The sequence below is a fragment of the Populus alba genome, chromosome 11, assembly GCF_005239225.2.
Source record: "Populus alba chromosome 11, ASM523922v2, whole genome shotgun sequence".
NCBI classification, from domain to species: Eukaryota; Viridiplantae; Streptophyta; class Magnoliopsida; order Malpighiales; family Salicaceae; genus Populus; species Populus alba.
This window is the reverse complement of record NC_133294.1, coordinates 9,321,007-9,393,095: the sequence shown is the minus strand read 5'-3', so window position 1 is coordinate 9,393,095 and position 72,089 is coordinate 9,321,007. Positions and strand designations below refer to the sequence as shown.

The window sequence follows — 72,089 nt, the reverse complement described above, 5'->3', positions numbered from 1 at the left end:
TGATAGCCCTCTTTCTCACCATCACATACCCATAAAATCCGAGACAATCACCTCCACTCACGATGACCAACAACCTCTCTCTCACAACACCAAGCATCCTCTCCATACAAAAACTATTTTGCATGCATGTGGGTTTTATAATAAATTTATAAAGCTTATTCAAACTTGCCCAAATAAAATGGCCTATTAGGCCTACCAAAAAAAAAAAAAAACATAAACCATTCCTTATATATAAAAATAAGACAAGTTATTAATAAAAAGGCCAAAGTCCATTTTTTTCCCTTCTCACGGGTCAAAGCCCATTCTGGCCATTCTCGATCTAATAACCATTTTAGAATTCAAATCAGGATTATTCACGGTAAGTATATTCATGACGAGTACCAACCTTGGTATTTGTTGATGTTATAGTAAGAAATATCAACTCTAGTATTTATTAATACTAGAGTTAGAAATATCAATCCTGGTATTTATTGACGTCATAGTTAAGAATATGAATCCCAATATTTACTAACGCTAGAGTCAAAAATATTATAAACAAAGCACAACAACCATTAGAATTTTAAGATCGAAGTATCAATGCATCCTGCTTAAGGAAGGATGCTTTAGGGGTTATAATATCTTCCCTCTAGCATATTCAATCCATTTTCATACAATCTTTGAAGAGTAGTTTAGGTTTGTAGTAACCATAATACTAGGTATCGATTCCCTAAAAAAGACATTTCTCCCTATAAGAATAAGGTGCCAAATATCTATTATTTTTCAATTTTTAAAGTTTACTGTGATGTCGGGTGCGAAAATACTATTAGGTCTATTTACGACCATTTCAAAATGTTTGACACTTTCAATTATCATATTCATATTGATGTGATGAATTTTAAAAAATAAAAGAGAAGGAAAAAAACATTCGTGAGTGGAATGATAAACAAGAAAAGAAAAGGAGATCAAAATAAACATTAAAGTTTAAATCTAATATATAAGTAACCATATGTTGTTCGAAGATTAAGGCAACAATTACATTTAAGGGGGGTGAATTAGATGTTTCACTAATACAAATAAATAATGCAATTTAATTAAATTAAATATAATAAACACAATAATCAACAATATAATTAAAGTGCTTAAAAATAAATAGGTAAGAAAGAGAAATTGCAAACTTTTTTTTAACATGGATCGACAAGCCAATATTCACACCTTTAGTACCAAACCATACTTATAATGTCCTTTATGAATCCACACTATGCTTTTTTTCACTACTTCAAGAAAAACCCTTCTTCAAGATTTTTATCCACTTGGAGATACACCTTCTCCAAGATTTTTGCCATTTGAAGATATTCCCTTTTCAAGATTTTTTTCTTGGTAATATTCTCTTACCAATGCCAAGAGTTTTGACCCAACTGTCAAAGGTTTACAATTTTGGTATTTGTTTACAATAAAAGACTCTCTCAAATAGTGGATAGTACAATAAAGCTTGTATCTTTATAACTCACTTAATAGTACTTAGGATATTTGAAGTTGTTTAAGTCATAGTTATTAAATCTGGACCGGTCCGACAGGTTGACCCAAGCCCCGGTCGGTGGCTAGACTAGCCCAAGTAAGGCAAAAGACTGGGATAAGCAAAAACTTGACGAAACCTTGTTGACCCATGACCCGACAACCTGGCAAACCCCGGTTGAGACCCAATTTTTTTTTACATGTGTTTTTTTTCCTAGCTAGAGACCCCTCTATTTTATATTTTTAGTTGGTTATTAACCCTTTTCAAAGTTCACTAAATAAATACTAGAATAATGTTTTATTTTTTAAATGTGGGATTTTAAGCCCTTTAGTATATATACTCTATATTCACAAGAAAACAATTATGTTTTTTCAATGTGGAATAAAAAAACCTTTTTGATTTAAATACTTCAACTTAAAAGAATAATATACTAACATAATATTTTTTCAATGTAGGATACAAAACTTTTTGAAATAATCTTTTAAACTTCATTATTTATAACAAGTATAGTTTATATTCACATGAATTGTTCCTTATTTTTTTCATATGAAATATTAAAATTTAAAATATATATTTTTAATTTTTTCGGATTGATTCGGGTTAACCCGTATAACCCAGGACTTAGCTCCTTGACCAGGTCAACCCCCAAGTCGGGTCTAATAACTATGGTTTCAGTGTACTGAGTATTAGAATGAATACTATAGTGCTTGAATATGAAGGTTCAATTTAGCACAACTTAAAGTATGGTAGGACTGATGATTTCTCTCTCTTTTTTTCACTTGAAAATAGTCTCTATATTATATATGTTTCTTTTTCTCTTTTGTTTCTACAATTAAGAGAGCTACTTATAAGTTTAAAAAAGAAACCAGTCATTTATAGTCGTTGGAATGCCATTGACAACTGAATAGGATGATTGGTTCAGATTGGTCAAGCAAATCGATCAACCGGTTCCTGGAAAATTCTCAAGTGTTCATCATTGATGAACAACTGGTCAACTAGTTCATTTGGTATCACTAAATAGCTGGTTGCTTCTTGTAAATTTTATTTTTAATAGATTTCTACGTGGAGAATTCTTGAACTAATATCAATCCTATTAATGCATGCAAAGTGATGTGAGTTTATTTTAATTTTCCTATCAAGATAAGATATAAATATTTACACATTGCATTAAGAATGAATACTTAATTCTAAGTCTTCTGATTCGATTCAGATTCAACCTTGGATTCCTTATAGTAAGAATTTGGTTATGTGTTTGAGATTGGTTGTTGATATAGTTTAGTATATGGTTTAGCCTTGAGTTTTTCATGATAGGTTTTTACCTAGGGATGCATTCGATTAGATTGAGTTTCTTATGGAAGATGGGTTCGACCTAATTTTTTTGGTGGGTAATTTGGTTAGATTAGGACAGGCTAAGTATAACATGTTTTTGGGCAACAAGAAAGTTTATTTTGAGTGTATTTTAGGTCTGATTTAGTCCCTATTAATAAATATGGGTTTGGGCCACATGAGATCCAAAATTGGCTTGGGTTAACTAAGATTTTAGGATCATATCAAATTTGTTTGGGGTTGATTTCCTAATTCTACTAGGACTTAAATCAGTAAAATATTCTCCAAAAATTCAAGTAAATTTTGTTCATTATTTTTCCTATTATTTAGGAGAATATTTATCAACAAAGGATGCTAAAGGAGTTGCATATCTAATTTCCTAAGTTAGGAAAGATTAATTAATGATTCTTCTAGTCTAGGAAGGAAACTAAATTGGCAGGTTTAAAAAATAGAGATTTTCTTCATTAATTGTCCACATAAAACAAGAAAACCAAGCACAATAAGATAAGAAGACTTCATAATTAATTCCACATTCAGATTAGATTTCCTAGTCTATTTGAGACTTCTTAGGGGTGACAAATCTGATTCTAGCATATCTAGAAAATTAATTTTGGATTTTTATTATTTTCTTCTTAGTTTTTATTTATTATTACTTATTTGAGTTAATTTTGTAAGTGAGCTTAAATAAGCCCACATATGGGGATACATTAGGGTTATTTGAAGCATTATATAAGTGTTTTGTATGCTAAAAAGCAGGGAGCCATGAATTTATGAAATAAACTTGTGTTCTGCGTGATGTAACACATTATTTTTGAGAGGACAAATCAAATCTGACTAACCAAGATATAACTGACCTTGTGGCATCATTCAATTCAATTCCAATAATGTTGATACCTTAGGACAGGTTTTCATTGTGTCACACTTCTCAAACCTAATTTTTGGCTTTCTTAGGGAAGTATCATCTTTGTTGAGAGTTGTTTGATCATGTGATTAAGAGGTTCACATCATCTTCACTTACTTTGTTCTTGGAATTCTTTCCATTTTACTTATCAATATATTCTTCGAATAAACCTATTTAAACTTATTCTCAACAATACAATATTAGTTCATTTTCTATTTAATTGTTAGCATCAAAAATATATAAGAATTTGAATATATGACCCAAAGGTCAATAATCTCCTGTTTTTAACAACAACAATTAATGTATAAATATAGATATATAAAAAATAATTATCCCCTTATATTTTGCAATATAATGTCCCGAAAAATTTAACAATTATAACCATTCTATAGTTTATATTTCTCCCCCTTTTTTCATATAGTTTTACAATGGTTATATTCTCTTCATATTTGATTATATCTATATTCTATATTCTCTCCCTTATTGTCATTAGTGAAAAACAATAAGAGAAATAATATAAAAAATAAAGAGAATGAATCTGAAATCATTAAATAATCTTCAAAAGTTTTAATATTCATTACACATTTAAAGATAAAATACAAATACATTAAAAATATGACAAACAAATGTATAGTTAGTACAAGATCTAAGGTGGTGGATAACGAGAGAGTAGATTAGCCATCATATCTTATGTTCGTTTATGTATCGCATATACGACACACATCCTCTCATATATAATGCACTTTACTTTCAATATTCTGCAGTAGATCTTCTACCTTAGACTTGCAAGTACTCATACCAAACATTGTTTCAAACTCATCATCACTACAAACATGTTGTTGTTCTTTCTCATCATGTTTTCCCTTCGCATGAACCCCAATTTGGTCTTTAGTAAGTTTGTTATTAAAACGTCTTATTTTTTTATCTTACTAATTCTTAATACCTTGCTTGTTAAATGGTTAACCTAGATTTGTGTTGTATAACAATTGGTACAACAAATGCTTGGCACTTTTATAGCCAACCATATGGTATAATCTATACATGTGTTATGAAAAGGAACTTGATTTGTTGTTAACATAAGTTAGCATCATGAATTCCTGACAATATTTAAAAGTTTGGTGTTACTAAAATAAGATAATTAATATGATCATGTTAAAAATTTATAATGAACTATTAAGGATAAATCATCCGATTGGAAGCTCCTTTGTGTTTGGTTTCTAGTTTATTAATAAAAAGAGTTTATACTATACTTATTTCTAATTTAGTGGATCCTCTAACCTTGACAATTACTTTTATCTTTGATTAATACTCACATCAATATCACATCTCGAAAGTTCTTTTCAACTCCTTTTCATTTGTTATTTATAATTTTATATAGTTCACCTCCCTATAGTTCGACCTCGGTCTTACTAGATTATTTATTACTTTGACACTCCTGCACTTGGAATAAGACATCAATCTTTTGATCGTATTAACAGTCCATGTTTGATGACATCTATTGAATGTTCTCCCTAAGATTACTAATTTGGATCCACCATGATTATTAATCTCAATTGCTTCATAAGTTTATATACCACATCTCTGGTTTTGATAACAAACTTAGCAATAGATTGTTCACAATAATAACTTAGAGTTTGCTCTAACAATTAAAATAAATAATCATATGAAATAAGCATGGGAGAACAAACATATTTATTCATCATATAAACTGGAAAGAAAATGTAAAATAGATCTTACAGTTCTTAAAATCTGAAGGTTTCTGTGTCCTTGCAACCAAGAAAAATAGTTTTGCCTTACATGTTTATTGAACAACTAATAAAAAAGAAATGGGAATGTATGATTTCAGGTTTCTTAGAGAAAGGGGGTGTTTTTGTCTCTTGGTTGGCCCTTTTCCTCTCCTCTTCTCTCCTCTCATTCTTCTTATATTCTAGGAAACCCTAGTCTCAATTTTACAAAGTAGTCCTCCTTTAAGTAGACAATTTACATTTTAAATACTTCAATAACTATTTTTTTCTAAAAAAGGAAAAAGGTAGCCTTGCATGAAATCTTTAAGCTTTGACTTAGAGGAGAAAAATTGCTGAAATAAAAACTTAGATGTTAATTTGGATGCTTCCGGACATAATTTAGACTCATTTCTTCACAAAACCTATTTGTTGGCAGAATTCATTTGCCATCTTAGAAAAATCATATATCCCTCACATGAGATCTTTTGTTGCTTAAATTTGGTATGTGGATAGGTATTTGAGTTAGAAATCCAAAAAAATTGAGTTTGCATCAATTGGACTTCTATAGCTCAAGATACATAAATCAAAATGGCTGAAGGTCAACACTGGCAGATTGTAAGATTTGACTTTGAAGGCTACAATTTCCATGCTCTTCCTTATTTTATTTTCTTTCCTTAGATGTCTAGAAAGGTATGAATGTTAGCTTTTTAATGCCATTGGGATCACTTTATTTAGACCTTTAGAACTCACGCTCTGCACAAAACATCAACTGAAGGTCAAATCTGTCAAATTCCTCCAATTTACTTTTTGCATCTTTCATCCAAAAGTGACTTCAAAACATAAAACAAAGAATATAAAGGCATTTTATATATAAAACATGGGAAAAACACTAGTTAAATGTGGGTGAAACTATCGAATAATATGGTTGCATCACTTCACTTGCTTTATTCTTGGACTTCTTTCCATTTTGCTTTTCGATATGTTCTTTGAATAAACATGTTTAAACTCATTCCCAACAAGACAATGTTAGTTCATTTTCTATATAATTGTTATCATCAAAATATATAAAAATATAAATATATGATCCAAAGGTCAACACTAAGAGATAAGGGGATACATATGGAAAAAATAAAAGTGTTGAAAATGGTAGAAAAAAAGACAATACAAGAGGGAATAAAAACAAAGGGATATAAATAGAGCTTGACCCCATATAATGAAAGGGGAAGGAAATTTTGGAGGGAGGAAATTTTTTTGGAAAAGAGAGAGAAAATTGAGAGAAGGGTTAAAAATAATAATAAAAAAGTAAAAAAAAAATAGAGGCAAAGTCCAAGATTCTGCAAAAAGAGAGATGAAAAAGCAAAATAAAAGAAAAGAATAAAAAATTATTAAAAAAAATGCTAGAAAACCCTCTTCTCAAATAGTCACCACCCATTTCCCTCTCATCTCTCTCAGCCTTCACGCCTTCACCTCTGTTTCTAGCCAAACTATCCACCACAACTGAGCAACATAACCAAACTTCCCCTATCCACCAGGTCTCCTTCACTTGAGCACATGACAACCATCATAACTTGTGTTTCTCTACAAAATAGCCTACTGTCCTCTCACACTGGCAAAGAAAAAAAAAACAAGAAACTAATACTTTTCTTATTTGGTTTGTTGTCCTAGAATAGTTGTGGACTTTACCACCAACATGGAAAGGAAGATGAGAAAAATTAATACTTAATCTAGCTATTCAATCGCCTCCCTTATCAATGTAGCATGGATCCACAAACCATAATCACGTCCACTTAACAAGCATGTGTAAGCCACACATCGCCACTATTCTGGCCAGTTTCTTGTATATTCTAGGGGTAAATATGTCTTTTCCCTTTTTATTTTATTATTCAAATGTGTTTTTGCATTTTTTTTTGTAAAATATTCGAAGTGTTGGGAATCACACAATTGTATGGCTATCTCAAGGGTATACAACCATCAAATAATTTAATTTTTGAGATGGAATAAGGTTGGAATTAGTATCTCATGATGGAGTTAGGAAGACGTGTTGCAATAAAGTTATTTAAGATGTAATTGTTTTGTCTTGGTGTAAATTTCTATGTGTGTAGACTATGTAGTATATATGCTTATTTGTCCTTGTGATTGTTTTGATTTGATTATGTATTTTTTTATTATTCAAAAATCAACCCATGATAAATGAACCATCACCAAACGTTAACTTTAGATCTAATTGAATGGATAATAAATTTTCTTAATAAGCTATTTTATTTTCATTATGTGTAAAATATTTTCAAGCTATCATAGTTTTCCTTGTAATTATTGTTGAGTATGAATTATTTTTACTATCCAAAAAAAAAAACATGTGATGATAAATGAATTGTCATTGGACAATATCCTTAGATCTTGTTGATTGGATAATAAAATCGATTAATAAATGAACTATCATTATGTGTTATCTATAGATCTTGTTGAATGGATAATAAAATAGCTTAATACATAACTTTATTTTCATTATGTGCAAAATACTTTCAAGCTATAATATTTGTCCTTGCACTTTTTGTTGTGTATTAACCATTTTTATTATTCAAAAAAATCAACCTAAGATAAATGATCATTGTACGTTATCTTTAGATGTTGCCGAATGGATATAAAATTTCTTAATACACAACTTTATTGTATTTTCAATATATCATGTTTCCCCTTATAATCTATGGTTCAATCCTTATAAAACTTTCATTTTTATTTATAAAAAGGAGGAAAAAAAATTAGCACGGTTTTAGAAATATACCTATGTAGATTTTCCTTTGCATCTTTTGAAATTTACTTCAAGTTTATAAAATTCCCTAAGGATTTGCCAATATTTCAATAACTCTAAAAATTTAATTCATAAAAATTAACAAACAACATCTTAGTATAAATGCTGGATTTATAAGTAGGCTAGTATTTAAATTCCAAGAGTTGACTAGAAACTTTAAAGGATTATTTTAGATTTTCATTACTTTTAATTGAGAGTATTTTTTACCACAATATATGAGTTATGAAGAACCCATTTGCCTTCCAAGATAGGTGAATCCTAACAGGGCACCTACATGGATCTTTCACATAAGAATTTATTTGGGCATATGAGCCCACAATAAATTCAAAATGTTAGATTTATTCATGGGAGTAAATCTTTATTTTGAACCATTGGATCATCGATTAAGAACTCATCAAATCCTATAAACCATATCTAGACTATACAATGCAGCTTACCTCAGGTAAGGTGCGCTACACTTGGGTCTCCTAGTGACTTTGAACCAACAAACTAGGTGGTGACTCCTCAATCCCGACATCTTGCTATGCCACACGTCCATGTGCAACAAAATAGCAATTCTAGGGGGTAATTTCTTTTTTTTTTGGATAGTTTTGGACTAGGCTTTGTGTGTTTTATGTGGTTTAATTGATTTGATGTGTTTAAATTTTTGCATTTAACTTCTTCTTCTTTTTACACTTTAGCATGTTTTATCCTACTTATACATGTATGTTGGATATGGATGAATATATTCAGGCATCACTAGTTTATTTGTGATATATCATTTTGAAATGCACACACATGAAAATTTTAGGTTAAGTAGGGAAATAACAACTTACCATATGACTTTTAATTAGGGTTTAAGTTCGTGAAACCATCTAGCTCATTGCTGAATACTTAGACTGATAATGATTTGTATGTGTACAATCCCACTACCTATTGAGCCCCCATATTACCTTCACAAGGGTAATTACTGAGACAATAAGAGACCCTTTAAGACTACATAATGCCTATCTCAGTATCTCATGTAAAAAGACATAGAAACTATCTATAGGAATTATGTTCCATAAATAAACATTGTTGCATTAAGACATATTTAACCCTAAAAAACATCTTCAATTGCAAGACTTAAGGTTGATACCATGGCCACCATTAAAGAGATGACCTCTATTGAATATGGGTTGGATTCTGAATCCCTATAGCTGTTAGAAGGAGATTGCTTAAGATTGGATGATAGTAAATTACCACTCATCAAAATTATGAGTTGCTTTGGAAATAACTTAAAGAAGCTCTCTCACACATGAAAAGCATCCACGAGGATGAGTTTTTTAAAGAAATATGGTAAGATAGTGGAAATGACGAAGCTGTTTGTGCAGAATTTAGCAATTAAGACCTTAATGCATTTTTAGGACTCGGAGTACTAGTGCTTCACTTTTGGGAAAGTAGACTTTGTATATATTTTGAGGGAATTTGATCACTAAATCATACTCTTCCAAAGTCTACTTTCACCAATGGTGCGACAAAGTGGTAATTGAATTGGCTGAATTGATCAAAGCTCCAGATCTTAATGAGAAAGAATAACTTTAGATTTGCTGAAAAAAAGGGTAGAATACTTGCTTTAGGAATTTTTTGGTTGGAGTTATTTCCATAACTTACTAGAGTAATTAGTTTAGAGCCAACTGTAGCTTTTGTTGTATATGAAAACACTTGGATAAATTCCACTGAGACGATACTAGTAGAAACTATCTCAACACGCAACCATTATAGGAGGGTTAGCAAATGATCAATGAGATGTTATGAATAATTGTTGTATATATCATTGATTATCCATATAGAAACTAAAAGGCCAGTATTTAACAAGTTCTTGTGGTTTAGTCAAAGATCATTAGAGATATAGTTGAAGAAGAGGAATGAAAGGACTTGAGTGAGGAAATCTAGAAAGTAAAATTGCAAGGAATCCCACAAGGAAAAGTGAAGTGAAAAGTCTCATAGATGAGAGCAACAAATTGCTTGATGAGTTATGGGAAACAAACGATGGGTGCTTTTGATAGGAGTGATTAGATATGTCAACTACGCACTCGTTTTGGTTGTGAGGCAACTTGGGGGCATATAGCATGTCCCAAGGATGGTTAGGTTATCCCAAGTCTCTAAGTTATTCAATGATCAATCTACGTTAAAAGTTGTGAAGAACATCAAGCAAGACTAGTGAAAAGTATCCAAGGTGGAGAAATCTATCATTAATCACCATCCCCATGACTCTTAGATCTGAAGTCGAGACTTCGCAAGCTATTTAACTAACTAAAAGAAAAGGGATTAACAACAAGGAATAGTTGAGAGAATAACTAGAAAAACTCCAAATAGAGGTGGGCATTGACAAAGCCTTATAGATATCCCTTAAGGAGCAAATCCTCACTGAAGAGAGAATGAGAAAGTTGATAGAGCAATAGCTAGATGAAAACAATAAGAAAATCATGTCCTTAGAGAAGCAACTATAAGGAGAAAAAACAATTAGAAACCAATTCGAAGAAGAGCGAGAAGAATTGAGAACATATTGGATGCAAACTAGTATCAAGCTAGAGGCTTTGAAAACCAATTTCAATGATTGCCAAGAAAAGACTGGCATGTCTTCAAAAACTTAAGCTGAATTAAAAAGTCCAATTAAGTAGTATGAAAGGCTATACAAGAAGCATGTGATGTTGGAAAGTGAGTTGGCTAAAGCAAAAGCCAAAGAAAAGGTTTTTAGGGTCTTCAAAATTGATTTGGATAAAATAAGAAATGAGATTAACCTACTAGAGGAGAAGCTCGACAAAGAAAATGCCAAGGAAAAACATTTGGAAAAGAAGAACAAACGGCTTAAGCACCACAACCAGATGATTGACTCTAACAATAATCAATTGAATAGGAACAATATGTCCCTCTTGGAGAAAATGAGAAACATGGATGAGCATATTGATTGGGCCCCTGTTTATGCTTGAAGAATTCGCCATAATTCCTATCAACTTAAAGGGATGTCCACCGATATCAATAAAGCAGGGCTGGGACTAATGCTTTCTTAGGGACATAGAAAACAAAGGCTTTGACTTTCTCCTTGTAAACAGTGATGATGAGTATACTAGATTTTAAATGTAAAAGTCTTTATCAAGTATTAATGAAAAGGGCTTAGACTCCACTTTTTGAGCAATATCTCTTTATGACAAGTATACTTTTATTAAATATTGGCTCAACTTAAATTGTCTCCATATCTACGAAAGGATAAGAACCCTACCCGTTTATAAAGGAATGGTGGTCATATATTAGCCCACGGTATAGCTAATCTATATCTAATATAAATCATCATGCATAATCATACATCCACATACATCTACATTTATGAATTATGGAATGTCAATGGCAAGTATTTGAAATATAGGTCTCTATGTCAGAGTCTACAATATTAGGCTTCATAAAAGGATAGAGAACGAAGAGAAGGATCACTTGGAGGGCCAATACCAAAAAGAGCTAGAAGATGCTAAAAATAATACGACTCAAATAACTAGTTTACTCGAGCAACTCTTGTGAGTGTAGTCTGGGGAAGGGACATCTAGTCAGCAGTCGACTATACTACTATCACTAATAGTTTTGGTTACCCTCGACTCACAAAACTTAGGGGAAACTTTAGTGGCTGAACCACAAGAAACAACAAGCATTTTAATAGCTCGCCCGATTACGCCTATTTAAGTGTCATCCATAATAGATCTAACAATGGAGGAACCCCACAGAGTTAAACTCCTTGATCATTCCAATCAAGATAAGTGGGCCACCTTGGAGGAAAGATTAAGGGATGTTGAGGGTTTTGACTTTTATGACCCAGTTAAAGCGGTTGAAATATGTTTGGTTCCAAATGTAGTAATGCCCAAGAAGTTTAGGGTGCCAGAATTTATCAAGTACATGGGACTAGAATGCCTTAATACAAACTTGAGGTCATACTACAACAAAATGGTAGAGGTCATACACGATAAGAAGTTGCTCATTCATTTTTCCCCAAACAACTTGATCGATTTTGCATTAAGCTAGTACATGCCTGTGGATAACATAAGGATAAAAAAATAAAGTGATCTTGCTAATGCTTTCTTAAACCAATACAAGTTCAATATTAACATCGCTCCAGATTACATAAGTTTGATGGTGATGGAAAAAAGCAACAAGACCTTTGTTGGAGAAAGAGATTGTGACTCTATTTGCCAATACTTTTAAGTCCCCATGCTATAAGCATTTGATGGGCAGCTCCGCCCAACATTTTTATGATACTATTATTATTATTGACAGAATAGAACAAGGGATAAAAGCCGGTAGAATATCAAAATCTATCGAGAAGAAAGGGTTTACTAGGAAGAAAAAGGATGTTGAGGTAGGCAATGTAGGAGGATATAAGGGTAAAAAGAATTACCAAAACCAAAATTACCAAACCCAAAGCTACCGAACCCCGTCTTCTCAAATATCCAGTATCAACTTTGCTAAGCCTTTTCCAGTAAACCACCTCATTAACTCGCAAGAAAACCAAGCCAAAAACAATCCAAAAAGATCCTACCAAAGAAACCAAGAAAAACTCTCGCATGTACCTATGCCCCTAAAAGAGATGTAAGAAAAATTACTAAGTATAGGTCATGTGGCCCCTCTTCCATATCCACCACTAAAACCTCCCTTCCCGAATTGGTACAAACCAGAGCTAACCTGTGAGTACCATGCTCGAAATCATGTCCATAATATTGATACTTGCTAAGCATTCAAAAGGAAGCTCTTACTCTTGAACTCTCTGCCTAATCATGCTTCCAATAGTGGGAGAGTAAATCTTGTAGAGTTTGGAAGGAAGGAAGAAAGGAAAGGTTTTAATGGTAACTATAGATAGGTTGTATGACATGCTAGTGCAAGTCAGGTGCTTGCCAACAAAAAACAAATCAAGTTCAAGGAAAAGTGATAGCTTTTATATGTTCCATGAAGAAATGGGACAAAACATCGATGAATGTGAGAAGTTGCACTAGAAGATGATACAAATGATGACTAGGGGTCTACTATAAATAGAAAATGAGGAAAAGGATGATGGCATAGCCATGATAAGCTTTAAAAGGAAAAAAAGGAGAGGTATGTAAGCTCTAACATACCAAGAGCACTCCATCAAAGCTCGTCCTAACAAGGCCTACCTTTACCCATAATGGGAACTATAATGCATTGCCTCATAACTATAGTAATCCACCCAATGTTGAGGGACCTCCTCTTATGTTCCAAACCGAGATTGGTGAAGTAACTTGAAGTGGCAGGTGTTTTACGTATGAAAAACTAGAAAAACAATGAAAAGCTAAAGGCAAAGAGGTTATAGATGTAATCAAAGGTATGGAACTAAACAAACCTATGAGTGAATAAGAAACCAGTGAATTCCTAATACTAATGAAACACAGTGAGTATAGTGTGGTAAAATAGCTGAAAAAAACCCATGCCAAGATATCCCTAATGTCTCTTATCCTAAATTCTAAATCCCAACACAATGCACTGTTAAAAGTTTTGAACGAGGCATATAAGCCCCAAGAAATGGCCCAAAGGACTATAAAGCATCTGGTCGAAAGAATCCATATGATAAATTACCTATACTTTACTAAAGACAAGCTTGATGTTGGGGGAATAGGTCATAATAAACCTTTACACATCTTTATAAGGTGCAAGGATTGCACCATTGGCAAAGTATTGATGGACAATGGTTCAACTTTAAATGTACTCTTAAAACATGTGCTAGATGAAATGCTAGTTGATTCAATGTATATGCTACCAAACACCATGATGTATATGGCTTATGATGGTTCCCCAAAGAAAGTGGTAGGAATGTTGAAATAGAGTTGTTCATTGACCCATAAGTTTTTTAGTAACTTTGCATGTGATGGACATCCATTCATCATACAATATGTTATTAGAAAGGCCTTGGATACACACCGCTGGCAATGTGGCGTCATCCTTGCATCAATGTTTGAAGTACATCATTAATGGAACATTGGTGATAGTTGAGACTGAAAAGACCTTGACAATGGTACAGAATGTGATAATCCCTTATATAGAAGCCAAAGGGAGCGAAGATGGAAATCTATGCTTTTGAAATTATTAATGAAAAATAGGTGCCAGAAAACACGGTATTGAGAAAACCAATAATTTATTAAGTCGTAAAAATGGTGGCTAATATCTCTTAAAGAATAGAATTTTTTTTTCCCAGTATGATTCTATCTCAGGGAATCCTAAGAGGATAAATATGATAGGATTGACTATAAAAGGGATAAATATGATAGGATATATATGATAGGATTGAAGATTGTTAATTACATATTTGGGCTTAGCTTTAAGCCTAGAAGGGAAGACTATAAAAGGGCTATAGATATCAAACGAGAAAAATGATGGTCAGGCTGAAATGAAGGGAACCAGAAGCAGAAGTAGAAGAGATTGCCATCCTTTAATCCATATATCATTCCCTAAAGTTGCTTAAGCAACGCACATTGAAGATATGTTGGATGTCCCTACCTAAGGCTTGGCTATTATGGAAATTAACACATTAGAATAAGATGCTAGAAAGATGAAGAGCTACAGTGAGAAATGAAAGGTTGTGGAAGGAGAAGAGTTGTTACCGCAACTAATTGTCCACACCGTAGATGAAATGATGATAAAAACCTTTATGCAAAACCTAGAAAATGGAAAAAAGTTATAAAATTAAGTTATTCAAAAGGCTCTTATAGTCTTTAAAAAGTAAATGATGTTGTTGTTCTACTGTGCGTTTTGTGCTTTCTGTGTTTGTCTTTGATACCAAGTTGGCAATCTTGGCTCAAGATGTCAACATATAGTTTTCATTTCTTTTTATCAATAAGATCATGCATTTTTGTAGATTTTTCTCTCTTTGCAAATTACTTCTACTAAAACATCTTTCTATTTCAGGAAATATGAAAGCATATCATCTGCAAAATCACGAGCACATTACATTGAGAATAAATGGCCAAAAGTTGATGAGTACACAATTGCAATTGTAGAACATGAATGGGAAGTGATAATGTAAAACAATTCACTGTGCTATTAAAGCAATCAGAGTGAGCTTGGAAACCAAAAAAATACAAATTGGAGACAATTAATGTCGATATAGGGCAGGATCAAGGGGAATTAAAAATAGAGACTCTAATCACTACTAGCAAAAGAGAAAACTTCATATCACTACTGCATGAGTATGTCGATGTGTTTTCTTGATCTTATATAGATATGTCTGGTTTAGCACATAAGGTACCATTAAATGAAGAAAGTGTACTTATGAAGCTGAAACTACAAAGAACTAATCCGGATATGGTGCTCAAGGTGAAAGCCGAGATAGAACGGCAATGAGATGTTGGTTTTTTAGAGGTGGTTAGGTACCCCCAATAGGTATATGTAGACTACAAGGATTTAAATAAAGCAAGCCCAAAAGACAACTTCTCTTTGCAACATATTGATGTCCTAGCTGACAATGCTACGCGAAGCTCAACGTTCTCTTTCATAGATTGTTTCTCTGGGTACAACTAGATTAAAATAACCAACAAAGATAAAGAGAAGACAACCTTTGTTACTTCGTAGGGAACCTTTTGCTACAAGGTGATGCCATTCGAACTAAAAAATGTTGGGACCACTTATCAAAGGACAATCATAGCTTTGTTCCATGACATGCTGCATAAAGAAATTAAGGTGTATGTGGATGACATGATTACTAAATCCAAATAGGGAGAAGACCATTGTTAGAATCTAAAAAAAGCTATTTGAAAGGTTGAGAAATATCAGTTAAAGTTGAACCCTGTGAAATGCTCATTCGGGGTAAAATATAGAAAACTTTTAGGATTTAGGGTTAGTAGCCAAGGTATTGGAGCTGACCCTAATAAAGTACAAGCAATTCAAGCCATGTCGATGCCTAAAAAATAAAAAGAAGAGGGTTCTTGGGTCATTTGAATTACATTGCACGATTGATAACTCAAATGATAGCAACTTATGAGTCAATCTTTCAACTACTTCAAAAGAAAAATCCTAGGGTATGGAACATGAATGCCAAGAAACTTTCAATAAAATCTAGTATTTGCAAAATCCACCTTTGTTGGTGCCTCATTTTCTTAGTAGACAATTGTTTCTATATTTAACAACAACAAAAAATACAATAGGATGTGTACTTGGGCAACATAATGAGTCTACAAGAAGGGGGAGAGCGATCTATTTTCTAAGTAAGAAGTTCATATATTGCAAGTCAAGATACATAATAGTAGACAAGCTTTGTTATCCAGTTGTATAGGCTACAAAACGACTTAAACAATACATGTTGTATTACACTACATGACTGATTTTCAAAACTGAATCCTCTCATATATATCTTTGAAAAGCCTTATTTATCAAGTAGAATAGCAAAATGGTAGGTGATGTTGGTTGAGTATGATATAGTTTACATGACAAGAAAATCCCATAACATGAACATTATTGAGATGTTTGGATGGGACAAAAGCAAAAAAGATACCCCAAGAAGCTCACGAGGAGATTTGTGCAAATCATGTTAGTGGGCACATGACAACTAGACAAATACAAAGGTTAAGATATTTATGGATGACCATGGAAAAGGATTATATAGAATATGTTAGAAAATGCCATAAATTACAGGTGTATAGTGATAAGATAAATGCACCTTCAACTCTTTTATTCAATATGACAACTTCATAGCCATTTGCAATGTGGTGAATTGATGTAATTGTTCATGTCAATCCAAAAACAAGCAACGGGCATTGGTTTATTTTAGTGGCCATTGACGACTTCATAAAATGGGTGGAAGCCAATTCATATGCTCATGTAACCTAGAAGGTAGTGAAGAGATTCATTAAATGAGATTTAATCTGTCGATTCGAAACACTTGAAAGGATAGTGACTGATAATGCTCAAAACTTTAATGGAAGAATGATAATATAGTTTTGTGCGAAATGAAAAATCAAGCTCTCAAATTCATCTCCATACAGGCCAAAGATGAATGGAACTTCAATGGAAGAATGATAATGGAGTTTTGTGCGAAATGAAAAATCAAGCACTCAAATCCATCTCTATATAGGCCAAAGATGAATGGTGTTATGGAAACTGCCAACAAGAATATCAAGAAGATTATGCAAAAGATGGTAGTCACATACAAGGATTGGTATGAAATGCTTTCTTTTGCTCTACATACATATCGTACCACAATAAAGATGCCTACAGGAGCTACACCTTATTCATTGGTTTACAAGATGGAAGCAGTAACGCTGCTAAAAGTAGAAATCTCATCTCTAAAGGTACCAATGGAATTAGAACTTGAGGGAGCTAATTGGGTCAAAATGAGATACGAGCAGTAAAACCTGATCAATGAAAAGAGGTTAGCTACAATTTGTCATCACTAGTTGTATCAACAAATAATGGTTAAAGCATATGATAAGAAGGTCAAACCTAGGATATTTTGGGAAAAAGATTTAGTACTAAGAAAGATCTTGCCTTTACCCAAAAAAGATTAGAGTAAGTGGGCACCTGACTATGAAAGCCCATATATAGTGAAGAAAACATTCTTTGAGGGAGCTTTGTTATTGACAAAAATGGATGAAGACGACTTGCCTAGGCCTATGAGCTCTAATTCTATAAAAACATACTAACTCATTCAGTTCTGCTGGAGCCATCCGGTACGGTTGTTGGGCTATGGGTGGAACTCCAGGAAAAGTGTCTATAGACACTTCTACCTCTCGCTCCAGGGGTAGTCCTGGTAGTTCTTCTGGAAACACATCTGGGAAATCCTTCACCACAGGAATATCCTTCAATCGTGGACCTTCATCATCAGAGTTTAAATGTATGCGAGGTATCCCATACATCCCTTTCTTAAAAGTTTTTGGGCTGTTACCACCGATATTAAAGCATTTAGTTTGAGAACTCTCTCTCCATCAAAAGTCTTTTTCTCGCCCTTAGGTGTTTGGAAAGTAATAGTTTTAGCATAACAATCGATTAGTGCCTTGTATTTACTCAACCAATTCATGCCCAGTGTTATGTCAAAATCATGCAGCTCTAAAGGAATCAAGTCTACTTCTGTTTCGTACCCGGATAAACTAACCCCCACATCCACATATACAATATTTGTTTCAACCATGTTTCCCATTGGAGTTCCAATTACAAACTCCTGTGTTAGGTGGAAAACCCTCCCCGGGGTCCGATCATTTTGTGCCCTCGGCTTCCCTCGACTGGAGTTTTCCCCTGATTGAGAAGATCTCACTGGCCTATTAACGGTGACTGACTGTTGGTGGCTCTGACTGGGCTGTCTGTAGCTCTGAACTTGTCCAGTGTTCCTTTAGGGGCAGTCCCTCTTGTAATGACCTCTTCCACCACAGTAATGACACCCTTGACTAAGATACTGGCAGTTCCTCCACCTATGGCCCTCTCCTTTGCACACAAAACACCGCCCGGGGGGAACTGAGCAATCCCCAGGGTGTTTTTGTCCACACTTTACACAAAAAGGATAGTCAACACCCTTGCGGTCATTGGTCCCAGTAGAAGAGTTTGCCCTCGAGTGCGACTGTCCAACCATCACTCTCCCATTTGACTGGTGGTGAAGCGGTAATATCAAACTCCCTTTTTTCCCGTACTGCTCAAACACTCCACTTTTTCCTTTCTTCGGGTGCGGTGGTCTGCCACTGAAATAGTCCCCATCTCTCTTTTTGCTTATATCCTGATACCCCCCTTGGCTTTCTCCAATACATGCCTCCAAAGCTTGTGCAGCCTCAATCAACTCCCTCACCGATTTAAATCACAAGGCGATCAATCCTTGTCTCAAATCCTGTCGTAAACCATCTCTCAACTTTTCAATCATATGTTCCTCTATCGGCACATAGTGTGGGGCGAACAATGAGAGGTCATACTCCAATACTGACATATCACCCTGTCTTAATGCCAAGAACTCTTGTTCTTTCACCTTGCGATGATACTTGGAATAAACTGATTCTCAAACTCTGTCTTGAAATCACTCCAAGTTAGTGTCTCGGTCGCACGCCTCAGCTGAAATGTTTCCCACCATGTCATGGCCCTATCAGACAGTAACTGGGATGCACAATTTACCCTCAAACCCTCGGGTATGCTTATTTGAATCATTGTCTTTTCCACCTTCCTGATCCATCTTCCAGCTATCTCTGCATCTTGTTCCCCCATATACGGTTCACAGCCCATTTCCCTCATACTTTTGACTAATCGCACCAGTGGCACCACATTATCCATGGTCATGCTAGTCGTAGGGGCTGCTGGTGGAATCTGCGTGGTGGAAGTTGCTTGTGCCGCTAAACTAGCCATGCCTTCCATCACGGCTTTAACTATTTGTACAAGGAGTCCCGCATCTACATATTGTGGGGGCACACCAGTTGGAACAGTAGATGGTTGTGCTTCCGATCTTTCTCGCTGCTTCGTTATGACTGGGGGTGTTTCCTCTGTCCGATTAGGCCTCGAGCCTTCCCCTGCCACCGTATCTTCCCCCTGCAAGGTTTCGGGTAGTAGTATCGGAGCATGAGATGCCGTATCATCCAAGGGATCTTCGTCTTGCCAACCTTGGGTACCTTGGTTCATGCCCCTCCTTTCGAAGGAGGGCGGCTCAGTTCGTGTCCTTTGTCGGGTGCGTACCATCCTGAAATTTGTTGTAACAACACATTTATTAATGATCCTCAGGATCTATACCAAGTGCTCTGATACCAACTGTAACAACCCGGCTTTCCAAGCCCAAATCAACAGTAAATTTTTTTTATATATATATATTTAAAACACATGGTGTCGGTAATTAGGGAACTTGAAGCTTCACATCATCAAACTACAATCCATACAATCCATATTTCATTTAAAAGTGAATCTTACACAAACACATAATATCAAAGTTGCATGATTTGAAGATCATATTAAAAGAATATATACAGAGTCATAAGTTTGCATTCCTATCCCACTAATAGACATCACATTTTTAAACAAAAAGGATCTAGTAAAAGTTATACATTCAGTACATTGATCCATACAAAATACATTGTGATATGAATGCATCTACATGATTCCTTGCAAAAGTAGGTTCCCGTGTATCGAGTTTCCTAAACATCTCGTTGGTGTGACGTCCCTGCAGTAGTATAAAACATTTAAGAGGATGAAAATACTTAATAATAATAATAATGGTACTAACGGTTTGGCCATTAAATAAAGTATTAACATTTATAATTTATTCATGTAGTTGATATAACAACTAGTAATACAATTAGATGCACAAGTTTTCGAATTGTAACTAGCCGAAGCTAATCATTCTTTTCTCCCAACCATCCACTCGGACGCCATTAGCCGAAGCTAATCATTCTTTGTTCCGGCCATCCGTTCGGATGCCATTAGCCGAAGCTAATCATTCATTTGTCCCGGCCATCCACTCGGATGCCATTAGCCGAAGCTAATCAGTCCATCATCCCGGCCATCCATACGGATGCCATTAGCCGAAGTTAATCATTCTTTGTTCCGGCCATCCGTTCGGATGCCATTAGCCGAAGCTAATCATTCATTTGTCTTGGCCATCCACTCGGATGCCATTAGCCGAAGCTAATCAGTCCATTATCCCGCCCATCCATACGGATGCCATTAGCCGAAGCTAATCAACATTTAAGCATTCGACAATCTAATATCGGTTCTAACAATATGGTAATACTCAAGTTAAATATTTCAATATTCAACGTATGAAAAGGGAAGGTGCAAGTCACCTACTTGAAATAGAAGCTCTATTTGTACTCCCCTGCTGCTGCTGCTGTTGTTGCCCCACGCCTGTGGTCCCTCCTGAAATTCACAGGTTTATCTCATAAGTTCCTCTCACTCACGAATATGTTTTATTATAAACATATCAACAACCAATAAGTCTTTCTTTCAGTCATCATTTCTATATACATATATTTGAACTATTTCTACGTAAAATCCGAACTGTTACTGTCTCATTTTTGAACTGTTACTATCTTGAACTGTTACTGTCTCATTTTTGAACTGTTACTGTCTCGAACTGTTACTGTCTTATTTTTTTGAATTGTTACTGTCTTGAACTGTTACTGTCTTGAACTGTTACTGTCTCATTTTTGAACTATTACTATCTAGACATTTTTGAACTGTCACTGTCTCATTTTTGAATTGTTACTATCTAGACATTTTTGAACTATCACTGTCTCATTTGGTGACCCATGACGGGAGTTCTATAACTCTAAATTGAGCAAGACCAATTTCATTAATTAGCCAACATTCAAAACTACAATTTCTATAAGAAATATGATCCTAATTCTTTCATCCTCCTACCCGAAATCTCTTGAAAATCAAGAGACAAAACTGTCCAGATTCGTCAGCCTTTCTATTTACACACAACACAAGAAGTTCTTTAATTTAGTAACTCATACATTTTCCTCAATTTAAGTCTAAGAACTAAAATCTATGATTTAACATCCAGTCATCAATTCAAAATCAACTTGCAAAGACTCATAAAAAGAGGTTTAGAATTCCTTACTTTTAGCACAGAACATCACAGGAGAACACATTAATTTCTGCATAAAATCTTTCAATAAATTCCAGCAGAACACACATACATGCATACTGGCCCACCCCATAGTTAGAGTCAGCCCTCTATCATGATTTTCTATTTCCATTTTATTAATCTTCATGATTTCATACCCCCAATCACATATAACACATGAATTAACTAAATTCTAATAATTAATACATTTCCCCTAATTCAAGTCTAAGAACCCTAATCTAAAATTCAACATTAAAGCATCAATTCGTAATCGAATTTGAAACAACTTATATGACCATGTTTATAACACTTTACTTGATGAGAATCAAGGTTTCAATCTTCAACCAGTTAAAAAATTTTAACTCCCTCTTTTTCTAATGACAGTTAGCCATCTCTCCTCTCTTCTTGTTCAAATTTTCTTGTTAATTTCTTACCCACAAGTTTTTATTCTACCTATAAACCGTTAATCTTGAATGGGTTCTTGGAAATTTTGGTGTCTCTCTCTTGATTTTGAAAGAATTTAAACAAAAACTCCCTCCATTTTTCTTATGGTTGTTGTCGATTTTTGGTGAGCAAGGAAGAGGAGTATTTATACTATATAATTTCTCTTATTTGCACTTAGGATCCATCTCCTTTATGTGTTACTTTTGCCCCTACATCTTTTTCTTCTTATAATTAAGCTATAGCCCTTTTCATTTCTTATAATTGCACCCCAAAATTTTTTATTTTATTTAGTTTATTTTCTTTTATTTAATCTAACCCTCAATATTTCCAGGTCAATTTTTAATGCCTCAAAATATTTCATCCGGAAATTTATATCCAAAAATTTCTGAATTCCTGTTTTTATTTAAGCCTATACATAAACTTCTTCACTTTTATTTTCCATTTATTTAGTTTACAATTTACACAAATATTCATTTCCCTGGGTTTACAAACTATGTATAATGTACTCATCTTTTTTAAATTAATAAAGTTTGGTTATTCATTCTCGTCACATCTTGTGTAATTTGCAAATGATCTTAAAAAGGCTCAACAAAAAAGCTTTTTCAAAAATCATTTTTCTCTTAAACAAAAATTTTCAAGATTTGACTTCAGCTAACAATTTCAAGAAAAATCATTGATTTGTCAAGAGCAATGACTCGCTAAACAACTCCCTAGGAGATGACTAAATACCCATAAACCCAAATAAATGACCTAACCATCAAAATTTATCATGCAAAAGATATATGAAACAAAGATAATTCCATGCAAATCATTACAGTGATGAGGTCAAAATTTATCAGTCTTGACCAATTCTTTTTGAAATGAGGAAATGCTAATTTTGATACTCCCTAGAAATGAATATATCCCTTGCAGTCCAAATTTGAGTTAAAGTAGAGTTTTTTTTTTTTTTTTCTTCATGAGATAATCCTCGCTAGGATCACACTTCATATTAGGGCAAGTATTAGAAAATGATGAGAATGAAGGTATTTGAGAATGTCCTATTAACAATGAGAAAGTGGTCGGAAATACCCAAAAAGGTAGAATACATGTGAATGAAATCCACGAGATCTTAATTAAAGCCGCAAGCCTAACAAGCCGAAAAAACAAAATGTGAGGGGGGGAGTTTGCTAAGTGACACATCTTGAAAAAGACTCACGGGTATTTAAAAAGCAAGCAAATGCTTCTCCTACAGCTTTGAAAAACAAAGAAGAGGAAAATCATTGAGGAGCTCACAAACAGAAGAAACATGTTTGGGTATTTTATCAAGGGCTTGAAATAGAAAAGGACATTGGTATCTCAATTCTTATAGAAAGTTTGATATAAGCAATAAAGAGATTTCAGAAAAAGCCAATTAGGTGTTCGATTAAAGATTTAGAGTGAAAAGAAAAACCTGGAAAAATCCCTTGTCTCAACTTATAAGAGCAAAGGAGTTTAATAGCATAACATATATTGGAAGGCAAAGAAGGATGAAGTGGCATGAGGGAGTGAAAGCAATCCTAGACCCATGAAGACCCTCAAACACCATTTAAGCTTGTAAATTCTTTTTCTTTGGTAGCCATAAAACTCAGCCTTCATTACATACCTTGGAAAGTCTATTCTAATCAAGCAAGTGAGAAAGACTGATAAATATACTCTCAAAACATAAGGAACCATTCACGAGAGTCATAAATATTCATCTTTGTTGAGAAAATTCAAATACAAGACTTCAAACAAGTATTGGATCCTTTTTTAACCCAATGCAATAAAGGTCATCTCCTAAACCAATCACTATGATGAAATACCTTTCTTCAAAGACTAATACAAATCATAAGAGTTGCATGAACATTAATATTTGACATGACATTGAAGAATCTCAAGCTTTCAAAAAGACAAAGTAAATTTTATGAAATCATTGTTAGGGAAAACACCCTGAAATAAACCAAAATATGTGCCACGAGTATTTGAGAAAAGCACACAAAAGACAACATTGTTATAAAGCAAGGACTTCTAATGCATTCCCAATTAGGATAGTATTTAGTATAGCCTAAATACTCACAAAAAGGAGAAGGCTACAAAGGCAGCTTAATGCTCAAGATTTAAAAGTAACTCACATGAACTTGCTAAGGTAAACAAGAAAGATGAATCGAAAAAAGTGATCACCTCAAAAATTACAAGCCTCGGCGATCAAAAGAAGAGATTGTGAAGAAATGAGGGTTTATATTTCAAAAGGCATTCATTAGATATGGTTTAACCTTAACTTTGAAATAGTATTGGTGAAAGATTCATCAATTAAGAGGAAAGGTGATGAAATTTGCATGGGTGAATGGAAGTCTAGAAATGGCAAAGAAATCTCATCCATATAGTGTGGATAGCTAGGGTTATAAGACAAGGCACTCGTTTTAAGAGCTTACCCTTGAAGGGTATTTTGTTTTGAATTTTGTTTTAGGAAAGTTTTGAACGATTTTGATGAAGATCCTCGTTTAAATTTCAAAATAGGCATGTCGCTTGTGAAAATAAATCAATTTTAGGGAAGCATAGATGCTAAAGTTATTTTTTAAATTTAAAAATGGTAGGTCGCCTATGAAAATAGGCCAACTTTTAAATTTCAAATTGGACAAGTCGCATATATAAATAGACCAATTTCAGGAAAACATAAACGCTTGCTGGAGTTCTTTTTGGAATTTAAAAAAGGTAGGTTGCTTGTGCAAATATATTAGTTTTTGAATTTCAAAATGGGCAGGTTGTCTTTGAAAATAGACCAATTTTAGGTAAGCATGGACGCTTGTTAGAGTTCTATTTAGAATTTGAAAAAGGTAGATCACTCGTGAACATAGATCAATTTTTTAATTTCAAAATAGGTAGGTCACCTATGAAAATAGACCAATTTCAGGGAAGCATGGATGTTTGCTAGAGTTCTTTTTTAATTTCAAAATGAGCAGGTCGCACGTGAAATTCACTTGAGATGGACACTTGCTGAAATTCTTTTAAAATTTTGAAAGAAGCAAATCACTTGAGAAAATAGATCAATTTTTTAATTTTAAAGGCAAAGTCTTTAGATGGGTGGATCACCAAACAATTTGAACAAATACTTTTTCTTTACAAGCTCATTATGCAAAACCTTAATGAGATATTGCTTTGTAAGCATTGTTCAAAAATGAGACAGTAACAGTTCAAAAATGAGACAGTGACAGTTCATATTTTAAGTAGAAATAGTTCAAATATATGTATAAAGAAATGATGACTGAAAGAAAGACTTATTGGTTGTTGATATGTTTATAATAAAACATATCCGTGAGTGAGAAGAACTTATGGGATAAACTTGTGAATTTCAGGAGGGACCACAGGCGTAGGGCAACAACAGCAGCAGCAGCAGCAGGGGAGTACGAATAAAGCTTCTATTTCAGGTAGGTGAATCGCACCTATACTTCCTAGTTAATTTCCATGATTTATTTATATTACCAATGTGAAATGTGCATTTTCTGAATGTATGGGTATTCAAGGTGAAAAGTTGTGTAAATTGTCAAATGATGAATTTATCATTGACAAAGGAAATATGAGAAGTGAGAATTGAGGCATAAACTAGCATACATTTAGTGTATGTTAGGATCCCGGGTAATGGGATCATCATGTATGGACTAACATACATTTAGTGTATGTTAGGATCCCGGGTAAGGGGATCACCATGTATCGGCTAGCATACATTTAGTGTATGTTAGGATCCCAGGTAAGGGGATCGCCATAATTGGACTAGCATACATTTAGTGTATGTTAGGATCCCGGGAAAAGGGATCACCATGTATGGGCTAACATACATTTAGTGTATGTTAGGATCCCAGATAAGGGGATCACCTTGGAATGACTCATATGGAGTGATGGTGATGGTACCGGTGATATTGGTATCGGTAATGTGATAAGCAAAAAGAAAAAAATGATCATGTTCAATCTCTCATAGAGTCTATAATGAAGGTTGAAAGTGGTAGAGGGAACAATTAATAATAGTTAGACAAGGAAGGGATTATTATAATAATAATAATAATAAACTAGAAAGGAGAGGCAAATGAACTATGAATACATGTTACTTTGTTAAATTGTTAGGTGTTCATGTTGTCATATTTATTGTAATATTCACCTTTCAATAATATGTATTTTGTTTCAGGATCATCCCATGCACGACAGGAGTAGGTCCTAACTTATGCTCCTTTCTTGTAATCTAGTTTCTAGGGAGTATACCCTTGTAGTTTGTAAAAATGAAAATGTTTGTATAACTTAATTTGTATAATTAATGTTTAAACTAGACTGAATGAATGTAACCATGTAGTTCATATAATCATGCTTATACCGATGTAATTATACTTATTTATTCTTATCCATCCATAATGATATCTTGTTATATAATGCATATCGTAAATATTGTGGTTGATAAAAGTGGGTATAAGTGTGGAAATTGAAAACCCATGATGATTGGGTCAGGATTTTAGTTTGGAGATGCGAACTATTAGAAGTGTAAATAAATTCATGTCAATAACCTCGGACCTTCCGGTATCATGAACACATATGTATATATATAAAAAAAAAATTATTAAGTGTTTTATTTCATTGATATGAGATTGTCGTTTTTATCCTGAAATGGGGGGATGTTATATTTTTGGTATCAGAGCCCAGGTTGCTATTCTGGGGCAAGAATAATTAGATGATTTTGAAATCTATTTCAGGATGGTAAGAACAAGGCAAGGGGCCAGGACTGATCCATCCCCTGTTCGGGGAAGTGATCCGAGTTTTCATAATGAAAGTGATCCAGATTGGGATCCCTTGGCAGACACCTCTTCTCATATACCTACAGCACTTGTGTACTCAGAAGGGGATGAGACAGTGAGACTCCAAGATGATTCGTTGTCCCGTCAGGCTGATGTATCCATGCCCGAGGTATCAGCCAGACAAGGGGGAGATAATATACCCCCACCAGTGACACCCGTAGCTGGATCAAACCCATTTTTAGATCCTGCTTTTATGGAACACATAGTGAGAGCTGTAGCAGCTGGAATGGTAGCGGGAGCCTCCAATACAACTCTTAGATCAGGGGGAGTAGTCACCATAGTGCAATGGGTGAAAGGTATGAGAGAGATGGGTTGTATGACTTACTATGGCGAAGAGGATGCTGAGGTTGCTGGGCATTGGCTGAGGAAAGTGGGAAGAGTTATAAACCAGATGCAGGTGCCAGAGGAACTACGAGTGGATTGTGTGACTCAACTGTTGGTTGAAAGTGCCCACTCTTGGTGGGAGACCATTAGAGAGAGAAGATCAGGGGAGGTATTAAGATGGAGGGATTTTCATGAAGAGTTTGAGGAGAGGTATTATTCTTGGGAGCATAGGAGGGAGAAAGAACAAGAGTTTTTGGATTTGAGACAGGGAGATTTGACGGTTCTGGAGTATGAGAGGAGATTTCAGGATTTATCAGTCTTTGGCTCCACCTACCTTCCCACGGAGCGCCACAGGGTGGAGAGGTTTCGTGATGGACTGAGGCGGGAACTGAGGATGATATTGATAGCCATGCAGTTTCAGTCTGTACGGGAATTGGTACGGGCTGCTCAGGATATGGAAAGGGTAATAAAGGATACTCCGAAGTTAGTGGGCGAGCAGAGTCAGGTAATGGGAGCTAAAAGGAGAGATTTTGAGCTTTTGACTGGGAGACCTCCTCTTCCAAAGAAGGGGAAGAGTGGGCAATCATCAGGACAGTTCCAGAGAAGAGGTGAGAGCTTCACCCCAGGAGGGAGCCTAGGAGGATCTAGACCGATCAGTGGAAGAGAAGCTTGGGGAGGACAGTCGAGACAGGGAGTTAGAACTGCTGGAGGGTCTACAGAGCAGAAGGGACCCGGATATCCATTTTGTCAGAGGTGTGAGCAGCGACACCCCGGAAATTTCTCTGGAATGCCGGGGAGATGTTATATTTGTAAAAGTGAGGGGCATCGATGGAGAGAGTGCCCGCATGTAGGCAGGGGCTGTTACTATTGTGGGGACATGAGTCACAGGAAGAAGGATTGTCCTCGTAGAACCATAGAGGGAGTCCATAGTCAGAGGACTGAGGTTCAGAGCCAGCAGCAATCAGTGACAGTTGATCGTCCTATCAGGTCTACTCAATCAGGGACAAGTGCCACTCGTGGGAGGCCCAGAAATCAAGAGGGGAGGACTCAGGGTCGGGTATATCACATGACCCATGAGGATGTGGGAGATGTACCTGATGTGGTGGCAGGTACTTTACAGTTAGATACAATACAAGTTTATGCTTTATTTGATCCTGGAGCTAGTCATTCCTTTATATCTTATAGAATTGTGAATAACTTGCGTATGTTATCCAGTAACTTGAGTATAAGGGTGACGGTTAGTACGCCTCTGGGAGAGAATATACATATTGATGATATTTATAGAGGGGTAAAACTATATATTGGAGGATTAGAGTTGAGGATAGATCTTATGCCATTAGAGTTATATGATTTTGATGTGATTCTGGGCATGGATTGGCTAAGTAAACATAAGGCACAAGTGGATTGTTTTACCAAGACGGTGACAATCCAAGGAATAGGTGAAAAAAGGGTAGTGTTTAAAGGGGAAAGAAAGGTAATTCCAAGCTGTGTAATTTCAGTCTTGGTTGCTAGAAAATTACTGAGAAAAGGCTGTTCTGCTTGGTTAGCCCATGTAAGAGAATCGGGGAAAGGTAGCATAGATTTGGCTAGTATTCCTGTTGTAAGGGAGTTTCGAGATGTATTTCCAGAAGAGCTGCCTGGATTACCTCCAATTAGAGAAATTGAAGTTTCCATAGAAACTATTCCAGGAGTTTCTCCTACAGCCCAGTCTCCTTATAGGATGGCACCTATGGAATTGGCAGAACTAAAGGTCCAACTTCAGGAATTGTTAGATAAAGGCTTCATTCGGCCTAGTAACTCGTCATGGGGAGCTCCGGTATTGTTTGTAAAGAAGAAGGATGGCACCCTTCGTTTGTGCATTGATTATCGTCAATTGAATAAAGTGACGGTGAAGAACAGATACCCACTTCCATGAATAGATGACTTCTCTAAGATAGATCTGAGATCTGGATACCACCAGTTGAGAATCAAGGAACAAGACATACAAAAGACGGCCTTCCGAACCCGTTATGGGCATTATGAGTTTTCAGTGATGCCTTTTGGGTTAACCAATGCTCCAGCCATGTTTATGGACTTGATGAATCGGGTGTTTCGGCCTTACTTGGACCAATATGTGGTTGTATTTATTGATGATATTCTGGTATATTCCAACTCTCACTTAGAGCATGAACAACATCTAAGGGTTGTGCTACAGACTTTAAGGGAAAATCAATTATATGCAAAACTGGATAAGTGTGAGTTCTGGCTCAAGGAAGTAGTATTTTTAGGCCATGTGATATCCGCAGAAGGAATAATTGTGGATCCAAGAAAGGTCGAGGCCGTGTTAAAATGGGAAAGACCTACCAATGTGACAGAAATCCGGAGTTTCTTGGGTCTTGCCGGATATTACCGGAGGTTTATTGAAGGATTCTCCACCATAGCATCACCTTTAACCAAGTTGACTTGCAAGGAAGTCAGGTTTGTTTGGTTGGAAGAGTGTGAAGCGAGCTTTCGAGAACTGAAGGAAAGGCTCACTTCTGCTCCTGTGCTGGCCCTTCCATCGGGGACAGAAGGGTTTGTGGTATATAGTGATGCCTCAAGAAGGGGCCTGGGATGTGTATTGATGCAACATAGTCGAGTGATTGCTTATGCATCAAGACAATTAAAGTCACATGAGGTGAATTACCCGGTTCATGACCTAGAACTTGCAGCAGTGGTGTTTGCTTTAAGAGTATGGAGACATTATTTGTATGGGACACAAGTCCAAATCTTTACAGGCCATAAAAGTCTGAAGTATTTGATGTCACAGAAGGAGTTGAACATGCGGCAGAGAAGATGGTTAGAGTTAATAAAGGATTACGATTGTGTGATTGACTATCATCCTAGTAGGGCTAATGTAGTAGCCGATGCCTTAAGTAGGAAGGGAAAAACAATGATGAATGATATAGAGCTTAAGGAACAGGAAAACATAGTGGAGTTAAAGAAGATGGGCTTGCAGCTAAGTGTTGGGCCCGAGGGATCACTGTTAGCTCAGTTAAAGATCCGATCTGTGTTTCGAGACAAGGTCTTAGTGGCTCAACAGGCAGATGGAAAGGCAAAAGAGATTAAGGAGAGGGTAAACAAGGGTATTGAGACATCATTTCAAATGCTATCCGATGGGCTAATAGCTATGGGTAGACGAATTTATTTGCCTGAGGATAAGATTTTGAAGGATGAAATATTAAGAGAAGCTCATGAATCTCGATTTGCTACTCATCCGGGAAGCACAAAGATGTATAGGGATTTGAAGGAATACTATTGGTGGCCAAATGTAACAACCCGGCTTTCCAAGCCCAAATCAACAATAAATTTTTTTTTTATATATATATTTAAAACACATGGTGTCGGTAATTAGGGAACTTGAAGCTTCACATCATCAAACTACAATCCATACAATCCACATTTCATTTAAAAGTGAATTTTACACAAACACATAATATCAAAGTTGCATGATTTGAAGATCATATTAAAAGAATATATACAGAGTCATAAGTTTGCATTCCTATCCCACTAATAGACATCACATTTTTAAACAAAAAGGATCTAGTAAAAGTTATACATTCAGTACATTGATCCATACAAAATACATTGTGATATGAATGCATCTACATGATTCCTTGCAAAAGTAGGTTCCCGTGTATCGAGTTTCCTAAACATCTCGTTGGTGTGACGTCCCTGCAGTAGTATAAAACATTTAAGAGGATGAAATACTTAATAATAATAATAATGGTACTAACGGTTTGGCCATTAAATAAAGTATTAACATTTATAATTTATTCATGTAGTTGATATAACAATTAGTAATACAATTAGATGCACAAGTTTTCGAATTGTAACTAGCCGAAGCTAATCATTCTTTTCTCCCAACCATCCACTCGGACGCCATTAGCCGAAGCTAATCATTCTTTGTTCCGGCCATCCGTTCGGATGCCATTAGCCGAAGCTAATCATTCATTTGTCCCGGCCATCCACTCGGATGCCATTAGCCGAAGCTAATCAGTCCATCATCCCGGCCATCCATACGGATGCCATTAGCCGAAGTTAATCATTCTTTGTTCCGGCCATCCGTTCGGATGCCATTAGCCGAAGCTAATCATTCATTTGTCTTGGCCATCCACTCGGATGCCATTAGCCGAAGCTAATCAGTCCATTATCCCGCCCATCCATACGGATGCCATTAGCCGAAGCTAATCAACATTTAAGCATTCGACAATCTAATATCGGTTCTAACAATATGGTAATACTCAAGTTAAATATTTCAATATTCAACGTATGAAAAGGGAAGGTGCAAGTCACCTACTTGAAATAGAAGCTCTATTTGTACTCCCCTGCTGCTGCTGCTGTTGTTGCCCCACGCCTGTGGTCCCTCCTGAAATTCACAGGTTTATCTCATAAGTTCCTCTCACTCACGAATATGTTTTATTATAAACATATCAACAACCAATAAGTCTTTCTTTCAGTCATCATTTCTATATACATATATTTGAACTATTTCTACGTAAAATCCGAACTGTTACTGTCTCGTTTTTGAACTGTTACTGTCTCATTTTTGAACTGTTACTGTCTCGAACTGTTACTGTCTTATTTTTTTGAACTGTTAATGTCTTGAACTGTTACTGTCTCATTTTTGAACTGTTACTGTCTCGAACTGTTATTGTCTTATTTTTTTGAACTGTTACTGTCTTGAATTGTTACTGTCTCATTTTTGAACTGTTACTATCTAGACATTTTTGAACTGTCACTGTCTCATTTTTTAATTGTTACTATCTAGACATTTTTGAACTGTCACTGTCTCATTTGGTGACCCATGACGGGAGTTCTATAACTCTAAATTGACCAAGACCAATTTCATTAATTAGCCAACATTCAAAACTACAATTTCTATAAGGAATATGATCCTAATTCTTTCATCCTCCTACCCGAAATCTCTTGAAAATCAAGAGACGAAACTGTCTAGATTCGTCAGCCTTTTATTTACACACAACACAAGAAGTTCTTTAATTTAGTAACTCATACTTTTTCCTCAATTTAAGTCTAAGAACTAAAATCTATGATTTAACATCCAGTCATCAATTCAAAATCAACTTGCAAAGACTCATAAAAAGAGGTTTAGAATTCCTTACTTTTAGCACAGAACATCACAGGAGAACACATTAATTTCTGCATAAAATCTTTCAATAAATTCCAGCAGAACACACATACATGCATGCTGGCCCACCCCATAGTTAGAGCCAGCCCTCTATCATGATTTGCTATTTCCATTTTATTTATTTGTTAGATGTTCTGAAATTGGCTTTATTTCACTTTTGTTTGCTTGTTCTCTTATTTAATTTCAGCTTCCTTCACAGCTGACTTAGGTCTTAGATCAATTCTTTTCTTAGGGTTTTTCTTCTTCATTTTTGTTTTTTGATCTTAAGGGGGAGAGGAAAAGAGTTTCATGACCCATACCTTCTGAATTTAACTAATTTTGAGGAAGGTTTGACACTATTCTTTTCTCTTCAGCTGCTGGTTCTCCTCATTCTTCCTCCTCTCACATTTTCCAGCTCTCTTTTTCCTCTCCTCTATGCAGCTGCCCACTCCTCTCTCAAGGTCTCATCTCTCCCTCACAAGTTCACAAAGTCATCTCTACTGGTTTGATTCACGTTTCTGTTGTGAAAGGGGAAGGAAGGAATGACATGCAACTGCTGGTTTGGGAATAAGATGGATCATTCACTCTCCTCTCCTTGTATTTATACTCCCCATCAAAAGAAATGGGTTGTTTGGGGGTTGGTTTAGATGTATCCTTATCCTTGTTTTGGTTTATCTAAAACCGGTTTTTTTTTTCTTTGGTGATTACACCAAATATGAAGAGGGAAATAGCAGAATTTGTGTCGAACTGTGGGATCTGTCAACAAGTAAAGATAAAACACTAGAAACCTGCAGGGGAATTACAGTCATTATCAATTCCGAAATGGAAATGGGAGGATATTTCTATGGATTTTGTGACGGGATTACCAAAGGGAAAGAAGGGGAATGATGCCATATGGGTGGTCGTGGATCGATTAACAAAATCCACTTTGTTTTTGCCTATGAAGATGACTGATTCAGTGGATAAACTGGCAAAATTATATGTAAATGAAGTAATCAGACTTCACGGCGTGCCAGTTTCAATTATATCGGATCGGGATCCAAGGTTCACATCGAGATTATGGCCTAGCTTACAACAGGCAATGGGGACAAAGTTGAATCTAAGCACAGCATTTCATCCTCAGACAGATGGTCAATCCGAAAGGACCATTCAAACTCTCGAGGATCTCCTGAGATCTTGTGTGTTAGAGTTTGGAGGGAATTGGGAGGATCTCCTACCATTGGTAGAGTTTGCTTATAATAATAGTCATCAAACAACCATTGGTATGGCTCCTTATGAAGCATTGTATGGGAGGAAATGTCGTACCCCAATTTGTTGGAAGGAAGTAGGGGAAAGGAAGCTTTTAGGACCTGAAATGGTGCAACTGACAACTGACAAGGTGAGGGTGATCAAAAAGAGGATGAAGGAAGCCCAGGATAGACAAAAAAGTTATGCAGATAACCGAAGAAGGCCCTTAGAATTTCAAGTGGGGGATAAAGTATTTCTAAAGGTGGCTCCTTGGAAAGGCATCATTAGATTTGGAGTAAAAGGGAAATTAGCCCCAAGGTATATTGGCCCTTTTGAGATTAAGGAAAGAATCGGTCCAGTTGCATATCGATTAGAATTACCTGTATATTTGGATAAGATTCATAACGTGTTCCATGTGTCATTGCTGCGAAAGGCCAAAATAGACCCCTCACGGGTATTGCCACAAGTTCCTATGAAGATCGAGGGGGATCTAACCATGAAAACTAAGCCAGTCCAGATTTTAGATCGAGATGAGAAGCGGTTGAGGAATAAGAGAGTTCCCTTAGTGAGAGTATTGTGGAGAAGCTCTCGAATAGAAGAACAAACATGGGAAAGAGAATCCGAGATGAAGGAGAAGTTTCCGCACTTATTCTCCAACATAGGTACGTAACTTGAATTTCGAGGATGAAATTTTATTAGGAGGGGAGAATGTAAATCCCGAGAAAAATAAAAATAAAAATCAAGGCTAGATTAAATTTAAAGGAAATAAACTAACTAGAAAGAAGTGGGGGCAAAACAAATACACTTAAAGAAGATGGGGCCTAAATGCAAATAAGAATAATTATAGAGCATAAGTACTTCTTTTGTCACAAGAAAAAATAGATCTGGAGATAACGTAAAGAAAGAAAAGAGGGAGTTTATGTTCATTTTTACAAACCATCCAAGATTAAGAGTTGTAGGTAAAATAAAACACTGGTGGGAAAGGGGTTAACAAGAAGAGAAGAGGGAAGGGCCGGCTGCCATTAAAAAGAAAAAAAAACAAAAAGAGGGATCAAAACTTTGATGTGTATCGGGTAAGGTATTCTAAACCTGTTTTCATGAGTCATTTCAAGTTGATTTTGAATTGATGCCTGGATGTTAAACTATAGATATTAGTTCTTAGACTTAAATTGAGGAAAAAGTATGAGTTACTAAATTAAAGAACTTCTTGTGTTGTGTGTAAATGGAAAGGCTGACGAACCTGGACAGTTTCGTCTCTTCATTTTCAAGAGATTTCAGGTAGGAGGATGAAAGAATTAGGATCAGATTCCTTATAAAAATTGTAGTTTTGAATGTTGGCTAATAAATGAAATTGGTCTTGCTCAAATTGGAGTTATAGAACTCTCGTTATGGGTCACCAAATGAGACAGTGACAGTTCAAAAATGTCTAGACAGTGACAGTTCAAAAATGTCTAGACAGTAACAGTTCAAACAGTAACAGTTCAAAAATGTCTAGACAGTAACAGTTCAAAGTAACAGTTCAAAAATGAGATAGTAACAGTTCAAAAATGAGATAGTGACAGTTCAAAAATGAGACAGTGACAGTTCAGATTTTAAGTAGAAATAGTTCAAATATATGTATAAAGAAATGATGACTGAAAGAAAGACTTATTGGTTGTTGATATGTTTATAATAAAACATATCCATGAGTGAGAAGAACTTATGGGATAAACCTGTGAATTTCAGGAGGGACCACAGGTGTAGGGCAACAACAGCAGCAGCAGCAGCAGAGGAGTACGAATAAAGCTTCTATTTCAGGTAGGTGAATCGCACCTATACTTCCTAGTTAATTTCCATGATTTATTTATATTACCAATGTGAAATGTGCATTTTCTGAATGTATGGGTATTCAAGGTGAAAAGTTGTGTAAATTGCCAAATGATGAATTTATCATTGACAAAGGAAATATGAGAAGTGAGAATTGAGGCATAAACTAGCATACATTTAGTGTATGTTAGGATCCCGGGTAATGGGATCATCATGTATGGACTAACATACATTTAGTGTATGTTAGGATCCCGGGTAAGGGGATCACCATGTATCGGCTAGCATACATTTAGTGTATGTTAGGATCCCGGGTAAGGGGATCGCCATAATTGGACTAGCATACATTTAGTGTATGTTAGGATCCCGGGAAAAGGGATCACCATATATGGGCTAACATACATTTAGTGTATGTTAGGATCCCAGATAAGGGGATCACCTTGGAATGACTCATATGGAGTGATGGTGATGGTACCGGTGATTATTGGTATCGGTAATGTGATAAGCAAAAAGAAAAAAAATGATCATGTTCAATCTCTCATAGAGTCTATAATGAAGGTTGAAAGTGGTAGAGGGAACAATTAATATATAGTTGGACAAGGAAGGGATTATAATAATAAATAAAAAAAAAAAACTAGAAGGGAGAGGCAAATGAACTATGAATACATGTTACTTTGTTAAATTGTTAGGTGTTCATGTTGTCATATTTATTGTAATATTCACCTTTCAATAATATGTATTTTGTTTCAGGATCATCCCATGCACGACAGGAGTAGGTCCTAGCTTATGCTCCTTTCTTGTAATCTAGTTTCTAGGGGAGTATACCCTTGTAGTTTGTAAAAATGAAAATGTTTGTATAACTTAATTTGTATAATTAATGTTTAAACTAGACTGAATGAATGTAAACATGTAGTTCATATAATCATGCTTATGCCGATGTAATTATACTTATTTATTCTTATCCATCCATAATGATATTCTTGTTTATATAATGCATATCGTAAATATTGTGGTTGATAAAAGTGGGTATAAGTGTGGAAATTGAAAACCCATGATGATTGGGTCAGGATTTTAGTTTGGAGATGCGAACTATTAGAAGTGTAAATAAATTCATGTCAATAACCTCGGACCTTCCGGTATCATGAACACATATGTATATATAAAAAAATAAAAATTATTAAGTGTTTTATTTCATTGATATGAGATTGTCGTTTTATCCCGAAATGGGAGATGTTACAAGAACTCTCTCATTTTTGATCAAAGGGCTGATTTTTTATCAATCTTTGAAGGAATCCACCAAAAAAAACCTAGAAAACCCCTATAAATACCCTTAGAAATCAAAGAACAAAAAAAGGAAGAAAAGAGGAAAAACATGAGGATATACTTTGTAAAGAGACCCTAGTGTGAAGATTTAAAGACTTAACATATAAGGTCTAGCAAGCTTTGAAAAGAATAAAAAGGGAAAGGGAAAAAAGGAAGGAAAAGAGGAGGGAAGTAGTAGCCTATAGCTAACAAGCTTGGAGAAAGTATAATTATGTGAAAACTCAAGGGTAGAGTCCATGTGGCCCACCCATTCATGTTTTTTTTAATATTTAATAATGTTTTAAATTTCTTTTGGTGTTATTTTGCATTTTAGCATTTATTTAGATTGATTAATGAAAATGTTATTGGAGTGATTAATCTTGTTTTGAAGTTGTTGTTAATGATACTAGGATGTTTAAAAGGTATTTATGTGTTTGGTTTTGACAAAGTATAGTAGTTCTTGAATCTATCAAAGGTAATAGTAGATGTTTGATGATTTTTTTCTAGGTTGTTAATGCATGTTCTTGGTTTTTAAGTTTAGTTTAGGTCTCAAAATATTTAAAAAGTCAATTTTAGATTGAGTTTTGATATTTTTGTTGGCTAATAATAGGGCTGCAATTTTGGATTAAGTTTTGATTTTTTTGTTGATTGATAATAGGGCTACAGTTTTGAAAGTATAAATCTTATACACGTTTTTGATGATTCGAGGTTATTGTTAGTTTTGTTTTTTATTATTCAAACCTATTTTATAATGAGAATATGGTTTGTTGGGGCAAAAAGGGCCTGGTTTGGAAGCCTAAAATGTATTTTCTAGGTTTGACAATGTATGTTGGGTTTTCTAGGCAATCTGGATTCATATTCATTCGAAGAACATTGTCTTGAGTACTAGTTTTTGATTTCATTTTGATTTGATTTTGGTTTATGCAAGTTGGTATATCATCATTAGTAAATAATCTAGGGTTTTCATGTATCAATAACTTACTTTTGTGGATTTTAATCTTAGAGTTTTTGGTTTTGAACTAAAATCTATTTTGATAAAAAAAAAAAGTATGATATTTGAGTAATAATCAAAGCAAATGGATACATGATTTTTTATCTATACTTGATTGCGAACAAAAACTTGCTTTTTATTGTTTGAAATCTAGTCTAGTTTGATGTTTATGTTGCTAAGTTTAAGTTTGAATGTGCATTATTGTTCTTCGTGCTCTTCGTTTTCCTTAGTGTTTGATCTATTTTCTTTAAAAAAAATTCATGTTTTTTGTGTTTTTTTCTAGTTTTGATTTTGTTTGGGTTTAAATCTATGTTATGGTTTATTTTTTTGTTAAACCTTGTTTTTTGATTTGGTTCATGGTTGAAATAGTGTTTTCGAGTTGCCTTGTCAGGACAAAACCGAGTCAAATACTTAAGATTTTGTTTGGTTTGCCATTATTTTGATAAAAAAAAAATGACTCAGGGCATATTTGTCAAACACGTCTTTAGGCGTCTTTTGACAATTTTGTTTTGAACAAAAATATGGTTTTACCAAACATGGCTTTAAAAAAAAAATTAAAAAAATATATATAATTTTTGCTTGATGCATATGTCTCAATCCTTATAAAAAATTGCATTTTTATTTATAAAAAAGGAAAAATATAGCATGGTTTTAGAAAAATACCTATGTTGATTTTCCTTTACATCTTTTGGAATTTACACCAAGTTTGTAAAATTATTCAAGGATTTGACTAATATTTCAATAACTATAAAATTTTTAATTCATGTTAAATTAACGGTCAACATTCTAGGATAAATGATGGACCTATAAGTAGATTAATATTTAAATATCAGCAGTTGACTAAAAAAATTTTAGGATTATTTTATATATTCACCAATTTTAATTGGAAATATTTTTTATCATAATATATGAACCCTATTAGAGCACCTACATGGATCCTTTCCAAAGGAATTTATCTGGGCATACAAGCCTATAACTAAATTTAAAATGTCAGATTTATTCATAGGAGTAAATCCTTCTTCTAAGCCATATGTAGACCATTGATTAAGAACTTATCAAAACCTTTAAATCATATCTAGATCACATAATGCAGCTTACCTCAAGTAAGACGCGTTAGGGATGCTAATATTTTCTCTAGCCATAACAATCTCTTACCCTTGAAATTTATGATAAGACTAGTACACCTAAACCTCTTAGTGACATTGAACCAAACAATTAAGTGGTAAATCCTCAATCCTTAGGTCCCTCTACGTCGTTCGTCCACATGCGACAATATTATTAAATTAACTGAGTTTATTAAACTCAGATGAGTTAATGACTTAAGTCTTGAATTTTTCTTTTTTTCTTAAATGCTAGCTTGGCATGAATATTTTTTTTTATATTGGAAAAAAATTAACTTGCTTCAGAATGTAGAACTACTAACAATCTGGTCCTATTTGTTTACTGGAAAATAGTTTTTTTTTTAATGGTTTCCATGGAAAAATAAATTATTTTTCGATGCATAATAGTGTCATGAGAAATAAGTTGGAAAAACAATTTCTAGTGTTTGTTCATGTCACAAAAAAATGAGTTGTAAAATAACTTTTTTAATTTTTTAATTTTTTTTTCCAAGATTATTAAAAGAATGGAGACTGAATCTGATAGATAAAAAAGTTGAATGAGGATGGAATTAAAATAAAAAATAAATTTCATAAATTATTTCAAATAAAATAAATAGCAATCAAATGAATGAGAAGAGGATGAAATTGAACAAAAAAATCAATTTCATATATTATTTTAAATAAAATAAATAGCAAAAGAAATGGGTCCAAAATATGATATATAAATATTTCAATTAAAAAGGATAAAAGAAAAATAAATAACAATAAAAAGAATAAGGATCAAAGTTGGTATAAAATTAAATCAAATTAAATTATAAGGGATAAAATTGAAAAAAAAAATCTAAACAATATATATGGCAATCAAAATATTGAGGATCAATATTTTGAATTGTGTTTGGATGTTTTTATTAGCTGATATTAAGGCTGAAGTTTTGGAAGTTCAAATCTTATACATGTTCTTGAATGATTTGAGGTTTTTTATTAGATTTTTTTAATTCAAACCTGTTTTATAATGAGAATGTGGTTTGTTGGGGCTAAAAGAACTTGGTTTGGAAAATCTAAAATGTATTTTTTGGGTTTAACAATGTATGTTGGGTTTTTTAGGTAATTTGGGGTTCATGTTTTTTCATGCTCACTTGAAAAACATTGTCTTGAATACTAATTTTACGTTTTGTTTTGATTTAATTTTAGTAATTTCTAGAACTTCATGTATCATTATTAGTAATTAAATCTAGGGTTTTCATGCATCAATAACTTGTTTTTGTGGGTTTTAATCTTAGAGTTTTGGTTTTGAATCGAAATCTATTTTGACAAAAATTATAATGTTTAAGTAATAATCGAAGCAAATGGATACATGATTTTTTATCTATACTTGATTGCAAACAAAACCTTGCCTTTTATTGCTAGAAATCTAGTCTAGTTTGATGTTTATGTTTGCTAGGTTTGAGTTTGAATGTTCTTTATTGTTCTCGTGTTCTTTCATTTTTCTTGGTATTTGATATGTTTTTGTTAGAAAATTTCATCTTTTATTGTGTTTTTTTTCTAGTTTTGATTTTGTTTGGGTTTAAATCTCTTTTTTTATTTATTTTTGGGTTAAACCTTGTTTATTGGTTCGATTCATGGTTGAACCAGTATTTTCGGGACGACCCTGTCGTGACAAAAACCAAGTCAAATACTTAAGGCTTTTGCTTGGTTTAACCATTGTTTTGAATAAAAGAAATTTTGACTTAAGAGCATGTTTGTTAAGCACATCCTTAAATCTATTTTGATAGTTTTATTTTGAACAAAAATATGGTTTTGGCCAAACATGACCCTAAAAAACATTTAAATTAGAAAAATATAATTTTTTGCTTTGTTGCATACATCTCAATCCTTATAAAAAATTGCATTTTTATTTATAAAAAAATAAATAAAAAAAATAGCATGGTTTTGAAAAATACTTGTGTTGATTTTACACCAAGTTTATAAAATTCTTAGGGTTTGACTAATATTTCAATAACTATAAAATTTTAATTCATGTGAAATTTATAGTCAACTTCCCAGTATAAAATGATGGACCTATAAGTAGACTGATATTTAATTTATCAACAGTTGACTAGAAAATTTTTAGAATTATTTTAGATATTTATCAATTTTAATTGGAAATATTTTTTACCACAATACGAGTTATGGAGAATCATTTTGCCATCCAAGATATTTGAATCCTGTCAAGGCACCAACATAGATCCTTCCCATAGAAATTTATCTGGGTATACGAGCTCATAATAAATTTCAAATGTCAGATTTATTCATAGGAGTAAATCTTTAGTCCAAGTCATAGATAGACTATCGGTTAGGAACCCATCAAAACCTTTAAATGGTATCTAGACCATACAATGCAGCTTACCTTAAGTAAGATGTGTTATGAGTGTTGATACATTCTCTAGCTATACATCAATTCCTTACCTAGAATTGTATGATATAAGACAAGTAACATATGGGTCTCTTAGTGACCTTGAACCAAACAACTAGGTAGTAATTCTTTAATCCCGAGATCCCGCTATACCGCGCACCCCACATGCGACATTTATTATTAAATTATTGAGTTTATTAAACCTAGTTGAGTTAATGACTTGAGTCTTGAATTTTATTTTTTTCTTAAATGCTAGCTTCGCTTGAACATTTTTTTATATTTGAAAATGAAATAACTTGCTTCACAACGTAGCACTAGTATGAATCTGGCCCTATTTATTTATTGGAAAATAGTTTTTTTTAAGTGGTTTTTCATGAAAAGTAAATTATTTTTCAATGTATGGTAGTGTCATAAGAAATGAGTTGGAAAATACTTTTCAGTATTTATTCATGTTATGAGAAAATGAGCAGTAAAATAATTTGTTAATGTTTTAATTTTTCTCCAAGTTTATTAAAAAAATAGAGATCAAATTTGACAAATAAAAAAGTTGAATGATGATAGAATTAAAATAAAAAATAAACTTCATAAATTATTTCAAATAAAATAAATAGCAATCAAAAGAATGGGAAGATAATGAAATTGAATAAAAAATTAATTTCATAAATTATTTTAAATAAAATAAATAGCAATCAAAAGAATGAAATCTAATATATAAAAAAATCTCAATTAAAAAGGAATAAGAAAAAAATGAAGATCAAAGTTGGTATAAAAATCAAATTAAATTAAGTTATAAGAGAAAAATTGAGAAAAAAAATCAAACAATATATAGTAATCAAAATATTAAGGATTAAATTTGATATAATTAGCAAATAATATAATTTTTTTTTATTTTTTCATAAATTTTAGAAAGTGTTTTCTATCCAAAATAAATAAAAAAATATTTTTTCTATAAACTAAGTTAAAATTTTTTACTGAAAAATGTTTTTCATGGATTAATTTTTTTAATAATAAATAAATAATTTCTTTAAAAATCACTTTTCATCATGGAATTGAAGCTTATAGCTAGCTAATTGTAGTTTTTATATACTTATTTGAGAAAGAGGCGGTGGAAAAAACTAAATAAAAGTGTATCTTCATTTATTTATTTTTTTGGTGTGTAGATCCTTAGATAATAGAAAGAGAGAATGGCAAAGGAGAGTAAAAAAGATGTGAAAGGAGGGTAGAAGAAGAAGAGAAAGGAGAGATATATTTATTAGTATAATAACAACGACAATAAAAATAATAAAGGGGTGAAGGAACGGCGCAGTGTCTGTCCTTTGCCGATAAGCCGGTGATTTGCTCGTCATGGGTATGAAGAAACACTCAACAAACTCCTCCTCCTCCTCGTGCTTTCAAAACCCCCCAACTTGTTAGTTTACTCTTCACTCTCTTGCTAAATTTCCTCTTGTGTTCTTTTCTCAACCCTAAGCACACTAAAAAGGAGAAATTCCATGGTTATCTGAATTCAAGTTCTTGTGAGTTGCTCTACTTTATAGGTTTTGATGAGAAATGGTGAGTCTTAAGCTATATATGCATTATATATACGTATTTTAGAGCTATGCTGAATAATAGAGCTGTTGAAAACTACATAACTAGGAAAGAAAGCTACAATTTCTCGCAAACTGAAGCTCCAACAAGTTATTTTTTTAAACAATTCGTCGATACCACTGAGTTTCTGTTTTGTTTTACAAGATTTTTTTATTATGTTTGTTCTTAATAATAAAGCAAGCTAGCTTAAAGTATTTTGATGTTGTTCTCATCTCTTTCTATCAACAAAGAGAGAGACTGATCTGGGAGATGTAGCAGGTTGACATTTTATCGGTTTAAATTAGCAAAACGAACGAGCTTAATGTCTTTGACAAGAATGTTGTTTTGCGGCAAAGAAGAGAGTAGATCTGTGAGTTTTGGCTGTTAGGAAGTAAAGATCCGTGTGACCTACTAAATAATAAATACAAATGGTGAGAAAAAGGGTTCTTAACCTTAACCAGATGGTTCCTGTTTGTTTCCATGTTTATTGAGTCTTAAGAGGTTGACACCTGTAGACACACAACTAGCATCAGTGCAAGTCCTTGTTGGTAATTTTGAAACACTTGTTTCATGTATGTTTTGTTTTTTGTCTTTGTCATTTAATGTTGTTAATTAGGTGGTGCGCAGTGGTGTCTGCCATTTTTAGGGTCAGCGAAAGCTTTAAATACAAACCATTGCTGAGATGGGCTACCTGTAAGCAATTACTGCTTCTTCTTAGCTTAATTTCCAGGCAACCCCATCACCCCTTTAATCATGTTTAGCTAGCTAATAGCTAGTTTTAATTTTATTTTTTTCTCTATAAGCTGTTTTGTGTTTAATAAGTTAAACCTAGCTATTTACTAGTGGTAGCTAGTGCTATATATATATATAGTTAACAAGTCATATATATATATATATATATATATATATATATATATGTATAGCTCATGCTGTTTTGATTATTATGATAGTGATTTGTGGGTTTTGGGTTGCAGGGCTGATGAGAGGGTAGCTGCCATTTTCAGGCTTTGCTTTTAGAGAGAAAGAGCACTCTGTGTGCAGAAGCAGCACTGCAAAAAAGAAAAGAAAAAAGAAGAAGAAGAAAGCTTTAAACGTACAGGAGAAGGGCTAGGGGAGGGTCTCCTCTGACTTGGACTGTGATATATCGAACTGTTAAGAAATAAATAAAATTACAAAAAAAAGGAACCCTTTTCATAACACACACACACACTCACGCAGCAAAAGTGCTTTTCTCTCTCTCTCCCCCCCCCCCTCCCCCCCAGCTCTCTGTGTTATCGTCATCAATGCATAGGACACCCAACCCCACCTGCGCTCCTCTCTTCAATTAGCTCTCTAATAAACCACCCATTTTCAAGTTTCTCTCTTTCTTTCTAGCCGCAATAAGAACACAAAAGATAAGGAAGAAAGAGGGGTGGTATAGAAGAAAGAAAATAATAAATAACAAAGGCGATTAGGAAATAAAAGAGGGTTCCTCTTTTTTTTTCTCTCTTCTTTTTTCTTTTTGAATGATTTGTTTTTGTTAAGGCATGAAAGTAGTGCTATGGAGGCAGAACAAATTCGGAGACAGCCTTGTAAGTTCTCTAGAGTTGGTAATGGCATAAATGACACCAGCAGAATAGCTCAAAAAGGCAATGGTACGGACCACCAATATCCTGACGATGAAGAAGATGGTGAGCTCAAGAGGACTAATTCTAACAACGGTGCTGGTTGTGGTGGTGGCGGTATTGATGCTGCTGGTGGGACCTTCAATGGTCTTCGTGCGTGGCACCATTCGTCGCGCATAATTAGGGTTTCTAGAGCATCTGGTGGAAAAGATCGGCACAGCAAGGTATGGACTTCAAAAGGGTTAAGAGACCGGAGAGTCCGTTTATCGGTGAGCACTGCCATTCAATTCTACGACCTCCAAGATCGGTTGGGTTATGATCAGCCAAGTAAAGCTGTAGAATGGCTGATCAAAGCAGCTCAAGATGCAATTAACGAGCTCCCTTCGCTCAATCATACTTTTCCTGACACGCCAAAGCAATTAAGCGATGAGAAAAAAACGAGTGATAGCACCGAACAAGGATTTGATTCAGCTGATGTTGAGCTTGAAGACCCAAATTTTAGGCAGAACCAGAATCTCTCGCTATCTAAATCTGCTTGCAGTAGCACTTCAGAGACAAGCAAAGGTTCAGGGCTATCACTTTCTCGTTCTGTTAGTCGTGACAAGGCTCGTGAGAGAGCCAGGGAGAGAACAGCCAAGGAGAAGGAGAAGGAGAAGGAGAAGGAGAATGATTCACGCATGGCGCATCACCACAACATAAACCCCATTTCTCAAAACTCCACATTTACTGAGCTTTTAACTGGTGGGGTTGGTAATGTTAGAAACAATAGCAGCAGCAACAACAACAATAACAGTACCGCTAGTCCTACTGGTTCTGATGCAAATAATTTGTTCCAAAAAGCAGCCGCGGCGAGGCAGTGGCCTTCGACCCCAATGGACTGCTTCGGCTCAGGACTTTTAGGGCCATCCTCGTCGCGGTCAACTCATCATTCATCGGGGTTTCCAGGGCAAATCCAGTTAGGGAACTCAATCCCACAAGCATTGACAATGTCGATCCCACCATTTTGTGTATCGGGGGAGAATCACCAGGAGCATTTGCAACATTTTCCTTTCGTTTCAGATCATTTGATTCCAGTGGCCGCCACAACACAACCGCCGGCATCCAGCGGGGATTATAACCTAAATTTCACAATATCTTCAGGCCTTGCTGCAGGTTTCAATAGGGGGACCCTTCAGTCCAATTCATCATCACCGTCTCTTTTGCCTCACCTCCAGAGGTTTTCTACTTCTTCTACCATAGACGGATCTACCACAAATGTACCTTTCTTTATCGGTGCTGCAACACCGCAAGCTATGGAGAACCACCACCAGTTCCCACCTGGGTTGCAGCTCTGCTATGGCGATGGAACCAGGCATTCTGACCAGAAAGGCAAAGGGAAGAACTGATTAATGCCTGTGGGCGTCTGTTTTTCTTGTGGCATCTTCTTTCAGGTAACATAAGAGCACTCCAATCTTTCTTAATACTCTTACGGTCATTTTACTTATCCTTTGATAAGTTAGATCTATGTTACATTTGCTCCCCATTCTAGTGGTTCTGTGATTCTTAATTTGCCTCTTTCTCTGTAATCGTCTTCCCCCCCTCTCTTGTTGGTTCTTGGATACATGCGGACTGCATATTTTTACTCCATTAAAGATAGAATAGCTTTAATATATGAGTTTCTTTCTTGGTAACCATAAATTAAGTTAACCTTTGGTTGAATTTTTATGGGTGTTCTTTCCATGTCTTTATATTTTATTTTTTTTCCTTTGTTTCCTGCATGGACCGCTGTGCATAGGTCATAGGGTTGTTGTCTCCTTGTTTGTTCTCTTTCTGGTTCCCTTCTCCCTAACATTATGCAAGGGCATGACAGGAGTTAGAATTAGAGTCATGTGTTTGGCAGCTAATGGAACAAGAGTTCATTTCTCTCTTTAGGTTAGAGGGTGAAACCTTGACAGCTTTAAAATCCCAATCTTCCTTTTGACTAATTCAAAACCTAACCACATCGCAATGGATCGTCGCAATGTGGGGCTCTGACAATTTTACTTAGGGTCTCAGTTGTTGCTGGTTCAGAGCAAGCCTGACAAGCTGGTAAAAACCATGCACGTAGCCTGGCACAACCTCCTTTCAATCACCACAAAAATTGCGGGAAAAGAAATATAATAGCGGGAAGGGTTTTCTTTTGACTATTCACTGTAGCTTTTGGATATAAACATGCGTTCACAGTCCCTTCTCTCTTCTTCTTTTTTTCAGTCCCTTTTTTGTTCCAATTTTAAACTTTCTTTCGTTCTTTCCAATCCAAGCCACTCGCTTATTGGCTAGTAAACTTTATTTTAATATTAATTAATAAGATCTGAGCCTATTCATAAAAAAAAATAAAAAAAGAATAAACCTACTTTCTTTATAGTACTTTAGTTAAAAATTGGGATCTCTGATTAATAGATATTCAAAACCGAGAGCCACATAAAGATAATAGATCAGCAAAATGTTATTGTGATTGAAATCCGAATCTATTTACATGGTTTTAACTCGAGATTTCTTTCTAAGAGCAAGAGATTGTTTGTATGTAAACTGCATTATTAGTGTTGGCTTAGTAAGATACTATTGGTGATTCTGAATCTTGAAATATTGCATTGTGTGTGTGTGTGTGTACATCTTATTTCGCAAAATCCATTTCGATTTCACGTTTTAAATTTACAAGTTCATGCTTTCCATTCACTTAATTCAAACTTCAGTTTACTTTGGATTAACCCCTTTGTCTCAATTGTACATGCAAAATCTTGTAGTTTTCCATCGTGTCTTCTTGCACGTAATGAAAATATTAATGTTGGAAAGTGCACTCTCGTAGAACAAAAAATTGTTGGCGGCTATTGGCTTTCATATTGTAGTGTTTTTCATTGCACGAAACATCTTTACCGCAATGATTCTCTCATGTCCACTAACAATAGAAGAGGGATGAAACTGAAAATACAAATCGACAGTGATTGGAACATAATTTAACAAAGTAAGCAAAATCATGTTTATGTAATAAGCTTTTCTCAGAATAAAAACAAAAAAGAGTTTCATTGGTTAATTAGCTCTGACCCTTTTTCTTATTCTTTTTTCAAGTTATTAGGAGGAGAAATATAAACAAGAGGAAACAAGATTACTAACTCATAACCCAAATAAAGGGATCTCACATGTGCTTCTAGTAAGAACTACACTCCAATGGCGGCATTTCTTTAATTTGTTCTCAAATCTTAATGTCATGGCAGAAGGCCTCTAAAAAATTAGACATTTAAGGAACATTAGAAATATAATCTCCCACAATCAACCTTTCTTTGAACTCTTAGAAATGGTTTTAATAGTTAAACATCGCCTTCCGGTATGCTTTTGTTGTTATACTGTCACTGGTCTCTTACTTTTGTATTGTGTGCAATTACTAATGTACCTTCGGCACAGATTTGAAAGTTTCACGATCACTTTGAAAACAAGTCAACCACATAAACAAAATTTACAGAATAGAGTGATATTAATAGCATTAGTGCGATAAACATCACAGGGAGCAAGACTTCAAATAGGTGTGAGAGGTCATGGAGTCACAAGTTAATAGAACCAATCATCCTAACATGCATGTGCATCAAGCAATTTTCATATCTTGGAGACACGTAGACAATTAGTCAGAAATAGGCATGTAAGAAAGTTACAGAAGTTGAGAGCGAGAAAAAGATATTTCAAAAGGCAAGAATCCAAAACATATTCATGAAGTTTAGGAATAAATGATTATATTTGAGTGCAAACTGAGACTGAACCAATGTTGAAATGGTAGTTAAGCATGATGAGGGTACTCGGTTTGCCAAAATATGGATTGTTTCAGAGAGATGGGAGGGTGTTGAAGTGGGTTAGAGTTCATTCTCCTCCCTAACTTTTTTGTCGTGTAGGTGCATTTTGTTGTCTCTTTTACCCTGAATGAGTATCGTTTGGAGGTTTTAAGACTTAAAAGATATGATCATGGTGAACTGGTGTTCTCTTTCATATATGCTACCGTTTGTTTTTCTTGTCTGATTCCTCCGATGTATCTCTTGAGTTTACCTTCGGTTTTTATTAGGTTTTATTCACTTCCGACTGCTTTTAATTAGAAGAATGACTCCAAATCGTTGTTAAGAGCTATTGATGATGATCTGCTAAACGGTTTTGTCTAAACAAATTTTGTAGTTGAAACTGTATATTTGTCATCTCTAAAGATCTAACTTAGGGCAGTTTAAGAAGTTCTTGAATCACTTATCATCAATTATGTGCCAAAGACGTTGTCAAATAGCTTAAGGTTTTGTCAAAACTATAACAAAAGACCATCGGGAAGATGTTTTGTTCATACTTGAGGTAAGTAGAAGCTGCTTATTGCAATGCTACCTTCATTGGACCACATGGGCAGTAAGGATGAGATTCTTTCTGCTGAGTTTTGAATCAGTAATTCATAAAGACCTGTACGTAGCTTTCTGCAACTAGCATCGATATCCACATTCAGTGAACAAACTAAATATGTTCTCGGTGAAATAAAGAGTTTAGGGGCTTACGTTTCAACACATTTGGGGTCTTAGGTGTTTTAGCAAGCATCAAGCAATTTTAAGTTAGTTTCTCTCATAATTTGGTTGTCTGGTTGCTTTAAAATGAGCTCCTGTTAGAATCTGAATGATAGAAGAAAACTGGCAAACAAAATTAAAGCAATTTAATGCGAACTGCATCTTTCAAATGATATCATCCTGCAAGGTTTTGATTTAGTGATATTTGGTTTGCACTGTATTCTTTCCAGCTTTAAATGACATCCATGTAGCTTGTATTCTTGTTGTGACCATCTGCTTAAGTATGAATGATTTATTAATTGGCGTCAAGACTTTGCTTGAATTTTCCCCATAAGAGTGGTGTGTGAATGTATAATCTTAATTATGTCCAACACTATCTGTCAGAATTCTTAATGCAGATTATTTTGTGTTTATGAAGAGATTAAACTTCACTGATGGCTTTTGCAATTGTTTTCCGTTTTTCCCATTTTTAGGAAATGGCATGCACGTTGATATCAGAGGTTAATTTGGTACAGGAAAATGAAGATGGGAAATTGCAGCAAACCATGGACAAATACGTTCCTTCCTTGCATTGGATGGTACCTTATTATCATGCTTCTGAAATTTTTGGTATTTCCGCTTTATCCATTTTTAAGTCTTTCAGATTGCATCCATATATATGTATGCGCGAATCTATGCGTGCAAAGCTTTGTGTGTTTTGAAGAAATATAACAAACGATTGAAATTGATGTTTTTCTTTTTTCCTTATCTGTCTAAGTTTTATTTTTTTATCTGAAATAGTCAATACCATCAGTTGAGCGAATGAGCCTTGTCTTAAATAGAATCTGCCTCTCCAAGCTGATTCACTCTTCAAGTTTCGTAGTTTGGGGATCTGCTCAACATAGGCACCTTTTAACTCGTCGAGTTGTTGCTGATTACATTGCTTGATGGTGACTCCGCGTACAGTTATAACCTTAAGAGTTAGGAGTCTTCAAGTTATAACCATAAAAGTTTGTAGTTCAATAATGAGATGATAAAAATAACACATCAATGGTTTATAAATAGGTTTAAACTGACCCAATCAAAAGAAATTCAAATTTAAGTAGGGAAATCAATTAAAACAATTAAAATAGTGTCTTTTGAGTCTAACTAGAGGGTTTTTTGATCCTTGATAGGTTACTCTTAGATGTTAGATGAAATCCTAGTCTAAGGAGGAATTCTTATAAAAAATATTTGTGTTTTTATATTCTTTATTGAACTAATTAATTAAAATTATTATTAGATTATGATAGTTAGAGATTATAATCTGTAAAGTGTAATTCAAGTGTATGTAGAATATCAATCAATCAATCAAAAGCTTGGAAGATTAAGTATTTATGTGTTTAGTGTTTTTAGCCATTGGTATCGGTTGATTAAAGAGTTGAGGAAGCCAGAAAGGAAACTCTTTGTTTAGGTCTCCCCCATGCAAAGATTAAACATATACCGATGACAGCAACATCCATGTCTCTTCAATAGCAGTAGCTTGTAGCAAATGATCCAACAGAGATTAGAGATCTTTCTAGCAGCAACAAGAAGAGCAGTGGTAGCTTTATTGACAACAACTATAACATAACTTCAATGACGACGACGACGACGACAATCTCTTTTATACAGACAACAACAGAGCAAACCACCCCATGCGGCAGCAACAAGCATTAGTCATATGTTTCTCCGGCAGCAACAATTTGTAACAGACGAACTAGCAAGCACTTTCCAGCAGCAGCTTCATGAACAACACCACTTCGCAGCCGCCGTGGCGGTACCCTTTGCATCAGTTATCAAACACAACATCAGGAAGAACAGCAGACCAACCTCTAAATGAAGAGAAACAACAAACGAATATAAGCAAACACAATGGCAATAAAAAACTAAATGACACGGTAGCACAACATACAAGCACTAAAACAAGCTTCAAAACAATAAAATTCCAAAAACAGTAGTTTCTACGTAACAACTGGTAGATAAGCAAACGTACCAACAGTCTCAGCACCTCAGAAATAAAAGAAATGAAAAACGCCAGTAACATTGGCATCATTTCATGATAGAAAAGAGCCTCAAATTGTTATGGTAGCAACTTTAAAATCACAAAAAGTCTTTACAACGACAGCAGCAATGTCAACACAATAAATTAAAACTTGGCTTTCGATAACTTTATTCTACCGGTCATTCCATGCTTTGATTGTAATTATGCATGTTAATGGAGAATTTCCCAAGTCTAAGAAGTACTAGTACATTAGTTTTTAATAAATATATGAACCGCCATTTAGAACAATAATAACAAATGTACAGCAAAAAAAAAAAAGGCCACGATTAAAAGAGTTCAAGGCAAAATATTATATTTTCCAATCGATTGATTGTTCAATATTGAAAACCATTTTTTGTAAGAAAACCTTCAAAGATATTTAAGACTCGATGAAAAAGAGCTATAAAGAAATAGGTAAAGCAAAAAAAGCAGCAACATCAAGCACATCAAATTACTTAGGATAGATATGATTATTTTTCAAGAATGATCCCTGATGATAAAATAAAGGATGTCATTAGCACAATTTGGAATTTAAAAATAATAAAACAATATCAAAATACCAAAATATCTCTCATGACTATAGAAAATTACACTAAAAACAATGTGAAAGAACAAAAATACCCCCATATGCAAAGCTTTTTTTTTTTTCTTCTAATGCTAAAGATATATTTTAACTATTTAACAATTTGTGAAAGATCAGAAAACTTCTAAGCACCATGTCTTAATTTTGTTAACTTTGGAGTTAGAATAGTATTATTATTATTATGCAAATAATCATGAAAAGACTACCATACCCCCGTTGAAACATTTAATGATCAATGAGCCTATAAAAAATAATGAAATATTCCTACAACCAGGACTTCAATTTTTTCAACAAATAGGCAAAATTATAATTTAACTTTTTTTGTGAAAAGATAACATTAGCCTCATTCTAAGCCTTAAAAGCTTGGAAAATCCATTATACAAGTCTATAGTGGATTGTGTCTTGGTCCAAAGTCCACTTGGACAGGGTTGCCAGACCCAAACAACTTAGGTCTGGCAACCATACAAGATCCAAGCGCCTGAGTCTACAACCATAACAACTCGCGCTTAGGTCTGGCACCAAATATGGTTGCCAGATTGAAGGCTCTTAGGTCTGGAATGGTTGTCAAACTTAAGTAACATGGATCGAACATGGTTATCAAACCCTAGATGCTTGGACCTGACATGGTTTCCATGCCCAAGCACATGCCTGATATTTTTTTAGTCCTAGCATGGGTCACTTTAGGAAAACAAATTTTAAAAAATTGAGGTTTTAATATTTCATATGAAAAAATTAAGAAACAATTCATATGGTTATAAGCTAAAATGTTATTTCAAAAGGTTTTATATCCCATATAGAAAAGATATTATCTTATCCTATTAAGTTAAAATATTTAAACCAAAAAGGTTTTTTATTCCATATTGAGAACATATTTTTTTCCTGTGAACATAGAGTGTGTGTGTGTGTGTGTGTGTTAATAAGCTTCAAATCTCATATTGAAAAAAATAAAATATTTTTTTAGTATTTATATAGTAAACTTTGATATGAGTTAGTAATCAACAAAAAAGAATGAAAAAAGTGGATCTCTGGCTAGGAAAAATAACATATTTGTCAAAAAAAAAAAGGTCTCTATTGGGTTCTGCTAGGTCACCCGAGTCCCAAGTTGACCCGTCATGCGGACTAAGTCTGATAATTATGCTTAAACATTAAAAAGTGAGTTTGAGAGCATTAATTATAACTTATTTAATTATTCTCTAGTTCTATAAAACCAGTTAATTAATCCTTAAAATTTCAAAATGTAGATTTATGTTTGTTTTTACGCTGTTATCCTTTTATATTTTTTAATTTTTTTCCACCAAACATTTAGGCTTGACAACCATGTTAGATCCATGCGTTTTTTTTTTATGAATGTCAGATCCAAGTAGTGTGGGCTTGGTATGGTTGCTAAACATAAGGCATTTTTTTGTGGCATGGTTGCCAAACCCAAGATGCTTTAGCATGGCATGATTGCCAGACCCAAGGCGTTTGGATATGTCATGGTTTCCAAACCTATGTACATTGGGTCTGACATTGTTGTCATATGCATCCCTAAAATTCAATCAATTGTTTTTTTATTCATCTCTAATTTTAGTGAAGAAATCATCTACAAACTTGCACAAATTACAAAGTCAAAAGGACAATAAATCTTTTACATATACAATATTTTATTTTCCTACAACATAATATATCAATTCAAGAGTTCAAAAAAATTTGTATATACTAATAGTTATAATGTTGAATAAACTCTCCTTATAACAAACTTTGACAATTAAATCATTCAATAACATCTCAAATTTAAAAAGCTTGAATCATTTAAAAAACTATCCAACATTTGGATGAAAATATAAAATTAATATTTTCATTCACAATACATACAAAAAAAAAAAAAGAAGTTTATTTTTGAAGACTTGAAAGAAATCACTTAGAATTCAATATTTTTTTCCATTCTTTCCTCTTCGAATATAAATAAAAAAATCCTGCTTGAATAAGGTAGTATTTGTTCTTGCAGTCCAATCATGCTTTTGAAAAAAAAAATTTAAATTTTTTGATCATGACACTTCGTCTGATATGGTTAGCAAACTCAAGCCCGCGGGTCTGGCATGGTTATTAGCCCATATTTGGGTCTAGACCCAAGCACCTTCTGTTTGGCAAACCATGTGAAACGAGGTATGACCAGATTTGGCTATCAAGAAAGCGCGAGCACAACCCTTTCGATGGGGAAGAAAAAGAAAGCCAAGGATTTCACAAAAACATGAGGAATTGAAAATGAAACTACTATTACAATTCACTATAAAAAGTCTCTTGATCTATAGTGATTTCCCATACCATTTAGCTTTTGTTATAATACTACCACTAGTTTGATATATTTTCTTCCAAAAAAAATCCTTTCATTATTTTTTATTGTTAATAAAGATAATAGACACATATATTATGTTAATGACACCAAAGAAAAGGGATATTAAAATTAAACTTTATTGAAATAAATAACTTAAAAATATTATTTTATTAAATGTTGTTAAGTTTCTATTTAGTTTTTTTGTGACATCATAGTGTTTTTTATAAAATTATCAAATGCACATTATATAAATATCATGGAAATAAATAACTTAAATATATCTTAAAAATATTATTTTTAAGAATAAGATTATATTAAAAAAAAAAATCATTGAGCGCTTCTTTTACATTCCTTCATGATTTTTGTTTATTCTTTAATAACTTTTTATTTTCTTCTTTTCTAGATAAAAATATAAAAATATTTCTAGTGTATTATTCTTATATTTTTTAATACATCCACAATGTAATAGTAAAATCATTAATTTTTTTTTATTAAATTTTACTTTTATAATTCTCATAACTTTTTGCTTCAAAAAATAAACATTCTGATAAACAAATTACCAAGGAAAGAATCACAATTATTTTACTAACGAGGTTTTAATTAAAAATATGTCTTTCTTTCATTGATTTGGATCCTTTAGAATCTATTGGATATTTATTATAATCATCTTCATTTTTATTAAATGAAGTACATTACTAAAATAAAAAACTACATTTTTTCGGTAGAGAAAAATAGATTAATAAGAAAAGGAAGGATTATACTAGTAAATTATTTTATTTGGATAGAATCTAAACTATTAATTTCCTTATAAAAAAAAAAACATAAATAATTCTCTAAAATATAAAATCAAAATCAAGTATCTTAATCTATATTTATCTATAGCTGTTTAATTTAACCTTTTATTTATTTAAATATGTCATTCAATAAAAAAGAAATCAAATCAACACTCCACAATTGCAATTGTTTCCCATATATTGTTTCTCATATAATCCCCCTCCGATCAAAAATGGTTCGCATAACTTCGACATTATCATTAATAAAATTGTAGCATAGAAGTCAAAAGCTAAGTGAAGTCAAGGCTTCCTTCACGTGGATCAGATAATATCATGTGATAAACAGATAAAAGGCAGAGGCGGAACTCGCTAATCAATTCTTCCAAGGAAGATAAAAATAGTCTCAAAATTTTAAAAAGGTTTGTGCATGCATGAGGGCACCTGCTCTCAACGGTGGTGCCGCTGACACATAAACACACACACACACACATGATTGCTAAGATTAGAACTAAAAAAGAGACATCATCCATCTCTCATCTCGTGTGTGTAACAAAGCGCATGGAGATTCATTTACTACTGTTGTCAGGGCCACGAAATTTCTAGACTTTGTTCATCATCGGTACAAGTAGCCAAATCTGGCAGCTTCCTCTACAGTAGATTTCTATGCAAGCAATTCCTTCTTCCCTCACTATTCATTTACATGCGATTACGATGATAACCACTAAAATCCTGAGGTTCTTATGAGTAGCAGCATGGATTTGATACATTATTTTCATATATTTTCAAGCAAAAACTACTTTAAAAAACAAATACAACCACACTCCTAATTCAACGAGAAAAATGTGGCTGGCCTTTTGTTTTATTGTTATTATTATTAAAGCAACACCTATATATGTATATGCACGGGAAGAGCAGTAAATGCCTTGATTGTTTCTTTCTAATTGGCGTCCATTCTGCTGCCTGCCTGTCTAAACTCTACTATGCAGTCACTTCTCCATGTCGCATGCTAGCACACCGAATAATTTGGTAGCTTGCAAGGGAAAACTAACAAGAAAACACATGAACAAACTAGGTTTATATGACCTACTTGTAACATGTTTTATCTTAATCTAGTCACGATAGGGAAGTAAAGTAGTGTGCAAAATCATCCATACCGCCAAGTTTCCCTCAGGAATTTGGTCCCAACTTTTCCTGTCTGCTCACAAACAGCAACAGATTTCCATACTCACCAGATCAATATGTTCAATACAGTGCCAACTGTCATTTCCATCTGATTCTAAGGAAAAAGGAATTTAGGCATGAATAACAGCGATGGCAAACACATAACTAGACATGAAAAGATACAGAAAGTAGCCTAACTGAAACAGACTATGCTAATGCTTCCTCTTTTGGGCTAACAGACTGTTTGACACATCAACTAGAACCAACATTAACCTAAAAGCAACATTACCCACCTAGTTTATGATCCCACCAGCGTCAGCATGTAATTTGACCCAATGGTTATTGAGAAACAAACATGTTTTCTTATAACCTAGGGGGCTGCAAACAAGAGCTTGCCATAAACAAATTCAAAAGCAAGATAGTTGCATGTAGAAGGCCAAACCCAACAAATACAGAACATATTTCTTTTAGAAACCCAGAAAACAATTTAGCAAGCAGCAACAGGCATCCCTAAATCCAAGGAATTTGCTTGATGAAGCTTTTCACAAGGTCAACCATCAATGAATAACAAATCCAGAAACAAGAAACAAAGCTAATGGGAGCATTTTACACCATCATTGCCTAAACCAATGACATTATACAATAAATCCCTACTTTACTACCCTTCTCATGCAATATCTAGTTATTATCCTCATGTTCCGACCTTAGCAATCATCACAAAATTGGAAAACATGTTTGTCATAATACTCAAAGATGCAAGCAGCTAAACAGATTACTGCACAGGTTCAAGAAATAAGTTCAAGTCATTTACAAGCAAAACAACTGTATATGTTTGCTAACATTTAGTCAGCTGCAAAAGAGAACATTTTAAGGTTAACCAGGAGTACATTGCTTACTGTACGACAAAAGTGTAATATAGGTGCAACATACTCATGCCTACAATATTCACATGCATAATTCTAAATTAAAGTAAACACTACAAACTCAAAGCTCTAACTGCATTCATCTAGTTGCATGTGTGCACCTTACAAGCATACGCTTGAAATTAAAACAAGCTGCTGGTGGTTGTCAGTCATGCACAAAAGGCTGATAAGACTGCAAGGCATCATCAACTGAAGATGGAGATCCCAGTGGCAGTCCAAAGAAAGATTCAGTTTCATGAGACACTGCATCCAGTTATGCCAAAGCATAAAGAAAATTTGTTTTCTGATTCTTCACTCTGCAGAACACTCACATCCACTTTGCCTTAAACCATTGTGCTTTCCCTGAAAGCACATTACAAAATTTTTAGACCAAAAAGTAATCAAGTACTTTACTAATTTATAGAGTCAATTCTGAGTAATAAATGACACACCACAAACAAGATCAAATCATAACCGGCTGTTGAAAGTGAAATACATCTGCATTCCAATTTAAAAATAAATATACAAAGTCATTTGAAGCAAGCACATTATGATGTGCAGGTTTGCAATCAAGACACAATGAGATTCCTAAAATGGTATGGCACCACAATAATGGTCACAGCAGTGACACCAAGATCCCAATCTTGTATTCAAGGACAAGTCTCCCCCTTACAACTATTATGTTTTTCTGTCCAATACAAGTTAAGTAAACAAGGAGCAACTGGCATGCATCACAAAGAAAAGAGAAGAAGGCATTCGCATGGCTAAAAGTTATGCACGCAACAAAGACAAAATTAATCGACAACATAACAAGCAAATATTTGTACATAAAAAATAAAAACCAGCTGCATTGTGCAATTAGGCATTAAAATATTCGTGCAAAATAATACAGCAATACTACAAATGTGCAGAGATGCAAATATCCACCTCAATCCTATTACTGTAATCAGAATGAGTTCATCTCCAAGCAGTACGTCCTCCTCTTCACCAGCATCTTAGCTGCGGTACCATAAGGCTCCTCAAATGCAGTGGACAGCCATGAGATATCAGACACATCCTTTTTAGTAGCAGCCTGGTCACTAGGCCTAATGGCAACCAAAGTAGCCCCTTTTAGCACAACCCCATCAGGCAATTCCAAGTGAGGAGCATACCAAAGCCGCATATTCAATGCAGGCACAAGAGTCCTCTTCGAAGCAGAAGAAGCCGATAATGGCTTCACCCTCAACTCCTCCAGTTGCTCCCTGTTCATACACAAGACTCCCTGCCCGTCAGCATCAGTCAATACCAAACTATCAAGAGTCTTATGCTCAGCAATAATTGGTTGAAGCAAATAATGCCTAGCAGAAGCAGCAATTAAAGAGCTAATAGTCCACACCACTCTCAACTTCAATCCCCCATTGGTGTAAAACGACTCTGGTATGCTTCCATTATCATCAACACCATTATTATTATTAATAGTAGTAGTACTGTTGCATATAGCATCATTTTCTTGCATAACATAAGAATTCTTATTATTGGTAAAGACAGAAGCAGCACCAAGGATAACACAATTATCAAGTGTAGATCCGAAATCAGCCCTCCATTTTAAAAGAACCCCATCATCAATCCCCAATTCCCCACTGGGTAACTCGATTCGCAGAAACCGAATCTCATTAAAATTCTTAAGAACCTGAGTTGGAGAATGATGGGTGATACCACCTTGATCCGGTTCCGTATCATCGTCGGTGGTCGTGGTGGTGCCGACAGAGAACGAAGAATTGAAAAACCCATTTCGCGAATTAACCTTGGGCCCAAGCAGCTGACCCAGAGCTTGGAAGGGTTTGACAATGCCACCGAAGACTAATCGAAAGACGGAGGAGAATCCAGAAGAAGAGGAGGGAGAGTGTGACTTTGTGGAGGAGGAGGAAGAGGAGGTGTCATCATCGGAGATGACACAGTCGACACGGACAACAACGTTGTCGACTTGAGGGACAAGAGAGTGGAAACGGAGACAAACAACACAGCAGCGACCGAGAGCTTTGACATCGCCGATTTTGTTGAAAACGAGTAAGAGAAGAGAGTCAGGAAGGCGGTCGAAATGGTCGATTGAAGGAGAGGAAGTAGTAGTAGTTGGTTCAGGCTCAGGGTGAATTCTGGAGGTCGGATCTGGACGAAGGGAGCTCATCTTTCGATTTCTGAGGAATCAAGAGAAGAGAAAATAAAAATTTAAAGCAAATTAGAAAGAGAGACAAAGGGCTGGAGCTGCATGGATCTAAGTAAATGGGAGATAAAAAGAAGAAAAAGAAATGGAAGATGGATTGCTTGTTATTTTCTAAGAGAAAGAGGGATGATGATAGGCACAACAATATTATTGGTACAGGTACAGGTACAGATGCAGAATCAGTTTTTAAAATATTTTATTGTTATTTTCAATTCTATTTTTAATATTAACTTACCAAAATAATTAAAAACATTTTAAGTTAAAATAAAATTAAAATTAAAAATGACAAAATAATTATTTAACCGCATTAACACATATTCTGAAAAAAAAAAAAAAAAAAGTGTTGTAGGCTGTACTGTGAACAAAATATCCAGACGTATCTAGATATTGTTTTTTAAATTATTTTTTATTTAAAAATATATTATACTAATATTATTTTTATTTTTTATTTACTTTTAATATTAGTATAAAATAATTTAAAAGTAAAAACATTTAAAAAACATAATAAGATACAGGATTGCAATGTCAAGCTAGAAATGTACTGTGATGTTGTGTGAGGATGAAGGGCGTAGATTGATCCATGGTTTTTTGTCTTTACATAAAGAGAAGGCATAATATTTTTATTTATTTTATTTTTAATATTATTAAAGAGAGAAGATGAGGATGACATTTCATATAAAGCCACCTTGCGGAAAAGGAAATTCATTTTCTTTTTACTATTTAATATTTTTATCATGCTACCTTGCACCCATTAATAAAACTTACTTTTACTCTCTCTCTCTCTTTTTTTTTTTTTTTTTTTTTCCATTATCTTTTCTCATCTTCACTCTCTTAATTCTCCATTAAAAAAAAAAACTTTTTTTCATAAGCCATTGAAAAAGAATTGAAAGGGCAGTTTCATTATTCTCCTGCACATATTTTATTATGGATGAGAATAGTAAATTTACTTTCTTGCACTAAAACAAAACGCTTCAGGCCAATGGTTGGGGTTATGGTTATTTTTATAATAAGGATACTTTGACATTTTAAATTAATTGAGTGCGTGATGAATATTTATTTTTTAAATTGTACAGTAAATTATCATAAATATCCTTAAAATTAATAGATTGTTTGGTATTATTACCGTTAAATTTATATTTTTAATTATAAAATGTACAATAAAATAATCAATTTGCTCTTATATAAAAAATACTGTCACTAGCTAAGAGGGGTGTTTTGGTCTTATAGTTTTTATTTGCATGGTCAAAATACCCTCTTGCCCTTAAGGTTTAATTTTTTATGTACTAGATCTACTGGCATTTTTTTTATTACACTATTGGTTTTTTTTTTTTTTTTTTTGGTTAGTAGATAAAGTGATGGTTATTTTTGCCTTTTAATAAATTAAAGGAATTTAAAAAAAAAAATCATTGACGCTTGTTGAGCACGTGTCAACCGCCTTTGGATTACACATGCGAATAATTTTAGCAACCAAAAATATCATTATGAGACATCTTTAGATTCGTCTCAGTATCTTTTTCATATAACAATGGCGCAAGTAGAAAACAAAGCTTTGGTTTAACTCATGCGACCATTTCTTTTTGTTTTCTTCATTCTATCATCTCTCTCTCTCTCTCTCTCTCTCTCTCTATTTTTGAACCCTTCTCTCCAATTTTTCAAATCAACCTCTTAGCTTCTCTTTATTTTTTATTTAGTCCTTGATTTTTTTGTTGATATTTGTTTTATTTTAAATAACTCTTATGAATAAAAAATTTGTTCCAATTTCATCCTCATTTTTTTTTAATTCTCTCTATTTTTTATTTAGTTCTTGATCTTTTAGTTGATATTTGTTTTATTTGAAATAACTTATAAAAATAAAATTTTGTTTCAATTTCATCCTCATTTGATTTTCTAAATTTGTCTAATTTGGTCTTTATTTTTTAAATTGTTATTTATGCCATCTGAGATTATTTTTATAATGTAATTTTTTAGAAATTTCACCCTCAATCATTTTTTTTCCTATCGGATTTTATCATCATTCTTTTGATTGTGTTTTTTTTGCTTTGCCAAAAAATTTTAGTTTAATTTCTTTTTTTACATTGTATTTTATCATTCAACATTAAATTAATTTGAATTTGATTGATGTGGATTTGAACTTATTGGTTAAACTCATTTTGAAATTTCACCTGCTGTTGTTTAAAAAATTAACCTAACTTATGGACGTTCACTAAGGGTTGTTTTGGTTTTTTCTTTACCATTCTTTTAAACCAATATTTTTTCAATCTTATCCTTTGATATTTATTTTATTAGAGATTGACCTTTGTGTTTTTCTTATGTATATGCTTTCTACATCCTTTATTTATTTATTTGGTTGAGTTATTTGAGGTCTTTATTTTTTGTTCTTTGTTAAATATATTTTCTTGAAATAACTTTTTTTTCTTGCATTAAATAGAATTAATATATACTCACTTTATTGTGTTTTATTCAATTTGCTTTTTTAAAGTATTACTCTAGCAAACCATGTGGCTTATTTTGATGTCATCTTGCATCCTTTTGCAATGGAGTTTGAACCATCTCAACAAACTTTTTTTGTTGTTGTGGGTGATGTCCAAGATGGAGTGGCGATGGTTCTTCAACGATCTTTCATTTCTTCTCCTTATAGGTATGATATCGATGATTCAATTTTTTAATTGTCCCGACATAACCTAGTTGACTTGACGGGTCTTAAAACAACCTAGATGAGTTGTAAAAACATGATTTGGCTTTTAAAAAATAATCAATATAACATATTTTTTAAAACACTAATACTACAATATACTGGATTTACCCGAGTTTACTTGCCAAACAATGACCAAGTCACGAACTCTACTAGGTTTAATAATTTTTTTTGTGAAAGTAGTTTTTATTTATTTATATGATAAAAAAAATAGACACTCAAAAAATCAAACATCAATCCAATATCATAATATTTATTTGAGGCATCAATAATTCTATAAAAAATAAATTAAAATAAATTATGAAATATAGAGGGAAAAAATCAAGAGAAATCAAATTATTCTCTTCAAAATATTATGCAACTAATATATTTTTATTATCTATTTATATTGTTTTACAGAAACGGGATGTATGTTCTTTTTTGTTACATTTATAACAGGTAATGTTTTTTGGATCAAATTTTGTTTTGGGTTTTGACTGTAAAGGTCTTTGAGGCTTGGTAAATTTGTAGGGCTTTTTGTAATAAGGTTGATCTAGTTTGGAATAAAACTATTGTCGGTTTTTATGGGTTGATTGTCTATAAGGAGGTTTGTGGATTTGCCAAAATCTAGATTTCATATCGAACATAGAAAATATGAATGCAGAGTGCAATTTTTGTAACAAATCTTTTTTTGTTGGGGATTGGATATATGATTCATTTGTGAGCAGAATTTAGAGGTTTGTAATTGATCACAAGTCTTAGTGTGCCTCTTTCAATTTCAGAGTTTTTATTCACATAAAAGGCTGCACACGATGAGGGTGATCGAGACTTTTGGATAAGACCTTTAGACTCAAGATCGTGGATTTCAAGTTTGTAATGTTGTTCTAAATCATCATTTATTTGTATAGGTCTTGCTTTTATAGGTGTTAGTTTTTCATTTGTAGTAAGGTTGATTCGGTTTGGAATAAAACTATTGTCGGTTTTTATGGGCTGATCGTCTATAAGGAGGTTTGTGGATTTTCCAAAATCTGGATTTCATATCGAATCTAGAAAATATGAATGCAGAGTGTAATTTTTGTAACAAATCTTTTTTGTTAATGATTGGATACATGATCCATTTGAGAGCAGAATTTAGAGGTTTGTAATTGATCACAAGTCTTAGCGTGCCTCTTTTGATTTCAGAGCTTTTATTCACATAAAAAGCTGCACACGACCAGGGTGATTGAGACTTTTGGATAAGACCTTTAGACTCGAGATCATGGATTTCAAGTCTATAATGTTGTTCAAAATCAGCATTCATTTGTGTAAGTCTTGCTTTTGTAGGTATTAGTTTTTTCTGAAAAAATATATTCATAGATAAGATCAACAATGTGTTGTTTTCTTTTCTAGAAAGCATTAGGTAAGTCTGAATAGATCTGTTGTTCAATCTTATTTTGTAAATCAATGATTTTCTTTTGTAAATCGGGGTTTTGTAGTTGTTTGGATATACGACAAAAAGAAACATGGTTTTGTAAATCATGTAAATGGAATTATTTTTCATGAATTAGTGCATTGATATGATAGGTATGTATAGAGCATGCTTTAATTAAATTCAAATTTCTAGTCTTAGACTTCTCTAAGAATGGGAAAACAAGTTTGATGCTATTGATTTTGAAAGTAATACAATTATGATGTGCTTGGTATGGATTGATCATGTCAATGAATGGAGTACCAAGAATGATGGTATGATTAATATCTTTTGTAACAACAAAAAATGTTTTAAGAGAAACGTTTTTGTTGAAAACAGAGGCTTGAGTTTTTCCTGCAATATGTAATTTTAAATTATTAGCAGCAGAGAGTTTTTTATAGGTATTTTGTAAAAATCATTTTGGAACCACTCCTTCATTGATTCAATTTAAATCTGCACCTGTGTCAAATAAGGCAATGGGGTCAAGTTTGAAATCTTCTGAGAAAAAAAAAGTAATTCTAATTAATATTTTTTGAAAGATATTTGTGTTAATACGTTTAGGAAATCATCTGGAATATGCTCAATATTTGTATATGTATGTGGTAATGCATAAGATTCAATGGTTTGATCTTCTATATCAAACTCAGTATCAGATTGGCTTTCAATTTTGGAAAAAAGATGTTGTAGTATGGCGGAGTCTTTTTGTTGGGCTTTTTGAGGGATTGTAATTCGGATTTGAGGGTTTTTATCTCAGAATGTAATTCTGGAATGGTAACTATGGTTTTGGATTTCTTTTTATTAAGGATCTTTGTAAGATCATAGGTATTGGTACTGGTAGAGGGTAATATAGAGCAGTTTGGAAGGTTAATGGAGGGTGCTCTGGTTGGTTGAAGTCTTTCAACAATTTGTCCAGGTAGGTTTTTTGAAGGTGAGGATCATCAAGTTTTTTGATAGCCTCAAAAATGAATTCCTGGTCTTGGGTCAAGACATTGATTTGTTTGGAATCTGTAGAGGTATCTAAAGTGGCACTAGTAGTTGTTATTTCATCGATTTGAAATTCTTTTTCAGAAGTATCTAAAGGAGAGTGGTCAGTGTCTGTAGCTTCAATGTAGAGATTTTGTATTTGGTTTATGGTATCTTCATATATTTGGAGTTTATGAAGTTTGGTATTGACTTTGCAGAAACGAGATGTATGTCATTTCTGGTTACATTTGTAACAGGTAATGTGGAGCTAATGAGTTAGTTAGATGGAGAAGGGGAATGGTTTGGACCTGCTTCTTAATTTGTTTGACTAGGTTGGTATGGAGGTCGGACCAAGAAAGAAATAGGGTTTGTTTTTAAAACAGTATTATAAAAATTAGGCATTGATATATATATCACTATTAAAAAAAATCTATCTCAATAGAAACTATTAATGAAAAGAGTTAGGCATTGATGGGCTAAACCCACGCGCCAAGCCTTAATCAAAATGCCCAATCCCGTATCTGTTTTTTCCTTTAAAAGTGAACAATGCGTCATCCACTACTATTTTTTAAAAGAGGGTGACAAGTTGCCTACTGTTTTGTTTTTCAATGACTGGAAAATCTAGGTCTAAATATTTGAACAAAAAAAAACAATTTTTAAGTTGTTTTTACATGAAAACACCTCTACAAATGCCATAAAACCTCCATACACTACTTACCAATACCAAAACACCAAAAAATCACTAGAAAAAATAAAATCAATCAAATAAAAAAAAAACTAAATGGAATTGGATCTATTTTTCCAAGCATATTTATAGGAGAAAACCACCACCATCAAACTTTTATGGTCTAATGAAACTCATTGACACTAAGATCAACAATTTTTATTGTCAAATTGGGGTGGAATGATGACTTTCTCTCGCCTTTGCCTTTTTCAAATGAGCAGGTGCATTTTGAACAAGAGCCGCATTATCCCTTTTCTCTCATCTCTCAAACTCAAGGACTAAAATGCTAAGAAAATGAACTTTTGAACCAAAATAAAAATAATAAAAACTAAAGGATCATAGAGGAAGAAAAGGAAAATTAAGTGAACTAAATAGAGTTTTTTTCTAGTGAATTTAAGATTGTTCATGGGATTTCTCATTATTTTACACTGTCTTTTTTTTTTTTTTTTTTTTGCTTCCTTAAAATTTTTAGAAATTGGTCATTAATTTGGAAATAGAAAGCTTCAATAAAAAAAAGATTTAAGGATAAAATTGAAAAAATTATGATACTATGAATTGTTACGGTGATTTATTTAATTGTTTTAGTATTTTTTTTAATTTATATCAATTAAGCAAATAAATGTTTTAAAAAAAGTGAATTAGGGGAATAACCCAGAAATGGGTTGACATTCTTCATCAAATTTAAACAAAAACTTGTTTAACCTGCTGTGTTTCTTATTTTGTTTTTGAACCTTGTTTGTGGGCTTGGAAATTTTGTTTAGGAAGGCTGGTCTATGAGGATGGGTTGAGCTCGTCCTTTAAATAAAGTGGTGTCTGGCATATTCGGTTTCTACCAAAGAAAAAGTATATTTTTTTTATCCTTAAAACGTGTTTGCCAAATACGACTTTAAGGAATATTCTAAATCTCTCATTTTTTTTAAAGGCATGTTTGACAAACACACTTAACTGATTTTCCAGTAGTGTTTTTTTTTTTATATGTTTTTACCACACGAACCCTAAATAATTTCCAAAAGATTCTAAAAATTTAAAGGACATTTTAAAATTATTTTTGGGTCTCTCAAGTTTTTTTCCAACCATGTTATTTAACATTTGTTGGAGACCTATATTATAAGATGCTGAATCAATATCAAATATATCCTCTATTCTTAAAAAAAAATTCAGAAAATTACACAAAAATCAAAATTCTATTTGATTAGTACTTAAAAGTGCATTTTTATTAAGGATTTATATTATCATTTTGCACTTGAAGTATTAATAACTCCTTAACTAGAATATGTTTTATAATAACAAGTCTGATAATATAAGATAACTTTAATTTATGGTAAATACTCATTTTAAATGCAGGCATATCTCACAATTCAAAGGATTGATTATTGCGATTAACAATTGAAAGTGAAAGGACAAGAAAAGGCTAAGCTTAGAAAGGAGATGTTGATTCAATTCAAATTAGAACATTGTTCAATCATCAAGTCATATCTAGTGTTGTAGATCTTGGATTTCAGTTTGGTTTATATGGATAGAAAGTTAAGAAATAGGCCTACAACATTCATGAAGAATGGAAGACCTAAATCTATCGTTTTCAAATTCAAAGTTTTGCCATAAAAGAGAAGTCAGAATCTGTCCTACAATCCAGCCAAAACATTACTTAGAATTTTACCCATAGCTAGAGTTCAAGAAGGAAAAGGGACGTCAAATTTGGTGGGTGGAAAGATAAGATAATTTCCAACAACTTTCACGAAGATCACCCTTAAATTTTGATGTTAGCAATGACATTTCATCCAGACAAGAGTTTGAGGGATATCCACCATGTCCACCAGAAGCACTACTCAGTATTTTAGACATGTCTCGAGCTCTAGTGATCCAAATGCTCTAAAATGTTATGGGTGGAAAGAGAAGACAATTTCCAACAACTTTTATGAAGAACACTTTGTCAAATTCTAATTGCATCAATGTCATTTCATCCAGCTAAAATACTTGAGTGTTGCTGTCCACCAAGTCCATTAAATCAATAGTTGGCCACTACATCAATAATCAATTACCAAATGAATAGTTCTGAATTTTAGCCTATAAAAGGAGGCATTTGTCATTCATTTAGGCATCTTGGTTTTCAGATCAAGATCATGGTTCTTGTTCTTTTTCTTTATATTTTTATAATGCTTAAGTTTTGTTTTCATTAATCTCTTGTTTATGCTTTTCATTTTACTATACTTAGTTAACTTATATCGTGTTTATGTTCTTATATTGTTTATTTATGTTTTTCTTCTTCATAATGTTTAGCTAAGTTTATCATGTCAAGATGAAAAGGTTTCACTAATGGTGTTAGGATAAGTATAATATAAACTCAATATGGATTTAAATGCTTATATCCAAGAAAACTTGTTATTAACATGTCTTATCATTTTTATCTTATTAATTCTTAATACCTTACTTGTTAAATGGTTAATCTAGATTAGTGTTGTATAATACTTGGTACATCAAATACTTGATCTTTCATAGTCTTCATTCAATATTGTTATTATGAGAGGAACTTGATTTGTTGTCAACATAAGTTAGCATCATAAATACCTGATAAAATTTATAAATATGGTATTACATAAATAAGATGATTAATATGATCATGTTAATAATTTATAAAGAGTTTATACTTTACTTATCTCTAATACTATTAGTGGATCCTTTAACCTGACACTTGTTTTTATCATTGTTTAAACCTCATATTAATCTTACAATCTCAAAGTTTTCTTTAACTTCTTTTTCTTGTTCTTGTTGTTGTTAATTTATATAGTTAACCTCCATGTGGTTTGACACCGATCTTGCCAGGTTATTTATTACTTTGGCACTCCTGCACTTGGGATAAGACATCAATCTTTTGACCGTGTCACTATTATTCAAAGAAAAATACAAAAATATGTTTTTATTTGTGTGCAAATGGTCAAATATCTCAAAAATAAATTATATTTGCATATTATATAGCATATTAAAAAATCATAAAAAATAGTCTTTTTATTTTACATGCGCATTGAATTTAATAACTGGTTTATTAAAGTCTTGAGAACTTGGTCTATATTTTAAAAATACCTAAAAAAATTATTTTGTTTCTTTTAATAAATGAGGCTGTGAACTTAAACATAAGATGCATTCATGATATTGAATAAAAAGACACTTTCTTTTATTTTTACATTTTGACTTTAGAATTACTAGGATTTAATCTAATAAGATAAGGACCTCCTTATCAAGAAGAACTTTTCTTAAACCTTAGACAAATTAACAATTAAAAAACACAACAATATCGCAGTTTATATCAGACAAATAAACAATACAGTTTACTTTAAGTAAGGTGTACTAGGAGTGATACGTCATCTCTATACACAACTAGTTCTCTTATCTAAACTCTAAGACTAGTTAGAGTCCCTAGTGATCAAAATATTAGGTGACGACTTAATCTGTTTTTTTACTAATAAAAAACAAGAATTCCTTATTCTCTCTCCCATCACTAGAGATTTCCTGACCTAAGAGGATGATTGTCGCGACGTTGTACATGTTCGACATATAATATTAATAACACCTTAACATATTCATTCTCGTGTTTAAATAATGAGCTATCCACATAACTCTAGGAATCAAAATAAAACACATTGTCCCCAATCTTTTAGCCGACTCTTTAAATAAGACATATGCCCATAAGAATGTTTCTTACGGAAACATCAATGAGTAGTCTTGAGCATAAATAACTCCACTCCAAGACCCTTTTTAATCATCCTTTAGAAATCAGATAACATAATACTCATCAGGTAGTCCTAGTCTAATCACATCTATATAAAAAATGTTTATCTAATATTTAATATCTAATATCTCTACTAATGCTACTCATGCGTGTAACTATCATTCAATAACTATCCAAGTTCAGAATTGTTCATCACTTCTCCTTCGCACTTCACCAGCTAGCTAGTAAAAACTCATCAGAGCTGTGGGAATACACACGATAAGCAGATTTGATTAATTTATCTTGTCAATATCAGAGTCCACGAGGACCTACACCCTTGGAGCCACGAACAAATGTATTTTGAAAATATATGATATGGAGCCCCGGCCCGATGAATGAAACAACCAACCAAAAGAGACAATTGGCTGGCTAGCATGCATGCATGAAATCAGGCCAAGGGAAAAGCAGTTAATTGAGGAGAGCAGTTGTTTACCAATAAAAGCTAGATGAGAGGCAAGACATGAAAATTCAAGGGGAATAAACTTTGCTATATCATGGGAAAATAGCAATGACAAGATATGCCCCCTTTGTCATTTTTTTTTAAATTAATGTAAATATTCGGATCAGCTTGCATGCTCTTTAATTAATTATACGGACCTTGAAATTAATAATCATATAAATTTTAATAACCTTAAAATTTTTTAGACTCAAACTAATAATTTTTAAAACATAAATTTAAAATATGACCAATTAAACTATACTTTCCAGAATTTTTTATTACGATACTGATTAGTGACAAAGCACTTCGATTCTTATTTTAGATATCTAGTTATAGTCATTTCGGAATGTATAGTGTGATCTTGGCCTCAAAAAAGGACCTTTAATTCACTAAGGGCAGCCATACATACCTTGTTTTATGATGATTGTCTTAAATTTGATTAAATATATTCACTAAGGGCAGCCATATTGTACCTTTAATTTACCATTGGCAACCAAGTATATTTACATTGCATAAATATATAATACACTTTTTATTGTGTATTATAATAGTTAACCTCTCATTTAAATAACAAGAGATATGTTTTTAGTTTGAGGGTATTATCAGTTTTTTATATTTTAAGTCATGGTTAGATTACTAAAATGTTTTTTAATTAAGTTAACAAAATCAATGCTTTCGATCAAGGGATATTTAAGTCTTTTCAAGTTGGTTATTTTTTATTTTTTATTTTATCAAGTACATTATTATATTTTACAATACTAAAATAATATTGAATTTTTAAAAGCTACTAGAATTTATGTTGCATGTGCCTGCGTGTAGAAAACGCCCACACATTTTAAGCGGCACATGTATCAAGAATTTACATTTGTATTTATTTTTTGCTTTTATTACAAGATTAACTTTTTATTTTGTTATTTAATTAGTATTAATATTTCTTATTTATTTATTTATTTTATTAAACATAAATAATTCCTAATAAATGCATCCATCGTTTTGTGCTCTTGCGTTAAAAATTAACATGAAACTTCACCCACAGCATAGCTTGGGAATAAGGCTTGTCAATCGCTCCATTCGCCATTGGCCCACTTGTAAGTAATAAAAGAATTACAATAAAAGGAAAGCGTTTTTCTTTATAGGATGGCTAATAAACTCGCAGGTTATGGAAATATTCAGAAAAAAGATGTGGAGGTAGTAGGGCAAGAAATAATGCGCTGTTTTTAGGTGAAATTGTTGACGCTGTCCCAAGTTGGAACACTGAAGACAAATATTTCATGGGGTTCCAAAGGTATACTTACTTGAATACTCGTCCCTTTTTATTTATCAACTTGGATTTTAATAGTGTGATTATTTTTTTACCCTTATGGTTTTTGGATGAAAGGCTATTTTTGGTATTTTCTTTCCTTGCTTTGATGCTCAGATGCGTGACTTCTCCTCCACCATGTTTGCTGGGATAAGGAGAGGGAGGATTGTAAGAAGGAGGGATTTTCTTAGGAAGGAGTAGAGAGGGTGATTCAAATTTTCCGATGTTGGGTTTCTAAGGTTCTGCCTTTCAAAACCACTGGTCGGGATTGTGTGGCCGGTGATGTTCACCGGTGAATGGAGCACAACCAACCCGGCGAGATCTTTCCTGTTAGTGTTGTTCTGCAACTTTTTTTTTCCTATCTATTTATTTTCTCTTCAGTCTCTCCAGCTCATGAATTTGTATGTCCCAAACCTTAATTAGACTCATAAATCCATGTTTTTTCAATTAGCATCTCGGTTTGTTTGGTGACTAGGTGGATTGGATTGCTTAAACTGGAACCTAAATTTGATGTCAAGCGTACACTGCAACCTCGATTTCTAGAATGAAATTTCTTTAGTAGAGGTAAATATAAACACCACGTAAATATAGAATTGAAGCGATGAGATCTCGACAAGTAATAAACATTATAAATAAGTTTTAAGGTATTCTTAACTCAAAATGAGAATTATAAATTTTAAATTTAAATTCATGATATTTATAAAATTAATGATGAATTACAATGGATAAAATAATAAGAAAAACAAGAAGATATGTAAACCCTTATCAAAAAACTTGTTTTGACAAATCAATAATAAGTGGGGTAATATTGAATTTAATAAGTATATATTAAGGGAAAATTTCATGATGATCTAAGTAAATAAATTAATGCATGAAATTCAAATCTTAGCGTAAAAGACACCAAATGTCTAGTTTTACGATATCGGTTATATCTCTCAATCTGATTATTGAATCATGATGAAATTTTTTAAGGAATCTCCATACTTATTGTTTTATCCTATGTTAAATTTTCATGTCAATCGGCTTTGCGAGAGTACTTACATTCGGGTAAATTAAAGATGACACACAAGTCATTAGCAAGGGCATCTTGGTAATTTTATCAAAATAATAGGGCTAGTGCCCAGTAACAGGTAATGAAACTAGTTACCTGTAAATGATGCTAGCGACTGGTAATATGTAGAGGAACTAGTTATCCCGTTATGGAGCTAGTACATGGTAATAGCAGTGGAACTAGTTACCTGGTAATGGGTGATGTAACTAGTGTCTGGTATTGGGCAGTGGAACTAGTTACACAGTAATGAGGTTAATGCTCGATAATAGACGAGAGAAATAATTAGCTGATAATGGAGCTAGTACCCGGTAACGGTCCAGTGACATCAATTTTTTCTAACATTGAGATATGTAATTTGAATTAAATTGACTTGTGTGGAGTTAATATTATCGAGATGATCAACTTGTCAGACTATAAATAGAATGTTGAATGAAACCTAATTGTTAAATAAAAATAGTATGTTTATGTTATGAATTATTGAATAAATAAAAAATTAAATTGATAAAAATGTAATCCTATGGAGATGAAGATTGTATTGCCTAAGAAGTAAGAATAAAAGTTCATTGACCATAATGATTGTTGTACAATCAAGGAATTCAATGGTATACATGTGTTGTATTTTAAATTATTTAATGAATTGTAATTGGTAAAATTTAAGAATTATGTACTATGCACATGGAGGATGTCAAAGAAATTATTATTAAT

At 33.5% G+C, this 72,089-nt stretch overlaps 2 protein-coding genes and 1 long non-coding RNA gene across 8 annotated transcripts; 2 read left to right on the top strand and 1 right to left on the bottom strand.

The window, feature by feature from the left end:
- The first annotated feature begins 42,616 nt into the window (after nt 1-42,616).
- LOC118054844 (transcription factor TCP2) lies at nt 42,617-49,801 on the top strand. Of its 5 annotated transcripts, XR_012171263.1 has the most exons (4): nt 42,638-42,898; nt 43,888-45,947; nt 47,602-47,683; nt 49,526-49,801. XR_012171263.1 is itself a non-coding variant. In XM_035066616.2 (3 exons), exon 2 carries the CDS (start codon nt 44,454-44,456, stop codon nt 45,900-45,902), a length of 1,449 nt encoding a protein of 482 aa, XP_034922507.1. In that variant the 5' UTR covers nt 42,617-42,755; nt 43,888-44,453; the 3' UTR covers nt 45,903-45,947; nt 49,526-49,801. The 5 variants fall into 5 exon arrangements, 4 of the variants coding, with proteins under 4 accessions (XP_034922507.1, XP_034922508.1, XP_034922506.1 ...); XM_035066616.2 differs by lacking the exon at nt 47,602-47,683 and having other exon boundaries at nt 42,617-42,755; XM_035066617.2 differs by lacking the exon at nt 47,602-47,683 and having other exon boundaries at nt 49,568-49,801.
- A 6,877-nt stretch (nt 49,802-56,678) lies between these two features.
- On the bottom strand, nt 56,679-59,188 carry LOC118054843 (F-box protein At5g46170). Its single transcript, XM_035066614.2, has 2 exons — nt 57,754-59,188; nt 56,679-57,189 (listed from the first exon to the last, which is right to left on the bottom strand). The coding sequence occupies exon 1, from the start codon at nt 58,988-58,990 to the stop codon at nt 57,773-57,775; it is 1,218 nt and encodes a 405-aa protein (XP_034922505.1). The 5' UTR covers nt 58,991-59,188; the 3' UTR covers nt 56,679-57,189; nt 57,754-57,772.
- A 10,997-nt stretch (nt 59,189-70,185) lies between these two features.
- LOC140956109 (uncharacterized) lies at nt 70,186-70,786 on the top strand. Of its 2 annotated transcripts, none has more exons than XR_012171134.1 (2): nt 70,186-70,318; nt 70,451-70,786. It is a non-coding gene; the product is annotated as an uncharacterized lncRNA (long non-coding RNA). The 2 variants fall into 2 exon arrangements; XR_012171133.1 differs by having other exon boundaries at nt 70,412-70,786.
- Nucleotides 70,787-72,089: the final 1,303 nt, after the last annotated feature.

Coding starts and splice junctions, on each gene's coding strand:
- LOC118054843 (XM_035066614.2), bottom strand. CDS start 58,990: ATGAGCTCCCTTCGTCCAGATCCGACCTCCAGAATTCACCCTGAGCCT.
- LOC118054844 (XM_035066616.2), top strand. CDS start 44,454: ATGGAGGCAGAACAAATTCGGAGACAGCCTTGTAAGTTCTCTAGAGTT.